Below are 71,645 nucleotides of genomic sequence, written 5' to 3' on the forward strand. Positions count from 1 at the left end.
ATAGGGGTAGTAGTGGAGACTGTTAAGGTGGGGGTAGATGGACAGCGTAAGTTAAAATGAGCAATTCTCCCATGTGACCACTAGAGGGCAGGTGCCATGCTTCTCTTCTCAAGGGGCCAGGGAAGTTGGGCTCCACTTGGGAGACGTGGGGTGGGGAGGATGAAGGAGGTAAGCCCAAAGCTCTGGGAGGCGGGGCTTGGCTTGGAAAAACCAGCAAAGGTTATCAGCCAGGATTCTCCCTAGATCAAAAGGCGGGACCCTGGAATCAACCACACCTAACTTTTCTCAACACCATCCTCTAATTTAGAGGTCCCTTTGCAGCATTCAAGAGCCAATGTCTTGTGTTGGTAAGTTCACTTCCACTTCTAACACCTTTGTCAAAAAGTTTTTTGTTAAAGCCAAAATATTGACCCTTGATAGGCATCAAGAAGCCAAGTTCTACCTCATGAGCTACAGACTACATGTTGCCCACCTGACAGCTTTGAAGTGGTCTTATCCTTTATGCCTTACCCCAGTTTCCTCTTTTCTGGACTAAACATCACTGGCCCTTTCGACCATGCCTCTGATACGTATCCACTAGGCTCCCTACAGTCCTGTGCAGGATGCCTGCCTCTGGGCCCCTCCAGAGAGACAATGGCCTTTTCTATTGAGGGTCTAGGACTGCCATAATGTACCTGGGACCAGGCCTGTGTGGTGTACATTGACGCATCACCTCCCTTTTAGTGAACACATGCTTCTATTAATCCAACCCAAGTCTAACAAGAATTGCCTTTCAGCTTTGCTGTCCCCATTCCATATTAAAAGGATTTTTTTTTAAACCACAAGAGTTGGTCTTTTCCTCAATCTTTGTTAGCGTGCATCTTGAGAGTTTTAGTCTGTCATCCAGCCCTTTCAGGTCTAATTGACTGTTATTTCTCCCAGTGTGATATGTAGTTCTTTGAAGTCCTCATTCAAAGCATAAGGTCACAGATAGAGCCCTGAAACCCATCATTAGAGACCCTGCTCATTAATCAGTATCCTGGGGGGCTCATTCATGGGCTTGGGGTATCCAGGTTAGTACTATTCTAGGATGAGAGTCCATGGCTTTCATTAGATTCTCGAATGGCTCCTTCTCCCAGAGGGTAAGAACCATGGATAAGGCCTAACCTCCTTGTTTTCCGATGAGGACAGTGAGGCTGGAAGGGGAAACCTGACAACCCTTCTCACACACACACACACACACACACACACACACACACCCACCCATGTGGCTAGTTCTGGGGAAAACCCAAGCTTCCTGACGCCTTACAGTGCTCTTATCTCTGCCTTCTTTCTTAGGACTTGGGTGGACACTTGTGGTGAGGTATGGCTCTCCTTCAGGCAAGGACAGTATCTCAATCATTCAGTGTGTGCACTGGCGTGGGGGGGTGGGTTGCCGTCAGGCCTGGGCCTCCCTTGCCTCAGATATTTCCTCCTGGGCCCCACACCTGAAGCTCCCTCTAACTGCCACCTGGGGGCAGTGGTGCTTGGGCTGGCGACTTGTTGACTTGGCCCAGACTCCCCCTCCCCCACACAAGGACCAGATTCTCAAACGATCTGCCTTTATTATGCCAACAGAAAAAAAAATTCCCCGAGTGTAAACAGGAGAAATGTGCTGGTTAAGTTACTTATCATTATCTTATTATTAACAAAATAAAGCACTATCTATGTTTACAGTCATAAAAAAAGGAACAGCCTGGAGAGAAGTTGGGCTTTGGGGAGGGGGCGGGGGGAGAAGATGGGAGACTCCACATCTGCCCCCGTGAGATTTGGGGTACCCTTCCCACCCTGACCCACCTGGATCTTTGGAGTCAGGAGCAATGGGGTTTAATTTTCTTGGGGAAATAACTTGTGAAAGTGAACAGGGGCGGATGCAAGTTCTCAAGTGGGGGGGGGGCGGGTAGGCAGGAGGATGGCAGAGCTGGTGGGAGGTGGGTAGGAGGGGATGGAGTACCAGTCTTCTCCTCACCAACCCCTTCCAATAATGGAGACCCTTCCCACCCCCTGCTCATGAGGGAGGAATGGAGACCAGCTGTCATGGGAGCCCGCTCTCCAGGGCTTCTGTCACAGGAAAAGGGGCACCATCAATCCTCACCCGACTCCTGGCACTCAGGTTAGGGGACCAGGGTCTGGGGAACCAGGACAGAGCCCCTCGGAGGCTTGAGCACAATCCCATGCTGCTCAGAGCGAAAAATGGCTCTGCGGGAACCGACCAACACAATAAGGTTGAAGGGGCAGGCATGGGAGGCTGGTGGGCCCAGAGGTGGCCCAGGGGCCTTCGAAGACCCAGAGTGACCAGCAGGCAGAGGGGCAGAGTAAGACACTGAAGGGAGAGAGACACAAACAGGACCTTGCAGACAGACAAGGACAGAGAGAAACTCACACAAGGATGCACAGAACCTGAGACACCCAGACTGACAAAGAGGTAGCAATTTGGGGACAAAAGAGCACAGAAAGAGGCCCCCAGAGAAGCAAGAGTGCCATCAATAGACACACCCACAGGAACTCAGCAACAGTGCCTGGCACATAGTGGGCACTCAATAAATATCTTGTGCAATGAATGAACAGATGAAAACACAGGCACACGTGCACGTGTGTACACATGCACATGCAGCACGCACACGCACACACAGCAGCCAGAGGCACAACAGGCTTGGCAAAAGATAAAGACAGGGAGGGACAGCCAGATCTTTTTGCACAAAGTACAAAGTGATTCTGGTGATAGAGGAGCAATCTGGGAGCGGTGTTGGTCCCATGGTGGCTGGTCCAGCCAGGACAAGAATGGAAACAAAGCATGTGGCACCAGGGGGACAGGTCTGGAGCTGCCACACCCCTGGGATGGGCAGACCTGCAGGAGGAGAGGGTCATACAGTGTCCCCTGGCGATGAGCCCCAAGGGCCAAGGAGCTCAGCCAACTCAGCCATCACCACCATGAGGTCCTACCCACCTAGGCCAACAGCTGCTCAGTTGTGCTCACAGATGTGGTGGGGAGGAGGCCTGTATCTACAAGTACACAGCTGTGCCATCTCCTAGGCATGCCCAAGTCCAAGTACCAACAATCCAGGTCGGCTGTCTGTGCCCTTTGGCTCAGGGCCAGGTGTTCCCCAGGTGGAGGGCCAGGCCTACCCAGCTGAGATCAGTCCGTGAGCACCACCAACTCCCCGTCACTCTTCTCCTCGCCCTCCGAGTCCTCGTCCTCGCTGTACCGGTACATCTCACCATCGGCCACCGAGTGCCTGTCCTCTGTGGCCTCGGCCTCCTCTCTCAGGCTGCAGGTGTTGACGATGACAGGCATGTTGGGGTCCAGGCTTCGGGGCACATAGTGTTCCACCAGGGGCTGTGCCATCCGAGGGTATAGGACATCTGAGGAGCTCAGCTGCACCTGCCCAACCTGAGGGCTGCGAGGCAGACAGGTGGGTTACAGAGACACCTTCCCTTCCACCCTCACCCTGCTCCCCGAGGCCTCTTCAGGCCATGCCCTCTAAACCCCACACCCTTTTTGCTCCGAGACACACACACTGCCCTGTGGTCTACTTTCTAATGGCCACAATCATTGTCAGCTACAGCCCCACACAACATGCAATCTCAGGGCCATTGGTGTATTCAAGATATTCCTGGAGGACTGTATGTGAATTCCATTTTTGGAAATTGTGTATTTATATGCCTGGGTAAAGGAGTCCACTAGGGTGCTTGCTTTGGTCAAGTCAGGACTTCTCTACATAATGAGTACTCCTCTACCTCGATTTTCAGTACCCATGAATTTTTACTAAGTTTACCAGAAATGGGATCCACAGGCATATTTCCCCTGGAACACGCCAGCCCCCCACACTCAGGCACAAATTTATATCCTGAGCCACCAGGTACCCACCAGTCATAGTCACCCCTGTAGTCGCACACGCCACACACAGATAATGCTCTCACACACCCTACACACACATATACTCACAAAGACGACACACATGCACAGCACCCCTGCAGTCACACACAAAGGCAAGTCACATGCTAACACGCAGCCACTCGTAAGAGCTGCACACACACATGCACATGTGCTTATGGTCTCTGCTGCCTGGGCAGGGTCTGCTCACGGGGTCATGTAGCTCTGGCGGGCATCCTGGCGTCGGGTCCTCATCAGGGCCTTATACTCGCCCACTCGCAGCCGCTTGCCCTCCACAATGCAGGTGCGCTTGGGCCTCGGCTTATACTTGTAGTCGGGGTACTTCTCCAGGTGCTGCCGGCTTAGTCGTGCCTGCTCCTCGTAGTAGGGCTGCTTCTCCTGGTTGGTCATGGACTTCCAACGGGAGCCTGGCCCAGCCCCCAGGGGCAGGCAGTCAGCTCCAGGCTCTGCCGACCACCCCCTAACCCCCTGTAGGTGCCAATATATTTCGTCACCAGGTATACGTGCAAGTATTTAGCAAGGACCTGGTCCAATGTGGTTGTTCCTTGGATGTTGAGCAAATGAATAAATGAAGTGGGCATGTATATATGGGCATCCAATTACCAGCTTAAGACACAGCACCCACCTATATCCCAATACCCAGCAACCTCTGAGAGGCCTCTGGTCTGCCTGATTTGCATAAACAAAAGAGCAGTTATCCTAGGCCCCCACTAACACAGACAGACTCCCTGCTCAGGACAAAATACCTGGTGTCTATATTCATAAGATACCTGCATAGACATCGGAAAAGCCTCAGTCTTAAAAACAACTGCCCTCTTCTAGCCCCACCTGCCCTGCCCTACATCCCTCCTTGGTCTCCAATCAGGACATGTCCCTTAAGAAACCTTCCTCCTGACAGGCCAAGGACACCAATCTATCCTGTTTCCTGCCAGAGCCAGCTCTAGGGGTCTGGGCAAAGAGTCGCACAGGTTATTTAGGGAGAGATGGGGAGAGGCGCTCACTCTCTCACACACACACACTCTCTCTCTCTCTCTCTCTCTCTCTCAAGTTCTTGAGTGCAGGTGCTAGCATAAGAGCCCTACAATGGTACAAGACCCCAGGACCCAGATGCCCCACATCCCACCTGACTTCCACACCCCATCAGATTCCACTGGAGTTCAACATAATGTAGAGTATCACCGAGCAAATCCCAAGTAGACCCAGCTGGCTCCTGCAACTGGGGTCCTGCTGTACCATGGCTTCTGGAGCCCCTAGAGTTCCCGCACACCTTACCCACAGGCCCTTACCGAGGATCTTGCTGATGCTAGAGTTGTGCATGTCTGGGAAGGCTTGGAGGATCTTCCTCCGCTCGTCCTTGGCCCATACCATGAAGGCATTCATGGGTCTCTTGATGTGGCTGCTGTTCCGGGACTCGGGGAAGTGGCGAGAGCCTGAAGGATGGGTGGAGTCAGCAGGGCAGCTGGTCTGAGGTAAGGAAAAACTTCCAGGGCCATCAGAAAATGTCCCACACTTGACCACTAGGGGGCGCTGGGGGCGGCCACAGTGCCCAGGGATGACTAGCAGCAAGATGTCAGCAGAGGTCCAGCCAGAGAGGGACACATCAGGGGACTCCACAGACAAAGGGAGAGAAGGGATGGAAGACAGACACAACCTGACCCGCCATGACCCTGGTGGGAAGCAGAAGTGGTCCCTTCTGCCCCTCAGCCCAATGCCCAGAGCCCTCACCGTCCACATCGCAGCCCAGCATGGCTTCCTCCAGTGGGTGCACACAGCTCTCGTCCAGCCGCTCCTTGACTGGGGACGTGTCCAGGCTGATGAGGTCCTGCGGTTGACAGGGGCAACCTGTACATCAGCCTCTCTGTGTCAGCCCACTTCTCTCTCCCACCCCTCACTTTGGTGGCCTCAGACTCTGTCCACCATCTGTTCCCTGCTCCCAGGCGCAGAGGAGTGGGGGCCCATACCTTACGGAACGGGGTGTTGGGGGAGCTTTCCAAGGCCGCACTGTGGCCATGCAGCAGCTGTCGAGCATCCTGGATGGCCTTGGTGACAGCGTCTCCTTCACCAAGGAAGCCTATGGGGGTAGGGTGAGAAGAGAAGGGAGGGGAACTGAGGGGTCACCCCAGTTCATGCCTTGCCCCTCCTGTGCTCCCTCTTTCCCCTCCCCATGGCTGTTGCACTGTACATCCCCAAGGGGGCGCCATTTACACTGGCTGTTGTACCAACAGGCTAGAAATGGTAATAGCACCCCCGGAAATTGTGCAACCCAGTGGCCTGAATCCCTGAGGCCAGGGTGCCCAGACAGATGTGATGGAGGAGAGGAGGAAGGGCTCTTCTGAGACACTGAGTGCTGAAATCAAAAGGGGCCAACTAGTGCAAGTCTACCCCACAGAGAGAAAGTGTCATGCCCAAGGTCATATCATGTCCTCCATCTTGACTCCCGTAGAAGAGGGCTGAAGGGAAAGGTACGGGAGAAGTAGAAAACTTACCCAAAGGCAGGCTGGGGGGGCTGGACTGCAGGTCCCGTGTGGGGGCCCCATGGCTGGGAGGGCGGGGTCCACAGTTGGTCATCTTCAGGCTGGGGGAGCTGGAGGTGTTGGGCAGCTCGGGGGCCTTGGGCTTGGCTGTGAGGTTAAGGGGCTGGGAGGGCTCCTAGGGGAGCATCCAGAGGTCAGAGGGTGAGAGACACCAAAGGAGACCCCCACAGAAGGACAGAGGGGACAAGCATACCCAGAACAGGCAAGGCAGCAGCCAGCCATCCCAGCAAGGGAGGGAGCCCCAGGCCAGTGAGGAGGACAGTACCTGCAGGGGGTGGTGCGCGGCCATGGCCCCCGGCCTCTTCACAGCTGGGGCAGGGGGGCTGTGTAGCAGCTGCAGCGGGTACTCCACTATGGAAAAGGCGGCAAGGAGAAAAGTCCTAGATGAGCACAGAACAGCAGACACCCTACTTGACGAGGTCCCAGCAGCACAAAGTGGACAGAGGCTCAGAGCTGGCCCAGCTGGCTTCCAGCCACTGCCCTCCCCAGCCTCAAAGTGCTGCTGAGGACCTCCTACACCCTTGCCCTCACTGCCCTGCACATCCATCAGCACTGTCACCCTGTCCCACCCTTCCCAACCCACTAAGCCTGGAGTTCCAAATCCAAGGTAAAACAAGATCAGGGACACTCTACTCATGCTTTGGATACTTGTCATTTGTACCTACTGTATGCAGGGTACAAGAGCAGCTACCTGTTGTGTGGCCTGTCTCCTGTGTATTATCTCACAATAATCTCACGTTAGTGTATGGTATATATTAGGTACTCAATACGTCATTTCATTTTACAGATAAAGAAACTGAGACCTGGAAAAGTTAAATGGGTTGCCCACATAGTTAATCAATGGGAGCACTGAGATTTGAACCTGGGTCTTCTAGACTTCACAGCTTGTCCTCTCCCCCTCTGTAGGGCACTCTCTCTCTCTTCTCCCTCCGCCTACCTCACTCTCCGCAACCAAGCCCAGAATCAAGGAGTTGACAGCTCAGATGGAGAGATAGCCACTATACAAACCACTAATCACAAGGCCTGTGGTGACATGGGCTGCATGGGTAGCATTTGAGAGAGCTTTGTTCCAGATGGAGGGACTGGAACAGGCTTCCTTGGGGTGGAGGGGGGCGCCCAAGATGTGAACTAATGCTGCAAGGCGGGCGGGGAGAAATGGAGTGGTGGGTTGTGAGAGCAAGACGTGGGGAATGAGACTGGTATATGATGGGCGAGGGCTCAGAGGCCTACGAAGGCTGAACTCAGGAGTTTGGACTCCATGCTGTAGGCATCAGAGTGCCATCTACCACACTACTCACTCAGCTTTAGGGAGGGGTGTTTGGCAGCCCGCAGGCCCCCTGCTTACTAGAATTCTGGAGCAAATACAGCAGGTGGCAGCCTGGCCAGTCCAGGTCTTCCACAGCTTAGTTCCTATCTCCCTTGCCCAGAAAGTATATGGCCCCTCCTCTGCCCAGGCCCCTGCCCTCACCCCTGCGGGTCTGTTCCATGTTCACGTGGAGTTGTAATGGTTTATGCTGTTGCCCTGTCCTTCCCATTCAACCCTTCATCTCCCCACCATCTGGAATCTTCCCTCAAGGTAGAGTCAGTGGGGCTGACCAATGAACTATGCCGTTGGCCACAGGCTTGGTGGTGGACCTGTGAGAAATCACCTGGCTGGATTTCCCCTGCCTTCTCGTGTGCAACAGGGTGGGTGGGCCAGAGGAGTTTACTTAGAAGCTGTCCCCCGTCCTGGGGCCTTTATGAGCAGCATCTCTGCCCTGTCCCCATGACCGTTCATTAAGGAATCAATGATCATGGCCCAATAATTCTCTGCCGCCGTCCCATTGTCACTGCCCTCGTTCAGGCTCTCATCCCCTATTGCTAGAATCATCTCCACAGCCCCCTACCTAGTTCTGCCTTCAGTTGGTACCCCCTCCATTCCCTATGACCCACAACCAGCATGACAGAACATCTTCTACTCAAACATTCAAGCGCACCCCACATTCTATTAAGTAAATCTTAAATTCCGTGCTCAGTCCCAGCTGCCCTCCCCAGCCATGCCCGCACTACCCTGCCATGCACTCCTGCCTTAGGCTCTGCCTGGACCATCTTTCCTGTGCCCTCTACCCTCAGCTCCCAGCTCCAACCTCACAAGTCCACTCACCTAAGACCCAATCAAGCACCATCTCCTCAAGAAACCTTCCCAGAGTTTCTGGTTCTTGGCATACTTCTTTCTCCCTTCCAAGACTGTAATCCCTTGAGCTCAAAGTCCACATTTTATACACCCATGGTCACCCAACAACTATACAGCGTCTGACATGTGGTCGGTGCTTGGTCTGTTTTCACTGAGTTTCACTGACGGGGCAGAAGGTAGGAGTGACATGGTCAGGGCAGGAACAAAAATATGAATTTGGGAGACATATAAATCTCAGTTAATGTTCAAAATAATAATAGTCTGGTACAGTAAATGTACCAGAACTGGGAAGACTAGACCTAGATTGGCCATATCTGCTTACATCTGGAAAGCACTTTATGGTTTTCAAAGTGCTACTTTTCATTTTCTCAGTGACGTTCAGAAACAAGGGGTTATTCTTCCACTGGACATATCCCAAACCAAGGCCCAGAAAGTCTACACTGCAAATTAATGGATGAAAGAGGTTCTGGGCCTCTTTCCCTGACCTCAGGACAGCCTCAGTGGCAGGACAGCCCATCTACACTCACCTGGTTTGCAGGGGATTGGCTGAATGGGCAAAGCCAGCTGAGAGTCGGGGGTGACAGGCAGAGGTTGGTGGCTTGGGGGGAAGGCTGGGATCATGACATAAGGCATGTTGACCTGCTGAGAGCAAAGAAACTCTGTGTGAGTCCCTGGGGGCCCAAACAACTACCCAGCTATGGTCAGGCCTGGACAGAGGGTGGACCCAGGGATGAGAGGAATAGGGCCTGGGGCAGGGACAATCTCCAAAGGATCCATGTGACCCTACACCACCTCCCGGGGCCCCTGTCTACCTGCCCTCAGGTCACAGACGAGGAGGAAGATATTCTGGGCCCCTCCCTTGAAACAGGGGAAGACAGGGGAGGAGGATAGAGCCCCCTCCTCAGGGTGATGCCTGAGTGATTCCGCCTGTTCCTCCCTGTCCCCAACACCACTCCAGGCTGGTATCAACCCCTGAGCCTCCAGCTGTCCCATTATCCAGCCCTCCCCTCTTGTCACCTGGATCTGCTGCTGAAGGAGGTTGATTTTGTGCTGCTGCTGAATTAGCTGTTGCTGCTGCTTAGCAATCTGGCAGAGGGAAGAGTAGGCAAAAGGGGCGTAGGCACAGGCCCCAGGGTCCCATCCCCCAGAGCCTTCCAAGCCCCAACTACACCCTGCTTTCCAGGAGTGCAAACATGGAGGAGAACTGGGTGGGGTGAGAAGCAGAACAGCCAACCCTCAGAATTTATTCTTTTACTGGGAGCTCACCCTTCCCTCTAAGGCCAGGGATGGAGAATGGGCAGGGCCCCTCAGCATTCCCACAAAGGCTTATGACTAGCCAGAGGTGGAAATCCTACAGCCCTCGATGACAGCTCCTCCCCTCCTTCCCCCACCCTCCCCCACTCCCAGGGCTCCACCTGCACTGGCTAGGCCTGCCCACAAGGTGCTCCCAGCTAGGCCTTAACAAACACCTGCCCTGCAAAGAAAGCCAGACACCAAGCGGGGCCTACCTGCTCCTGCTGCTGCCGTGCCAGCTCCATCTGCTGCTGCTGCTTCTCAAAGAGCATGGCAGCCATGTTCTTCTGCTCTGAGTGGGCTGTCAGGAGCTGGTCCCGCAGGGTGGACAGTTGATGGATCATGACCAGAAGCTGAAGCTCCTTCTCTGCCAGGCTCTCCTGCGTCCCTGCTCCATAGTGAAACAACCAGAACTGAGGACTTTCGTTTGTTCATCTGTCTAGCTGTCCATCCATTTGACATTTATTGAGCAATTGCTATGTCCCAGGCACAATTAGGAGCTGAGTGGCAGAGGTGATTGACACTCCAAGCCTTGCCCTAGAGAGGCTCCTCATCTAACAACTAGCTGCCCTAGAAGTGCCACCATCAGCCACTGATTTCAGCCCTGGAAATGCTGATGGTGGGGAATCTAGCCCCACCCACCGCTTGGACATCCTCAAACGCCCAGTGCCACAGGGTCAGGGTGGACAACCATCCCACAGGAGGGGCCCAGCGGGACATGCTCAGGTTTTGGAGCAAGACAAATCAGGGTTCAAATCCCTGTTTCAACGCATCCTGCCTGGGAGCTATTAGACAAGTTACCAACTTTTCTGCACTTGAGTTTTTTCTTCATCTATAAGTGAGCACACTAAGTGTCACTTCACAGAGTTCTGCAGGGTTAAAGGGATAATGAATAAAGCTTTTAGTCCAGGATTTCGCACCTGGTCCTCAAACAACAACTGTTAGTGCTTTCTTGCCCTTCAATTTAGCACATGTCAGATGCTGAAGTGCCAGGTCACAGACTCTGCATCAGAATTACTCAGGGGGCCTTTTAAAAATACAGATGCCCAGGCCCCCATCCTCTGGGGTTCTCATTCAGTGTGTAGGAGTAAAGCCTAAGCATTTGCATAGTTTTAAAGTGCCATCTGTAATGGAGACACCCACTTCACTGAGCAAATCATACCAACCTTGACAGACAGCCTTGCAAACTTCTTGGAATTATCACTGATCTTATCACCCTCAACTATCATTCAAGGTAAAGAAAACTAATGGCAAAACTGGATTCAAGCAGAACTACACAGGACTGAAGGAACTGATGAAAATCGTTACAATTTTTACGACTTTTGTTTGAGATTGCTGATTTTTAAAAAATCTATTGTTTCCCAGATAAAAGGAAACTTGTTTCTCTTAAACTACCTATGACTTAGCCATTTGGTAAATTATACCTTTGTAAGCAGTACTGAAACATTTATATTTTTCTCCCTACCTGATCCCTCCAGAATTTGGAAACTCTTAATAGGTGAGTACTATTATTTTCATGGCATTATGGTTATTTGCATAAGTTCAGTAAGAATCTGTTCTCCTTATAACAGGATACAATTAGAAACTGATTTTATTACCAAGGCTTTGATTGGAACGTCATATTTGAGAAAGATGCATAGACTCAGATATGACCTGACCAGACAGCTGTAAGGAATTACGATTGACTCATGGAAGCCAATAAAAACCCTTGGAAATACCGGCCTGGTGCCTTGCTTACAGGGTCCCCAGCAGCCTTAGCATGTGAATAAAGAGTGTCACTTCTCGGCAGGTGTGGGGATATTTGGGGGCCTCTAGAAGAGAGAAACTCACGCAAATCTATAGGTATTGCAGGCGACACCTGAAGGCAAGTCTTTGCCTTGGCTTTTCTGGACTTGAGAGGCCTTGTTAAATTCACTCTGAAGATTCCTTATGGAAAATTCCAGCAAAGCAGATTTAAAAGAGCCTATCTGGTTAATTACTACCGTGTTTCCCCGAAAATAAGACCTAGCTGAACAGTCAGCTCTAATGTGTCTTTTGGAGCAAAAACTAATGTAAGACTCGGTTTTATTTTACTATAAGACTGGGTCTTATATAGTATAATATAATACAAGACCAGGTCTTATATTAATTTTTGCTCGAAAAGATGCATTAGAGCTGATTGTCCAGCTAGGTCTTATTTTCGGGGAAACACAGTATTCTTGCTGGATTTATAAATAATCAAGTCAAGTTTTTGAAAGCAGACTTATTTTGCACATAAATTAGTCTTAATTTGGCTACCTTTGACAAAAATGGGGGTGATTTTAGACAGAAAAATTGTTTCAATAGAAACTATAATATACCTTTGTGAAAATTAGATTCTAGTGCTGTTCATTGTCTTTTGAATTTTTTAAATCTTTTACCTATTACCTATAAAATGGACTAGATCCTGAGTTTTTCTAGTTTTCTTAAGTATTTGGCTCCAATCCTCTGAACTAACATTTTCATTTTCCTACCCTTTAATATGGAATCATTGAGAACTAAGACGGCCCTTTTCCAAGGCAATGCAAGCTAGACAGCTTGATATAAACTTTAGTGAAATTACCACAACCACTCTTCTTTGGACAGTCTTCGTGCATGTTGCAGAAAGATCACCAGACATTCAAACTGCAGACCAGGGGAATCTATCAGACTGTAGCTGTCTGCCTTCACTCCATCTGAAGATGCTTCGAGCCAGACATCCATAGAAATCTTGACTGGCTGCCTTCAGAACTCAGAAACCAAGATTATAGTCTACTTCAATCATTAACCTGTTTTTCTTTAGTTTCCATAGAGATGCCTCTTATTAAAACCTGATAGCTTGCACCATGGGCTTAACTTTGGGAGCCCACCGGCATCCCCACCTCCTGAAATGAGACACAACGTGAACTTTTCTCAAGACCGCAACTGGTTTAATGATAGGACGGTCTGGGAGACCAACTTCTGAAATGTGAAACTTCCAGAGACGTTTCAGAGGGGACTGTGGGGGTTCAGAAGGAGATACCGAGATGTGCCTCAGTGGTATACAGATTTTTTTGAGCTAAAGGCAATTTTAGCTTCAGGCTCAAGAGAAACTTCTGCCCCTCCCTTTAACTACCTAGAAGTACTTGAATTAGGGGCCTTGGCCATAAGGCGATTATCAGCGATAATCTCTTATTGGCAGCAATAATCTCTTTTTGACCCACCTATATGGCAGGGCAAACTTTTATTTACTAAACATCGGCTCTTCTTTTCATCCCAAAGTGACCCTTTGAAGCCCCCAAGGTGCATCACCTCACCCCTAGCTCAGGATGTCTTATATTCCCAAGCTCCCTTTCTATCTCTGAAGTTTTCGTGCATGTTGGGGCTGACTCTCTCATGTATGTGGCGTTCCCATACATATGTATTAAATTTGGTTATTTTCCTCTTGCTAAAAAAAAAAATGAAAAATAAAATAAAGTGCCCTCTGTGAGTGTGATCGACCACATTGGCAAAATTATCACTCTCATGATTCTACTAAGCAGAACTTTAATTCACTTAGTGAGGTCCTGCTGGCCTAGAATTAATTTTCAAAAGTGAAAGGGAATGTTTGGCTCATTTTATATTATAGTTGTATCTGGGAAGTGGAAATGATATGCCCAAGGTCACAAGGGTCCCTGGTAAGAGCCCAACCAACTCACACCACCCATGGGATTTGATTCCCTCCAGGCCTCTCCTGCATGGGAATGCGCCAGACCTAATGTTTGGTCCCTAGGTGAGGGCATATGCTGAGCCCTGGGGCCAGGCAGGAGCCAGAGTGGCACAGGCCAGATCTGAGGGCACCAAAAATCCCAAAAATTGCCATCTAGGCCCAGAAGGCATAGCCAGGCTGGGAGAAGGGGCAGAGGTTCAGACGTCCCTCCCCTGCCTACCCCCATGGCCTTCACCTTTGACATCTTTGGTTTCCACAGAGCTCCTTCCCAGAAACCTGTCCTTCCAGTCACTGGACAGCAGCTTCTCGATGGCTGGTACGACTAGAAGAGACAAAAGGGATGAGTAACAACCTTCTGAACACACCCCCGCCCCAGGTCCCTATCTCTAACTAGGGTAGACTTCTTACCTTCCTTTAAATTTCGGTTCAAGTCTAGCTTCTCCTGGCTTCCAGAAGCAGCCTCAGAGCCTCCTGGCCTCTTGGGTTCCAGAGACCCATTGCTCTCTGGTGAGCCACAATACTGTAAGACACACTGAATGTCACTGTCGCCTCCAAGAGAAGGGAGGGCAGACTGCAGCAAGGGCTGAGTACCCCAGGTACATAGGAATTGCAGAGTCCACTGGTCCCCCCACATATAGGGTCCTCCCTCCCCACCTTCCCTATCTTTGCTCTGGCTTTGCCTGATACACTGAAAAGAAAAAAAGGTTTAAAGACAAAAGACCTGGCTCAGTCAAGGCTCAGTGACTCACAAGGTGCTTGATCCCACGAATCCCTAAACTTCTCTGAACCTGACTTCCCTCTGCTGCGAATGGAAACACTCATACCTCCCTGTCATAGAATTGTGCTGGGATCAAGGGAGTTAACGCACGTAGATGAGGTTTGCCACTGCAGAGTAGGGGCTGAAAGCCAGCCCTTATTATTACTTCTTGGCATACACTCAGCACTCCAGCAGAGCGTTTACTCCCAGGGCCCCCACCCCACCCGTCCTTTAATACACTATCCCCTTTTTCTTCTCACCTGAGTTTTCTCCATTCTTTAAGGGCCAGCTTGAGACCCTACTCCTCCAGGAAGTCTTCCTCAATTACCATCCAGCCTCCTAAGCCCCTCCCATACACTCCTCCAGGATCCTTCCTCAGAACCCCAAAACTATTTTCTCCTCATTTGGCTTTTAATTATATATTCCTTTTGTAAATCTCTTCATGGAATCATAGAATTTTTTTTTCTCTTAAATTCACTTTTAATTGGGAACTTTAGCTCTTCCTGATTCCATGTTCCCTTTCCCAGTGATCTCTCACAAAGATTTTCAGAATTTTTTAAAGCTGCATGAATCCTTACTGCTCATACAGTTCAGCTGCTTCATTTTAAGGGTGAAGAATTGTATTGTCTTTAACAGAGATTTAATTCTGGCTTCAGAAATGAGGCTGATTTTCTCAACTCATAGGAAAAAGCTGGTAGATTACCTTTAAACTTTGAGCACGTACATCCATCCTATCTCTCCTTTAAGTCCTTAGGGTGTAAAGAGTGGTCACACAGGTGAGCATGAATGTCAGGTGAGTGAGTACAGGAGTAAGTCCACATTCCACTCTGACAGGTAGCCTGAAAACTTGGCAGCCCCTCCCCAACTCACCTAACTCTTGTCCCAGAGATGAATATTTCTGCCTGCCCCTCCACCCAGCTAGTGGGATGGGTGCCTGCCCTAAATGGCCTAATGGAGAGGGCAAACGTGGTGTGGTGGGGACACTAGTGGGATACTGAAAAGTGCTGCGTCACCTGGGCTGGAGCCTGGGGGTCAGCACCGTCCTGGGTGGCTCGGGCTGGGTCTCCAGGCTGGGGTTCAGCTGCAGCGGCCAAGCCCTGAGGGGCCTCGTGGCAGGGCTCCTTCTTCCCCTCTGACTTGACAGTACAGTTCACCATGGTGCCACTGCCATCCAAGGCCAGCTGGGCAGGGCCAGGGCTCCTCATGGACATCCTAAGGGAGAAGGGGCAGAGTGAGCAAGGCTTCTTCCCAGGAGAAGCCTCCATCCCCCAGCCCCCAACAGGCACACACCGAAGACAGAAGCTCCCATCGGGGACCCACCAGTGAAAAATAAAAAAGCTTCTTCTGTCTTTTTTTTTTTAATCAGAAGCTGTAGAGAAGATTGGGCCCAACCTTTGGCATTCCCTGCCTGTTGCAATGTTGGGATAGTGGCTGATGGGTCCATCTAAGGAGGCCAGAGATTGTTAAGTAGTTGTTTCTGAGCCCAATAAAGACAAGGTTATAAATACATGTATGTGTATATTTGTGTGTATACATATTTGTAATTAGTTACCAAAATTTAAAAATCACGAAGTATCATAAAGATCTGGATTTGAACTTCCCTTGAACTTGGTCTGTGGCAACAATTGGCTAGAAATGAGGTACCCCTTATGAACAGGCTCATTTGCCTTACTCCCAACTACTCCCCAAAAGGGAAACCAAGTATCAGCTATGCTATATAATACATTTATTCTTTGTTTTTCTTACAGTAGAGACAAGATAAAAGTGAACTATTTCTTATACCCATATATCTACCAAAAGTGGGAAAATAAATAACAGACTGAGAGATAGATGAATCTATCTACCTAGAGTCTCTCATTGAGATTGGGCCCCTGTAGGCATTTGCAATCCTGGTTTAAGCAGAGACTCCGTATCTACTGCTCTCGTTGCTGCCTCCCCACTTGTGGCACCATGGCCTGGGACATCTAGAGTGGAGGAGCCATCACAGGATCCTGGAAAGTGGTTTTCAGTGGTCATGCCAGGCTCAGGCCCAGAGCAGCAGATCCCCACAGCTCCCCTGCACACCCTCCAAAGTCACTGAGACAAGACCAGTGGGGACAGTCAGCAGGTTCAAGTACACATGGGTCCTGCCTGGGACACTCAACTAGCTGCTGAGTGACCTGGGGCGAGTTACTTAACCTCAGTTAAGTTTCACCTCAGTTTCCTTCCTCATCTGTAAAATGGGCTATGAATTGTTAATTGCACGGTATCTGGCACACTATCCAGCACCGGATGTGGTGTCTGTTAAACCACTGCTAGCTGGGATGCCGCACAAGGACCCACAGAATCAGCAGGGCCTGGAGGCTTGAGAGGTAAAGTCATGGGTCACCCACAAATCAGAGTCCCTATGGGTGGGACCAGGGATATTCTGACAAGCCCTCCAGGTGATTCTGATACATACTAGTTTGAGAAGCACTGCTAAATAAAAATTTTTATAAATTTTTTATAAAAATTTTTACATGGGTGTTAAGTTTTTAGGAGGAGAGAATAAGGTAAAAACCAGATATAGTAAAACATCCTTTAAATTAAATTGCAGGTACACTATAGTATTTGTACACTGCATCAACTCTACAGTTACATGTTTCTTGTAAGTATAATGAATGACACAATCAATGTGCCATGTACAATACGTGAACGGTATTTTACATTAAATAACTAAAAGCATTATAGTTGAATAAATTGTATTCGATTTAATGCCTTCCTACAGGATCAGCCCAGACTCTCCTGCCACTTTCAAAGGACAAGGCGCCCTAGGGGCTGGTGTGGGACCCAGGACAGGGCATTTCAGAGTGAGGGCATAACTGACCCTAAGAATGCCAGCCCAGGAGAAAAGAAGAGATCCTCGCCCAGCTTGCCAGGGCTTAGGGGTCCAGCCTGGGATCCCTCCCACCACCCAGGGACCTGGAGAGTGTCCAGGAAGCCAGTGGCTCAGCCCATCCGGGCACAGGGAGGGGCGCAGACCCAGTCTCGAGCAGGCAGGGCTCAGAGTGGGGGAGGAGGGAGTCGAAGAGGGGTATTATCCTGAAGCTGAGGGCAGCAATTACATAACAAACAAACCCCGGGCTCAAGCTGTGAATTAATCAAACCGCTGAAAATAAAACCTTCCTCTCAGGAACTTCAGACAAAAGAAATGAAAACAACCAGGCTGGCTGGGAAATAAAAGGCAGCAGCGCTGAAAGGGGGACAAAAGGAAACCAGACAATAGGGTGTTGGACAAAGGCAATAAAGCCAAAGGAAGTGTGACAGGCGAACAATGGTAGCCTGTGGGCCCTGATCCCGCCCGGCTCTGCGCCACCTCGGCCCACACCCACTGCTCCACTGGCCTCAGTGCGAGCAGGCGACCGGTTCGCCTCCTCGCTGCAGACTTGGGTCCTAAGGGCTTTTATCCTTCATTCTGTCCCAGCTTCGTGGCCTTCCTGCCCCTACCTCAAAGTCTTTCTTCCCACTGCAGCCCACAGACCCCAGAGGCAGCTCAGCAGCACACATGGTTAGATGGGCAGGTCTAAGGCCTCAAGGCCTCGGTGGAATTGAGCTGTCGTCTCCCCAGCGCCAGATGCTGATGGTCTGGCCATCCCTCAGCTGAAGCTGGAGGATGAGGAGGTAATTTTCTGTCCTAATTAACTCTTGGATAGCACTCCCCATACAGCCACTGGCCACCCCTGGCTATAGAGCACTTGTAACTGGTCGGTCCCAACGGAAATGTGCTTGGTATGTACAGGCTGGGTTTCCAAGGCTTAGTACAAAAAACAGAATGTAAAATAGTTTGTTAATAATTGGTTATTGATTACATGTTGAATTCACAATGTTTTGTAAATGCTGGGTTAAGTAAAACATTGTTAAAATTCATTCACCTGTTCCTTTTTACCCTTCTTAATGTAGCTATTAGAAAATTTAAAGGCACACGTGTGCCTTGCATCTTATTTCTGTTGGGCAATGTTGCACTAGGACATCTCCTTCCTTTGGCTTTCGATGGCCTTTCTACCCACACTTCACCCCCCAGAGTCCTTTCAGTGGGACTGTGGATTATCTTTATACTGGGGAGCCGGTCTTGTGGGGCTCCCAATGGCTCATCCTGGCCTCTGGCCCAGTGCCTGGTAACAAAGAAAATGGCTCCTGGTCACCAGCCAAGCTAGCTGGGAGGTGTCAGTCTGTTCACCAGGGCGTGGTGCCCACTAGATAACCCTGCCAGAGCCTGCTGCCCAGACAAGGCCCCTTTACTTCACAACATGGCACTGGACACGGGCTCTTAGCTGGAACTCTCTGCCTATTTACTTGTTGATGGAGAAGCAATGGTGCAGGCCCAACAGACTCCTTCCTCCTGGAAAGCAGCTCCCTGGCCTCACCCTTTGGGAAGAGGGTCCTTGGGCACCTCTTTTCCTTCCTCTGGCCCTCCGCAAGCACAGACCTGCTAGAGAAGAGCTGTTTCTTCCTGCCTTTTCACAGCCTGAAGCCCACAGAGATGAAAGTCACTGAGGAGTGTGGCTGCTGGGCTCTGGACCCCAACCACACCAGCTCTTTTCTCAGAGTGCAGAGCAAAAGCTGCGTGCAACAAAATGTAAAGTGAAGGTACCCAAGGCGGGGATGGAGAGGGATCAATGGAATGGAGTTTGGAAAACTCACAGGCTTTTGGGTCCACAACCTGGGTTCAAATTCCAGCCCTGCCACCAGCCGACTTGTGTGATCTTGGGCAAGTTAATTAATCCATATTATTGGGTATACCTCATCCATATTATTGGGTATAATAACCCATATCACCTAGGTGTCCATGAAGATTAAATAATACAGGGTAAGCATCCATTAAGTACAGCCCAGGATGCTCTTCAAGTCAGGCAGTTGAGAGAAAAGTCTCTGGGGTCACAGACCTGAGTACCTTTAAACCCAACTCTGTCCAATTAATTGCTGTGCAACTGTGATCAAGTATCCTAACCTCTCTGAACCCGTTTCCTCCTTATTAAAATGGAAATTGAAAAAAAACCAACAGTATGAAGAGATGAGCCTTCCAGTAAAACTACAGAGCCTGTAAGATGTGCCTATTTTACATTCTCATGACACCCTGAACTTGGCAGTCAAAGTACTTACCACAGTTGGTAATGATATCAATACATGCTTATATTATTTCTGTCTCACCTAGAAGCCTGAGAACCCACCCAACCCCACTCAGGACACTGGAAAACAGCTGTTTTTGCTCATCATTGCAGGCCCAGAATCTAGCACAGTGCCTGGAACAGAGCAGATGCTCAAATATTCGTACAAGGATCAGAAAGTATAATATAGCTCAGCAGCATAACAGAAGCAGACCTGATGCATCATAAGTGACAGCTACTATTATCCTCATTATTAGCATGATGCTGTTCTCTGCAGTTTATTTTCCACACCACCACCTCCCATACCATTATCCTTAGCACCTTTTCATGCATCTAACCTCTTCCTATGAGTGACCTAAATCCCCCCAGCAGCAAAGCAACTCTATTTCATTCTGTTTTTACCTTGGGACAGGTAAGAAACATTTTCCATACCCTTTGGATTTAAAGACCCTGCTGGAGTCTTCCCTGAAGTTACTTTTTTTTCAGAGGCTAAAAAAACCCTGAAATTCCTTTACCCCGTCCTTACCAAGAATGCTCTATGCTTGTACCGTGTTTCCCCGAAAATAAAACCTAGCCAGACCATCAGCTCTAATGTGCCTTTCGGAGCAAAAATTAATATAAGATCCGGTCTTATTTTAATATAAGACCGGGTATAATATAATATAATACCGGGTCTTATATAACATAAGCACGGTATACGATCCCCGTGCTTTCTCAAGAGGTTTTACATACAGCAGTCATACCTGCCCCTCTCCCCAGCCACCCAAAAGCCAAAGGACCCTTGGTGCACAAGAGATGTGAGTTATTGGGCTCCCCCAGTTCCCACCTGGGCCCTGGTCAGGGGCCACAAGCCCACAGGACACCCCATCAGTCTCCCACTCTGGTGGAAGTGCTCCTATGTACCCAATCTCCCTCTTGCCCAGTCTTGTAAATGGAGAAACTGAGGCCCAGAAAGGCCAAGTTCACGTGGCGTTTTTGGGCGGTATTTCTTCAGGCCTACAATCAGAGAACCATAACCAACTGGGTCACGGAACAGCATCCCTGCTCTGCCCTCCCTTCCCTTCTCCGGAACCCATGCCACAGGCCTTCTGCTGCCTTCCTTCTCCTCGGCCTTATCTCACCTGAGCATCCGTCACAGGTGAAGGCCCCTAAAGGGAGAGGGCTCCGGCCATCCTCACCCTTGATGCTGTAGAGCCGTGAGTCTCTGAGCTGGTGCCCGAGAGGCCCTGAGGTCCTCAGTCCAGTGCCTAGGACAGGCACAGAGGTGCCTGATCTCAACGGAGGGCCAGTGGCTCAGAGCACTACAGGTGCCGACCTCCTTTTTCTCCTCCCCACAATGAACCTTATCTCTGCCCCTCTGACCCCCACCCACCTACAGGTGCACACCAAGCCCCTTTCTACCCAAAACAAATCACCAGCCACTTCCTTTCCCAATCAGCCAACGAGCAGCCCAGCTGGACTGGAATCAAAGGAGTTTTCACTCAGCCCTTCCTCCCTCCACAACGACAGCCCCTCTTCCCCCCAGAAAAATATCTAGATGCAGATAAAGACAGAGATAAATTCCAGTCATCAGAGCATGACAGATGACTCAGACCCAGGGTACAGGAAGACAGCCTGAACAGATAGGCAGACCCTCGGAGGGAAGCCAATCACTATGTCCCCCCCAACCCCCCCCCACATACACTCATGCACACACCAGGCCACTCTGTTGCAAGCTCCCAGTCCCAAGCTGGCCCTGAGTGGGTGGTGCCAAGGGCATCACTAGGGAGAGGTCCACACCACAGGAGTGGGGCAGGGCCTCAGTCCCAGGGGAAGGGCACTTCCTCCCAAAGCCCCAGAGAGTTGAGAGCCTCAGGCAGCCCTAAACAATAGCCCGAGGCGTGGGTGCCCAGAACGGTGCCCCGGTGCCACATCCTGCCATTCTTCTCCCAGGCCGCACCCTGCCACCCTTCCTGGCTACGCCCGATCCTATCTCTAATGTTTACTCAGAGCTAGGAGTTAGGCCGGCTGCAGGCTTGGGACAAAGCTTTCCTGAGAGGCTCCCTCTCCCTCTCCAGCCTCTGTGGGCTCTGGGGGGTGTGAGATCCAGGGTTTGTGTCCATCTGATTTAGCTTAGCTCACTCTCAGTCCCTTGGCTGTTCTGGGCTGGCCAACATAGTAGTCCCCTGGTAGGGCAGCCAACACCAGCCAACAGAGGCTCTGTGAACTCCCAAGCTCCTGTCCTCCCACCTGCAAGAGGAGGCAGCCTCCCCCTACCTCTAGCACAGAAGCCCAGCTCTAGACAGAGCTTCTTCATAGGCGGCTAGGATTCAGCCCCAGCCCAAGGGCACGAAGGACTGAAGGAGCTGGAGGTGAGACCAGGAAGAGACAATAGCTGTGATGTTCCCATCCACAGGCCCCCATCTAGTGGTCAGGCCTCTGAGGCACCTGAGTCTTCTCCCAGCCCAGAGGGAGAGTCCAGGAAGAGACAGAGAGGACTTCAAGAGACTCGGAAGTGCTGTTGAGGTTCCCAAGGAAATGTGTGCCTGCCCCACTGGCCTGGGTAAAATTTAGAAGAGGTAAACAGGGTCTCCAGGAGTCCCTTCTCTGGGGGCCCTCCTGCCTTCAGGAGCTGATGCTGTCTCCAGAGCCCCCCACACCTCATCAGCAGCCCACCCACAGTGCTAACAGGCAACTGCAGATTGTGTCCTTGTCTCCCAATGGTCAGGTCCAGGCCTCCATCCTGGATAGGACAGTGTATCTGGTCTTCTGTATGAGTGCCCACCCAGCCCAGGGCTGACACGTAGCAGAATTGGTGCAGTTGGGCCTGACTGGCCTTGTCAAAGGCTTCCCTTTTGGGATTGCCCTTAACATTAACCGAAGGAAGGAAGGGGGAAAAACAGAATGCCATGATAGAGTACTTCTGAGGGGCTCGCCACTCATTGCCTTGTCCTACCCCAGGCCAGTGAAGGTAGCATCTGAACCTATTCGTCACTGGTGCCCTGGCCCCACGCTCCCTCTACCCCAGATAACAGTACCTGCTCCAGCAAAGAGAGATCTGCCACTGGTCTTCACCAGTTACAGGATTCTAGTTGTTTTCGACTTGAGTCACAACTAAGGAAGAATTAGTGCAAAGAAACCAAGGCAGCTGTGGGAACTTACAGAAAAGACTCACTTCTCAAAACCTTAGTTTCTTCATGTGTAAATGGAGATTCCAATACCTACTTTGCGATTAGAAGACAATATATAATTAAAGAATATATGTTCTTTAATATATGTTCAGGGAAGGAAGGAGGGAGAGACCTCATGCAGGAAAGGACGTCTCTTCCTCCTACCCCAGAGCTCCAGGGAGCATGTGGGCATGCCCGGGCTCTCCAGGAGACAGGCAGGTGGGTGTGACCCTCCAGCATTGCTGGAAGGCATCCTGGCATGGCTAAAAGAAAACGGGCTTTGTTGTTATCCAGACTTGTGTTTGAAGCCTGGCTCCACCACAGACTATATTACCTGTGTGACCATGGGGAAGTGTCCATTCCTCCAACTCTAAAATGACACAAGTAGTAACTGTCTCAAAAAATTATTAAAAGGATTGAATGTAATGTTTGCCAAAAGCAAAAAAACAGTTTGCTCCCTGAACCCTCCCCATCACACTTTGGAGAAGCCTCCCCTACCCCTGCATGGGCACGTTGCCCTCTTCCTGCTCCTTCCCCCTCACCCCCGCCGCTGGCCTGGTGGGTCTCCCTCTCTTTAGGGCTGTCTCACAACTCTGAGTAGGTTGTCTTAATGTTCTGTTGCTGCCCCCAATTACCATGGAATCACACAAGCTGCTGCCTACACTGAGTTAAGCATCCAGGTATCACACGGAGTGGACAAGGCTGAAAAGATCTGAATTTGCCAAGGAAACCCCACATATTCAGTGTCACTGCTTATCTGGCCAAGCCACCATGCCTTCCCTTCCCAGCTTATGACACAAAAACTCTGCAGAACTCACAGGCCCCTCAGCCAGCTCCCTCATTTCCTCTGGCGTCCAAGAGGGTAAAGTGTTCTGTTAACCCTCGCGGTCCCCCTGTGGAGACTAGAGGGATGACCACAGAGGGGAAAAGGACAAGTGGGAAACAGGCTGGATAGAGTCAAGGTATACAGTGCAGTGGAGGCTCTGGAGACATGCGCAGTTGGTTGCAACCCCAGCACCTCTCTCACCAGCAGCTGGACAGGCCAACTTACTCTCTAAACCTACCGTTTTCTTTATCTACAGATGGGACTGGTAATACATACCCAATAGCATGGTTACGAGGAATAAACGATATCATACGTGCAACAGCCAATGCCTGGCACACAGCCGTGCAGCACAGCTGTAATGGGCATTACCATAGTAATCTAGGGTTGGAGGGTGAAGGTTAGAGAAGTGGACAGTCACCCAATTCCACACTGCTCTAAGTAGGAGCCCAACGAATACTTGAGACTTCACCTCTTCACATCGCAGATTCTTTATCTGTAAAAGGGGCTGAAAAAACCTACATCTCATGGTTGTTGGAGAATTAGGAAGTATATAACATACTTAGCACAATGTCTGAACAAAGCAGATGAAACTTACTTAATATTACCGTTGCGGTTGAATGAGTGAGTGAATGAATGAATGAATGATTGTCCTTCCAGGAAACCTCTGATAGCCAGAGAACTGAGCCCCAAGCCAGTGTTATCTTTCGAAGGTCCTTAAAGGCATTTCAAATATCAGCCTCTACACATCCGTGAGCCCACAGCCCCTCTCAAAATAGGCGCCTTCACACGGCATCCTGGGGTCCCTGAGGGCTCCAAAAGGTATCTGATTCTTCCCCTAGTTCCTCTCTCTCTTCCTGCCTCTGCCACCCACTGCAGGGGCAGGGGAAAAGGGTCAATGATCGAGACTGGTGAGTGGTAGACAACAGAAAGAGGAGTGGGTAAATGCCAGTCCTCAAGAGGGCCGCCAGGAAGTGTTGGCAGGAGCACAGCCTTGGACCAGGTCAGCATGCAAATATTCAGCACATCCACTTCAGCCTCATGCCCTCCTCCCTGGGGAGCACCCCCACAAGGTTCCATGAAAGATACACCTCGAAAGAAGGTCTGGGGTCTTCCAGAGAGGTTCGAGCATCTAGCTCCCCAGCTTGAACAGACAGTGGAGGAACAAGGTGAATGGCAGCCCTGCAGTTATGGTGGCCGGGGCCCAGGGGCTAGACCTGGGTGCACTGGCCTCACCTTTGGGCACCCCACTCAGGTCTGCTGCTTCTCCCTTCACCTCTCTTCCCCATTGCAGGGGTTCTGGGTGGACTGCTTCCCATGCCCATGTAAGCCTAATCATCAACATCGCCCCTGACAAGCTCACTCATCGGAAACCCCAGTGCAGCCGCTCGCTCAGGCTCAAGCAGCATTCATTCTTCCAGTGAACAAAGTGTTCCGTTCTTTTTCTCTGCAAAGGTCGCATTTCCTCTCCCATTATCTGCCCCATCGGCAGCCAAGCCTGCCGCAAAAGCAAGATTTCTTTTTTCTTTTTGTTTTTTCATGGTCCCCTTTATTTATAGGTTATGTTTCGTCTTGGCTTTGGCTCCTTTTCAAAGGGGCAGGGAAGCAAAGGGAGGAGAGCAGTATCGTAGCTGGTCTCTAATTTAATCTAAAATGCTCACCACACAACCCCGAACGCAGCCAGCCTGCACCCCAGTCTGCCTGGGACCCCACCTTCCAGCACCAGCACCCTTTGCAAACTGAGGCAGGACCACCCCAACCAAGAAAAGAGACAGATCTGGCAAAGGGGTGGGACAAGCTATGATGGTGGGACGAGGTATGATGGTGGGACGAGGTATGATTTGGGGAGGGATTTTGACATCTGGAGCCCACAATGCTGATAATAATAATAATAATTGAGACATTCAAAATATTTAACAAGTGAGTGATGGGCACTAACCAACTAGATGAGACTCTTGGGACAATCAGATGAGTTGTCAGCCACTAACAACTGCTCGGCACTGTGGTGTGTATCAGCTAAAGACATCCCTCACCCCACAATAGCTAACATTCACTGAGCATTTACTTTGTACCAATCACTGTTTGAATACCTTTTGCTTACATTAATTTATTTAATCTTCACAACAATCATGAGTAGACAATATTATTATCTCCATTTTACAGATGGAAAAACTGAGGCACAGAGGTGACTGGAGCCTGAGCAGCCTAGCTTCAGAACTTACCTCTCAACCAGACAACAGGAGCAGAGCACACAGTACGCTGAGTGACATTTGTAGGAATTAGCTCTTTTAATTCTTTCAACAGCCCTATGATATAATTACTATGACATCTCTGTTTTACTAATGAGGACACAGAAGCTTAAGGTGACTAAGCAATTGCCCAAGGTCATAGCCAGTGAGTGGTGACCAAGACATTGAACCCAGAGACTGGCTATTGAGTCCCTTCTTTTAAGCACTGGATTATACTGGCTTCTCTTCCACTTGTCTGAGGGTCCCAAGGGCCATGGAAAGTCATTTCTGGAGCCTGAATTGCCAGTTTCCAACTTCCAACCTCTGCTGGGCCACTGTTGCTCACATGATAGGGTTCAAGGGACCCGGGCAGGTCCTATTTTGGTTGACACAAGAGAAATCAAAGGCAAACTTGGTGCCAAAAAAGCCCTGGTTTCACAGGTTGCCAGTCTCACTCACTTCTGCCAGCCATGCCAGGAGACCAGGTAAAATCAGGTGGGGGGGGGGTCAGTGCTCCTACCTACACCACATACAGAGATAAAAAAAACTCAAAAGGACTCCAAGCCTACCACAGTTATCTTCCGAATGAATTAGAGGCAGCCTGCATTCCCAAAGGCACAGGGCTGCCCAGCCCCTGACCTCCCTTAGTTATCACTTCTTTATTTCTTGGCCATCCCTTGGTGCCATCTGTCTCCACGCCTCCAATCCTGCTCCCTTCACTTCCTATTCACGCCCAACTCTCAAAAGCATTGAGCAGAACTGTGTGCTTCCTACTCCCTTAAAATACATATGCCTAATGAATAGCTGCAGTCATTCTTATTTTCTTATCTAATTCTTTTCTGAATATAAAAAGGAACATGTGCTCATTGCAGAAAATCTGCAAACAACATAAAAAGGACAGAAAAATTAACAAGTCACCCATTTCCCATCAATCTGGAGGAGGCCACTGATAACAATTTGGCATATCTCCGTTAAGTCTTTCTTATGCATAATTTTCTTTTTCATCATTGAGCTCATAAGCAAGTTTTTATACTTTCCCTCCCACTTAATAGACTATATAAAAGGGAGTTTTCATGTCACTAAAAATTGGGAATTATTAAAAATTCTTTATAAAGCCATGTGTAGTAAATGCACATCTTCTACTCCTGGCTTTTTTTACTTCACCCAATGCCCATGGTTGCAATGATCAACTTGTTAAACCTCATGCTACTAAAACCTCCTCCTCATCCAAGGTCATCCACCCTCCAGACGCTTCTAGTACGTCAAGGCCATTCTGCTCCTGTGACAGCTGGCAAGGAAAGGGGTCTGACAGTCAGTGGACAGAGCAAGGCAGCAGAAGGACCTCACCTACATCCTGCTGATGGACTGGGGAAAAAGTAGCAAAGGAAGTAGAGAATTGAGGATGGAGGCTGTAACGGGGGCCCCAGCATGTCTCGGGGCCTCGACATCCCCTTAAAAAGATGGAGAACCACAGTGAGATACTTCTTGACACCCATTATAGTGGCTATTAATTAAAAAAAAAAAAAAGCGTTGGCAAGGATGTGAACAATTGCTAGGGGGAATGTCAAATGATACAGCCACTGTAAAGAACAATATGGCAGCTCCTCAAAAAATTAAACATAGAATAACAATGTGATCCAGCAATTCTACTTCTGGGTATATACCCAAAAGAACTGAAAGCAGTTTCTTGAAGAAAGATTTGTACACCCATGCTCATACAACATTATTCACTATAGCCAGAAAGTGGAAACCCAAGTGTCCATGGATAGAGGAGTGGATAAACAAAATGCTACAGATAAGCGATATAATGGAATATTATCAGCCTTAAAAAGGAAGGAAATTCTGACACATGATACAACGTAAGATGAACCTTGAAAATACTATGCTAAATAAAATAAGCCAGACACAAATTTGAAATATATCATGATTCCACTTTTAAGAGGTCCTTGGAGAAATTAAATTTATTGAGACAGAAAGTAGAATAGAGGTCACCAGGGGCTGGGGGAGGGGCGATGGGGGGGCTCCTGTTTAATAGAGACAGAGTTTTAGTTTGGAGATGATGCAGTTCTGGAGATAGACAATGGTGATGGCTGCACAACCAACATGTGAATGTACTTAATGCCACTGAACTGTTAACACTTAAAAATTGGTTAAAATGGTACATTTTGTTATGCATATTTACCACACACACACAAAAAAGATGGAGAACATGAAACTGCTAATAAGTTGCACTTTCACGGCACCTTTAATCTTGTAGATGGGCAAAGGCGAGGGCATAAACATAGCCTCACAGACGGGACGACGGTCAGGCTGCGCGTCAGGGAGGGCGCAGGCCCACACTCCCAAAGCCATAATTAACGTCACTAATTGAAGTGTCTAGAAAAGGCCAGGGCCAGACAGTAGCAGACCTGCCCCACCAGCTAGAAGGCCTTCCCTCGAAGCCTCCCTCACCTCTAGCAACGATTAAAGGTTTCCACCTGCCACACAGACACAAGGTGTATTTAGGATCCCTTAGCAGGGAGATAAAGAGACCTGGGGGCAGAAAGATGGGGTGGAGGAAGAGCTTTGGTCTTCCCTTAAAAGCAGTTCCCCGTCTTTCCTGGAAATCCTTTCTTCAAATTTCCTTCCTAGCATGGTGGTTTCAAGGAAAGCTCTGGGCTGACAGCTGGTTTCCAGGACAGGTACGCCCCCGACCTGCCGAAGAGCAATGAGCGCGTCATCCTCCCACTCTGGGCCTCTCTTGAGGTTTACTCCTGGTGTACTCCCCAGCTGGAGAGGACCCAATGACAATGGCCCAAAGGAAAGCTCTAACCCAGAAGGCCTGTGCTAATATAGGGGTAACTGGGGTGGGGTTCGCCTGGGGAGACAAGGGGGGAACTGAGCAGCCTTCCCAGTTCCCAGGGACTCACCCACTTATCCCACAGGTGCTGGCTTCTGTGGGCCACAGAATCATCCCTTTCCTCCTCAATGAATGACAAGCTGGGGCTAAAGTCTCATCCAGCCTCAAGGTTCACTTGATATTACCATCTTCTATTACTGGTGCCTTTAGTGGTAAAAATTTCCCCAGTTCCCACTTAACTAAGAACAAATTACATGGTTTCCAGTGTCTCTAAGAGATGCCTGTGCTCCATGGCCTGATTAAGAGTGCCGGTCACAGGAATGGCAGGCCATCACTATGGACCCTTAGGGATTTTCTATGGAAACCAAAGAGCCACCAGCCATCTTGTCCATCTTTGTCCAAAGAGGAAGAGAGATGGGCGTAGCGTCCTCAGGCCCTCCCTCTGCCCACTGTGCTGTTAGAGGCTCTCTGCCCTTCCCCCACAGCCTGCAGCCCTGACCCAGGGGATGAGGTCAGTGATGGGGTCACTGGAGGCGCCAGCTCTGTCTCTTAGGAGAAATTTAACCCTCTTCCTGCTGGCTCATGACTATCCACCCTAATAGACCTCCCTGTATGGAGGGAAAAAATAATTGCAGAGGGGGTCTAGACAGGCAGGGTGAGAATTCTGAGTGCACAGTGGAAATGAGCCCTGGATTTGGAGGCAGAAGGTCTGAGTTTGAGTCCTACCTCTGCCACAAACTCAGTCATAATTCTCTGAACCTCAGCTTTCTTATCTGTAAATTAGGAGTAAAAATGCACACCAACAGATTGCTGGGCGCCTCGGCAGAGTGATTTTTGTAAATATCAAAGCACTTCATACACTTGATGGTTGGTTTATAAAGCCCCATATACTGGGGAGGGGTTTGGACTCCTGTAATTCACTGTAGGATCTGGTACAAACACCTAGCCTTCCTAGTTCTCCTCAGTTTTTCCATTTGCACGTGGAGTGAATTATTCCTTCTTCCCCCAGAGGTACGATGATAAGTGGGGGAGGCACCACAGCCTTTGATGCTGTGAAATAAACACAGGTGCTGCTAAGCCCCTGATCTCCACCTTCAGGCTGCAGCCAAATCAGCAGAAAGACACGGAAGCTTCTCAGAAGAAAGATATTGACAGCACCTGCCATTTATTGAGTGATCACCACAAGCTGAGAACTTCACAGATATTTTTGGCAGTGACAAAACCCATTTTATAGATGAAGCAACTGAAGCCAAGGGGTGAAGGCAGAGTCCCACTTAAGGTCTGCCTGACCACAACACAAAGATCTGGGAGAAGAGGCTACTCCCATAGGCACTGCAAACCCAGCTAACCCTCTCGCCATGGGCGTGCGTGCCGACCTGGCAGCCTTCACTTCCTGCCAGGCTCCTGCGCACCCCGAGTCCAAAGGTTAGTGCAAGGCTGTTCATTACTACGAATTATTAAAACTCACCAGCCGTTCAGTTTTGTGAATGTGGTGGTTCTGGTCTCACAGCGATCCCAACTACATGTGAATTTCATCGGTTTTACAAAATATCCGTCCTGCTTGGTGTAGAATTGCCCCCCTTAGTGACCAATTTAAGGGACCACACTGGGCAAAGGACAAAAGGCAGTGCACTCTGAGCCAGACTGTCATTTCTGCTACACCTGGCAACGCCCTGCCAGCAGCTAGTGTGTGAAAAACAGTGTGTTTGTTCCCTTCTCTGGGCTGCTCCCCAGCACCAGCATCGCAGGGTCCCCGACCCTATACCCCAGCTCCTGGGAAACTTAGGGAGCAGCTCTCACCCTTGTTTCTTTGAGGGAATGGTTCACTCCAGGAACAGAATAACCACAGCAACAGTAAACAGCACCAAATACCTGGAAAAGAGTCCCATGTGCCAGACTTTGTTCTGAACACTTTCCATGTAATCCTTTTTATTTAATCCTCCCAACATGTAGGCCTAATTGTCGGCAGCATTTTACAGCTGAGGAAGCTGAAGCACAGAGAAGCATCTGAGGGAGGAATACTGAGGGAGGCCGAGAGAGGTGTCATAGCTGGCAGTGGTCCCCACCACACTCTGGAGAGTTGCTCCTCCTTCTTTCCCAGATCCTACAGAGGTCATACTCATGACCCGAGGGAGGGGCTGCCCCCACATCCAGGCAGGCCCAGGAGGGCAGCGCCATCCACAACCCAACATATGCTCCAACAACCAGCAACGCAGTAGCCATTGTACTAATATTGGCTCCCACTTATTGGAGCCTCCTATACTCCAGGCCCTGTACTACTAAGAGCTGTAATCACAAAGGTGTGATCACAAAATATGGTGATTATTTAAATTTAAAAGATTTATTACAATAAAAGACACATTGCCATTAAACCCCCTCAAAATACACCCCCTCGCTTAGAACACACTTATCCCATCGTTCTTGCCACTTTCTGAAGCAGTTCTGGAAGTCATCTTTTGTGAGTGTCTATTTTAGCCTCCATCATGACAACTCTCCATGTCACATATCGCTTCTGGTACGACAATTTCTGTCAAGTAAAAACATTACAGTGTGTCCTCATCCATCTTATTCACCATATCTGGCACCACGCGACTTCTGGCTCTTCCCCAAAGTCAAAATGACCATGAAAGGTAAACGTTTTGAATAGATTCAGGACATCGAGGCAGCCATGACGGCACAACTAAAGACACTCACAAAAGAGGACTTCCAGAACTGCTTCAGAAAGTGGCAAGAGCAATGGGATAAGTGTGTTTGAAGTGAGGAGGGGTATTCTGAGGGGGATCAATGGCAATGTGTCTTTTACTGTAATAAATTTTTAAATGTAAACATTCACCGTATTTTTTGATCACACCTTATACATCACTTCATTAAATCCTTTTCACATCGTGAGGTAGGTATTATTCTTTTCCCAGTTCATGAGAGAACTAGGCTCTAAAAACGTTTTGGTATTTGCCAGAAATCACACATCTGAGAAGAAGTAAAACCACTCACCCTGGGTCTGCCAGACTCCACCTTGTCCCCAGCCTCTCAACCCAATGCTGCAGAGATGGAACTGTCACCATCAGTCCTGGTGTCCTGGCCAATTCTGATGAAAGGCTTTGCTCCCACAATGCAGCTTGGTTTCCTAGGATTTTTTTGTCTCACTGCCCCAGATTACAGCTTCCCTGAGAACAGGGTCTAGTCTCCTCCACCCCAGTCTCATCCAGTGCTTTCACATTAATGAGAGCTTGTAAAGCTTATTCATTCCCCTATCTCATTTGTTCAAAACTATACTAAGCCATTGCCTTTTAAAATGACATCTAGAGATTAATATTCCTCAATCCCAAACAACATAAATTTGCCCATTCATCGAGAAATGGCACAAGCTGGATTTCCCAGGAAAGTGGGCCACACTCACTTGGGCCCCAGCTGGACCAAAGCCAAGGGCAGCGTGGGTCAGGGCAGACAGGGAAAAGGAACATACCCACTGCCCAGGGCTGCCAGCGTGGCCCCACACCCTGGGAGCCCACTAGCCCTGGCAGGGAAGGGAAACTTGTCTCGATTACCAGATGGTTCAGTGCGATCTGAAGGCAGCAAAAATGTCTTTACGGAAAGAAAAAGAACAGGGATCTGTTGGACCGTGTCACAGAACAATGAAGAGAAGTTTCAGACTGAATGAATGAGCCACCCATTCTAAAAGTTCTCTGAAACATTCTCTGGTTCCTCACTGTCAACAAAGTCCTAGTTCCTTGGCCCACTTTGCCGTGAGTGGTCTTCATCTAAGCCAAGGCCCTCCCTTTTCCCCCAGCAGGACTCCTCGCAGCACCTGGTACAGAGGTGCCCCACGATTATTTGCCTTAGCAGGACAGAAGGGTTGCTAATGGAGCTAAGTCTCGTGCTGGGCCCAGAGTATGTGCTACACACACACTTTACTGAACTTATCCATGCCAAATCGAATCTCCGAGTTCATCCTTTCTTGAACCCCTAGCAAAAGCCTTGAGCTGGCCAGGGAGGAGGATGCCAACCCAAGAACAGAGGACAAGTACCCACCTCAGGACAGAGTGGTCATCAGCCGTGTGAGGATCATAGTAAGATAACAGTCCATACCTCACAGCTGGAAACCACTTCCATTCTCTCACTGTACACCAGCCCTTTCCCCCACCGCCCGATGCACACTTTCTCTGCCCTGGCTCTTCCCAGAGTCCCACAGACACTTTTTCTCCTCTAGCAAGTCTGCCCTTCCCAATCATGCAATGGAACCAAGCTCGGAGACCTGCTGGGCTGCAGGAATCCACCACTTGAAAGGTTCACTCTCCTCAAAGCAGTCTGGGACCCTTCCAGCTGTGAGGCAGAGGCCAGGGGATGAGGCACCACCAGCCCTGACCCAGAGAAACCCCTCCACTCCCTGAAGAAAGGCTAATATAATTACTTCCAGTCCAAACAGTCGGGAGGAGAATGAGGGGACAAGGAAAGAATGAGACCAACTCACATGAGCGGTGGATGGAGGAAAGGGACTTGCTTCCAGGAATGGGGACCGGTGGTTACCGCAGGGAAGTGGGGCGGCCAGCCTGGTGGAGAGGGCTCCACAGGTGCTGATCCTGCCCTCTCCATTGTCTTCCGGGACCCCCACATACAACCTTGCACAACACAGCCCAGGCGCCCGCAGAGCTCTATCTACTGCCCCGATCTCGCAACCGGGAAGCTAAATTCCACCAGCTCAGCACTTTTGCAGAAAGGGGGTTGTTTTGCTTGTGCGCCACTCTTTCCACAGGGGTGGTCATCTTGCCTGCTCCCCCTCTTCCGGGATCCTCTTGCACACAGCTGCTCTCCTTTCCTTGTAGGGGTTGTCCCAGGCCCTGCCATCTCGACAAACTCTATAGCAACTGTTCTGAACGTCAGTGCCCTGACCCCATTTCACAGAGAAAAACATGGAGCCCGAGGCACAGTGGGCAGGAGTGTGAGAAGTGAGCCCACTCGCACTCCTTACAAGAGCCATTTGGGTTCACACGGGGATGCCATGCCATCCCGGAAGGGCGTCTCTCCACACAGGGCTGGGCTCAAATTGGCCCCGCGCTAAAACTGTCCCCTAGCACAGGCCAAGGAATCACTGTCAATCATAAAATTGTTGACCCATACTCTTTCCTGTCTAGCCTCTTGCCATGGCCAAGAATCTCCCCAACACTGCAGAGAAGAGAATGCGCTTGGCTGGAGACCAGGGTGTCAGAAATTGCTAATAACAGAAACTCAATCTGGAAAACAAAATAGAAGGTCTGACCCTTCCTTTCTGCTCCTCTCATGCCCAACACTATTTCCTGCAAGGCCAAGAAGAGAAAGAAATGCTTTCTTTGGCCACAGTCAGAGAGGGAAATGTGTTCTTACCACCCCAGGACTCCCAGGGGCTCCTTTTTCCCCACTAGCCTCATGGCTCACAGGCACATAAGCCAGGCCCTAAGGAAATTCTTCTGTCTCTAATTTCACTTTATCCTCACATTTATTGAGCACCTGCTAAGTGCCAAGCACTGTGTGCCTCCATGTGAAGGCTCCCTGGTCCCCATTCACAGGTGACAGTGGCTGCTGGGGAGCAATGGAATGGCTTCCTGCTGAAGAGCAGTGGGTCATCCAGCCCTCTGTGCTCCCCCTGGGGAGGGAGGATCTATAGTGGATGACCGGGAGCTGACTCTGTTCCCAATCACCTGCCCTCCATGAGAGAGGTCAGGGGGGAAATGGGACAGGAGTGAGAAGGTGTAGGCAAGAGCAAAAAGACAAAGGAAGCAGCCATGTTTGCAAAAAACAATAATATAAAAGGCAAATCTGAATGTGCCTAGAGATAAATTATAAAATTGTGTTCAGTGTATTGGTTATATGCAAACTGTATGTAAATGTGTACATGGCCCTTGGAAAAATCCAAGTGTCACTGCTACTCTTTCTGCCTCTCTCTCACTCATGGCTACCTAGGAAGCTATCTGCCACGTGGCCAGGCATCCCACAGTACCGGCCCCAGCCACATCTCCTGGCATTCCCCTTTGCACCAACTTCTCTCGTTGGCCTCACCTCACCTCGCGGCCACCTGAGAAACGCTGAGTGCAGAGGAAGAAGATAAAATGGAGATATATTCACACTGGGCATGGCTAAAGTGGCAAGTGATAGTGGAGAGGAGAATGGTGGCCTCTGCCTATCTGGTCTCGGGATGGGATCCCTGCGAATGACAGGAAACCCAATGTGCTCCAGACATTCCTCGATGCCCCTCGCCCTTCCCATCACCAATTCCTCAAAACCAATGGCAGGAGGCCAGGGGACTCTGCAGCAAATCCCAGAGTGGGTTTCCACTTGTTCTGCACAGAATGAGACACACCACATGGACCAGCTAGCTCATCCCTGCAGACCCACAGCCAGTGTGGGACAAGGAAACCCCACCACTTGGATGAGTCCCCATCTCTAAATCTCAGTCTCCTCATCCACAAAATGGGCAGTTAGATAATCTCTGCCCTTCCTGACTCACAGGTTTCATGAGGCACCCCTGAGATAAACCACATGGAGGGAGGCAAACCAGGGAGGGCACTGCCAAGTGACGATGCAGGACTGTGGCGAAGCATCTGACTCCACACCTGGAGTTTAAAAGTGCAACAAAAATGACCAGGGTGGCTGTCATCATCCTTATCTGATTCTATCGCCTCAGCAGCACAGCATTCTTGTTTCATCCTGGGAGGGATCACGATGGACCCTCCCAAGTTGCAGATAGGAAAAGCGAGGTTCCAAGAGAGTCCAAGTGACAGGCCTGTAGACATACAAGCCAAAGCTAGAGCAGAGCCTTGGTGTCCTCGGTGCCCACTGGTCCCAGCTGCCCTCTAGCCCTCAAACACCAGCATCACAGTCACAGGAAGATGTCAGAGGGCCCTTGAAGGGCGTCACCCCGATGGAAAAGGCAGGACGGACGCCCTACTGCCTGATGCACAGGACAGCACCTGGACTGGAACCACTGCTACAGCCACAGGGAGTCAGCTCCCTCCACTTCAGTCCAGCAGGCCCGGGCGCTGCCCCAGGAAGGACAGTGTCTGGCCCCTGTCGTCCTGGGCCTCCCAGCGTGACTGATCTACCCATGGCCCATTACCTCTTCAAAAATCGTGAAAGGAAGGAGACATACAGTTGTTTCCACGGTACAGATATAGAGACCAAGGCCCAAGAAGGGTCCTGACATGGGCAGGACCACACAAACAGTGACCCCCGCATCTCCTGTTTACTGTGCAACCACAGGGCATCAGCACTTGGCACACCTTTCTCTCTAATCCTCACAATCATCTGGCACCAGAGGAGATCCCATTACCCCATTTTATGGAAAAGAAAAATGAGGCTCGAAGAAATTAGGTATATGGCCCAATATCGAGATTCAAAATCCAAAATCTTCAAATCCAGAACTTTCTGACTCTAAAACTCGATGGTGTTTTCACTAAACAATCCTGCTTCTCTATAAATTAAAGGTATTCCGGAGTGAGTAAGACTGAGTTTTTCAATAAGTCATGCAGATTGGTGTGGGGAGGAAGAAAAAAGGCACTGTGTATCAACCAACCAAAATTGGCACCTCACCCTGCAGTAAGCCTGAAGTCCTTCGCCTGGCATTCAGGCCCTTCTCAGCCTGGCCCCTGCCACACCTCCAGCTGTTGTCCTCCCAAACCTATGATATAGGTACAAACATGCACTTTCACAGCTCTGGGCTCTGGCTCACACACGGTGCCGCTTCATAGAAGGCCCATCCTATACTCCTGACCCGGAAAACTCCTCCACCTACTGAAAGCCCAGCTCAAAAGTTCCCCACCTTCATAAATCACTCCTTAGTAATCCTAGCACAGTTGATTGTTCCTCCAGGGCATTCCAGAGCCCTTGGACATCCTGGTCTCTAGTACTTGACTGGACTGCAATTACTTTTTAACCTGTCTATTTCCTAGGCTCTGACTACATTTGAGACCCTGATACTCTCCGAGACACTTGGACAATAATGGCCTTCTCTTAATAGAGTCCTTACCATACAACATGCATCACACCAGGCATCTCTTCACACATTTTCACACATTTAACAATCACAACAGCCCCATCAGGCAGTGACTATTATCACCCCCATGTTACAGATGCACTAATCTCTGAGAGATTAAGTGACTTACCCAAGACAGTTGGGTACTTACACAGGCAGTTGACTCCACAATCTGATCTGTGCTGCTACTATATTATTTTTCCTTGCCTCCCTCAACCCGAATACAGTCGGTGCCTGGCACACAGTAGGTGCTCAGTAAAGAGGTCATAGACCTTGGCCCAGGTCTTTCTATTTGTCGCCCCACCTTCCATTAGTCCTGACTCTGAGTGCTTCTTTCCTCCCAGAAGCTCCCACCCATTTCTTCCTTGGGTGCCTCAGCAGGGGTGAGGAGTTTTCTGGCTTTCCAGTGGGGAAACTGAGACTCACTGAGGCCTCACGATGGGTGGGGCTAGGGCACCCGACTCCCCCCTGCCCTTGCCCCCCAGTCAGGACTGGTTTTACCTCTCTCAAGAACCAAAGGCAGGGGGAATCTAGAGGTCAGCACCTGCCCTTCACTCACTCCCAGCACCCCCTGGCTGACCTGGCCACTGGTCTCAGACTGAGCCTGAGAAAGGGAGGAGGGGGGTTGCTCCCCGGGGCCAGAGAGGAGGAGACAAGAGGTTCTTTGTGTCTGCAGCACTCCTGAGACACCTGTTCTCCCTCCAGCCTGCCTGTGGCCTCCCTCCCTCCTGGCCAGCCTGTGTGCGGCCTTGTTTATCCTGCAGCCCTGGCAGCCAGGCCCAGCCTGCTCCCAGTGTGGGGCTCCAGCAGCCCCTGCCAGCACCTGCCCAGTCCTGGCAGCCTTGGAGGCTGCTGGCCAAGCACAATCACCCCGCTGTTGACACAGTTGTTGATTTTCGGGAGGGCAGGGAGAGACAGGAGAGGAGGAAAGAAGCAGCAAAGGCATTTAACACCAGCCTGGCTAATTTGCAGTTGGCCCTGGCAATCCTGCACCTCCTGCAGCTGCCTGGGAGAGGCCTGGGCACCACACCGTGCCCTAGTCCCACTTGAACCCACAGCACCACACCACAGGCAGCCCCCACACACCCCATACATATTAGCGCACCCCAAAACCCATGCTCCCCTGTGGTGGCACATACAACTCATAGCTAAACAAGGCCTCTGGGTGCCAGGAGCCCCTAGCCACGCTGTCTTCAAATGTCCCCCATTCATCCTCCCCCAAAAATCCCTGGGAGACAGGGCGATTTGCCCTTACAACCCTCTCTTCTCTGACTTGTTCTTGCCAAACTATCTCCTCCTTATTCTCCAGGTCTTTGCTTCCTCTTCCAGGGAGCCTTCCCTGACTGTCCAAAGCTGGTTGTGGTGCCCCTCTTGGGTGCTCCCAAAGCACTTCACCCTGTACCTCCCTAACCTTCACTTTTGTCAGTCAGTATCTAATCGATTATTTACTTCTCTTTATCTTCCTCAAAACTGTATAAAGGCATCTTAGCCCCAGTGCAGCAGGGCACAGCAGAGAGTCGGGCGTTCCTTACATATCTGCTGAGTTATTGAGTGAACTGCACAGGCCCCCATAGGCCCAAACAGCCACTCCACCTCCACCCAAGTTCCCACTCTGAGAGTCACCTCTTGGATTAAAAAGGCCTCTTGCATTAAAAAGGCTTCTTGCAAATAGCAACAGCAACCGGACCTGGAGCTGAGCTGCGCCCTCTACAACTAAGACTCAAAGGACAACAACTTGAAGCTGAACAGCACCCTCCACTAAGATTGAAAGGATAAAAACTTGACTTGGAAAAAAGTCCTGGAAATATACACTGTTGCCCAATAAAGTCCTGTTCCCCTTCACCAATAAAAATCTTGGAAAAAAAAAAGGCCTCTTGGCTGATTAAAAGGCTCATGTGCTTCGGAGTTACCTGTTGTCACCAGCACATGAATTTAGATTAGTAATCCAAGTAGCCAGTTATTGCCTCAGAGATCAAAGAGCTGGATCCCAAGGGGCAAGTGATGGGTGAGTCTTCATGATGGGACAGGAAAAGAGGAAGGAAGGACACAGAGAAGACCCTGTGGGTTGAAGTCCAGCAAAAGGGCCTGGTGGAGGGTTGTTGTCAGGTGAGGCAGGAACCTCCCTTCCTCCCCATTTGCCCCATCAGTCTTCCCTGCCCCATCCTAAACCCAACCAGCCTTGACTCAGGAATCAAGCTCCCTTGTACCTGTGGCCAATTATCCAAACAGGACTCTGACTTCATGAGGAGGGTGGTGACAGTCCAACTAGAGACCCTCTCTAAAATACCCAACACACCCACACTCATGCTTGCATACAAGCCTTCCTCTCAATTCTGGTTCCCCAAGCTCCGATGTCCAGAAAGGGGTAACCAATAGCAAGAATCACCTCCAGAGTGGGAGTATCAGGTTAGGGAGTATGGCTCTAAGGCCGCAGAGCTGGTGGAAAAGAAGGGAACTTACATTATGAAAACCATAGGTCACAACCTCACACCTGTCAGAATGGCCATCACCAAAAAAGATAACAAGAGTTGGTGAGGATGTGAAGAAAAGGGAACTCTCGTGCACGTTGGTGGGAATGTAAACTGGCGCAGCCACTATGGAAAACAATACGGAAGTTCCTCAAAAATTAAAAATAAAACTACTGTATAAGCCAGCAATTCCACTTCTGGGTATTTATCTGAAGAAAATGAAAACACTAATGATAATTCAAAAAGATATATATATATATATATATATATATATATATATATATATACATATATTCCTATGTTCTATTGCAGCATTGTTTACAATAGCCAAGATGTGGAAGGAACCTAGATGTTCACCAGTGGATAAATGGATAAAGAAGATGTGGTACATACAAACAATGGAATATTACTCAGCTGGTAAAAAAGAATGAAATCGTACCGTCTGAGACAATATGGATGGACATAGAGGGTATTATGCTAAGTGAAATAGGTCAAACAGAGAAAGACAAATACCATATGATCTCACTTACATGTGGAAACTAAAAAACAAAATAAACAGACAAACACAACAGAAACAAACTCATGGATACAGAGAACAAACTACTGATTGCCAGAAGAGAGAGGGTGGATGGGTGGAACAGAAAAGTGGAAGGGAGATTAGGAAGTTCAAACTTCCAGTTACAAAACACGTCACAGGGATGTAATGTACAGCACAGGGAATATAGTCAATAGGATCATAACAACTATGTATGGTGATGGACGGTTACTAGACTTAGCATGGTGGTCACTTTGTAAGATATATAATTGTTGAATTGCTATGTTGTACACCTGAAACTAATATAATATTGTATGTCAAATATAATTAAAATTTTTCAAAATAAAAATGACAAAAACAATAAAAAAAAATCCAGTAAGTCCCTGATGCTCTGAGACAGTTCCAACAAGGCCATCATGTCCAACTGTGCAGACTGTGTACTGCACAACTCTAAGAGCCTCGTTCACCCAGACATATAATTACTACAATAATTCTCTGGCAAGTAGCAGTCAAGTTCATTCCTTTACTTCCTCAGATACCAAAGAAAGCTGTCTTGCTCTGTATCTCTTCCCCAGGCCAGATGTGACACAAATCCCCTTCCCCTGTTCTCTGACCCTGTTTCCTGGCTAGGGTACCTGTAAGTGAAGTCTGGGCCCATCTTCCCAACCAAGATTAGAGGCCTGCCCCACCAGGCCCAGGGAGGTGACCCCACTGACCCCACAATTAGCTCTTTCCCTACCAGTCCTCTCTCTCAGCCCCTCATGTGGCCTGACTCCTGGTGTGAGGGCGTGGCTGCTGTTTCTTGCTCACAATGACACAGTAGGAGGAAACTGAGCTTACAGAGAGAAGTGAGGGAAGGAGGGTGATTGCCCACTGCCTGCTGCTCCCCAGGTAAGACTGAAACTGAAACCCCAGTCGTGTGGGGTTCAGAGGTTCTGGGCCACTAGAGCTTGAGCAGGGTCTGCTTCTGCCTTTCCGCAGCAATGCGCTGGCCTGGCTCTCTCTCTCTGCCTCCCAGTCCTCTCTCCCCTTTCCTTCTTGACATTGGTCTAATGTCCCCACTGTCTCCCTGGGGCTCTCAGAGGTAATGCCTGGCCCCCCAGGGGTCAGAGGGGGCTGATCGAGCCCCAACTGGCTGCCTGCATGCACACCCCCTCTCCATCAGCCAAGAAAAAGGGAGCCAGGCAAGCTAGAGAAATGGCAGAGGCTGGAGGGGCCACTCCCTTCTGCTTTCAACAGCTCCCCATTCATTCCCCACGCCCCTCATCCTGCCTGCCTCTGAGAGCCTGGCTGTACCTGCACACAGGATTCCTTCTAACCCCTCCTCACTAACCTTTCATTCACTCTTCCTTCCCCACCCCACTACAGCCCACCCCCCAAGGGACAGGCCCAGAACCAAAGCCTCACAGGGATGGGTGGATGAATGACTTCAGATTCCTTCAGTAGTGCTGGGAGGCAGGGGAGGGGGAGGTTTCAAGAGAGCTTCACACCCCACACACAGAAAACTTTCCTCACCCTTCACTGAGGAGAGTGCAGGGCCTACCTTGTGTGGCCAGGCAAGAGTTAATCATTTTGAGTCAGCTAAGGGCAGCTTAAGGCAAGGCTTCACTCCCTTTCCTGCCTCCTCCCAGATGCCAGGGCCAATGCAGGAGGCCTCAAGGGCCTGGGTCCCTGGGCCACCCACCCCAGTCCAACCCACAGGGGCAGGGGGGTGGGGGGGCCGGGGGGGGGTACGCAGGTGCGCAGGGGGCACAGGGCTGACTCAACTGTCATCTTGAAAGGGTATCAGTCCAGTTTTACAGGCTTCTTCTTCTCATATTTCCACTATTACCCCTCCTGCCAGGGACTCTTCTTTCTGCAGAATATTCTAGTGTTGGTCAAGCCTCAACTCTTCTCTTGGTCTTCCGAGACTAAACCGATGACTACTTTTTCTGTTTCACTGTCTGGCAATTCTAGATATATTTTAAATCCTTTCCATTCTAATTACAAAAGTACAACATTGTTGTACTACTTTTGGAAACTACAGAAATACAGAAATAATACAATATATATATGAGCCATAATTTTTTAAAAAGTCAACAAAGGCTGTTTACTCTAGCAGGTCACCCCAGCTATGGGAGTTGGGAGGGTCTGCTTTGCCTGCTTCACCCCCCACCCTCATCTTGGATTATATAAGGAGCCCCCACCCCTGCAATTCTGGCTGCCCCTTCAAAATGGCTAGACCAGCTCAGCACAGGGCAAGGTGCCCAATTCAGCCCGTGTCCCCCACTGCTTTTGGGGGGGCAAAAGGGGGCCGGAACCAGGCCTTCTGGAAACCAGTTCTCACCCCATCCCATCCTGTTCCACAGGCTTCACATTCCATTCTAAGTCAAGCAGGGGCAGGAATGGGGGAGGTAGGGTGAGGGGAGGAGAAAAGTCTGGCCTCCTCTGGGGTGGATCCCCGAGGGAACTCCAGGCTTGGCAGGGATCACAGACCTAAGGGTCTCGAGGGTTCCTGCCCAGTCTGTGGCTCCTTCCCATCCTCATCTCCTCAAGTCTAAACACTGAAACCCTACCTCGGACATGTCCCCATAAGACACAAAGGGACAAGGTGGGGGTAACACTAAGCCCCTCCCCCCAAACAAGCCACAATCCCCTAGGCTGTTTATGGGGCTTCATGCCAAGGCCATTTAAATGCTAAGGCCACTTCTGTGGAGAGGGGAGTCTGAATGCTGTGTGTGTACTCATACGTGTGTGTTATCAAAGAAATTGATTTCAGATTTGATGGCCTGTGTCAAGCTTCCCAAAGTGACCAAAAGCACCTGGGTAGTAATGCTATTTAGGAAAAAAAGTGGCAGCTGGAGAGACTGTCCACTTCTTCCTTCTTCTCCTATACCACCCCATACACAACTCTCCTCCCCAAAAAAATACTTCTGGCTGGAACCCTCAACCTTTGGGCACAAATCTCAGCCTGTGCTGCTCTACTAGCTTGTCCCCACGTGCACACTCGTGTTGAGATGACGGGTCACACACACAGCACATCCAGGGCTGTGCTCAGGCCTTGGGTTAGCGCACAGACAACCTTAGGAAAAGGCAGGGGAAACCCCAGCCACTTCCCTCCACACCTCACAGCCTCTTGGAAGTCTAACCACTTGCACTGTTCCTTCTCTGGGTCCATCCAAATCCTTCCCAACAACACCTAGGAGTGAGCAGTGGGGCTATAGGCCTTCTGGCTCCTCCCAAAAAGGGCAGGTCACAGGACCAGTGGGGTTTTCAGGGGCAGGAAAGCCAAGAACATGCCTGGAGTAGCAGGTAGTGACTGCGAGGTTCCATGCTGTGGACCATGCAGGGCGAACAGAAACCTTTTCCGGGAAGGGGGGGTGGGGAGCGCACAAGAGCCTGTATCACCATGAGGCTTGAGCTGGGATGGACACATGGGTCTCCGGGCTAGGTCCACAGAACTCAGGCCCAACTCTATGCTCCACCCCACTTAGGAGGGAACTACCACATCACTGCTGCTCAGAGAAAAGTATTTGAATTTTTAAAAGAAACAGCATCACCCCTGACCAGAGAAGTTGGCTAAGGTTTGAAGGTGGCCCTGCTGAGCTGACCTGTAACAGATCTCCCAATCAAGTCTTTCCAAGGAGCTTGGAAGGAGGCCCAAGGAAGGGGCAATCAAAATGAGGTCCCCCAGGCAAAGACCCCCATCCAGGACATGTCTTTCTGCTTGGGAACTGTGAAAGCGATCCTCATGGGCTCTGGTCCGCCTCCTGGTGATAGGCACTGTGACAGCCTTCCAGGCTAACACATCCCAGTTCCAGGCAGGGGACCAGCAGAGGGTGAGGATATAGCGAGTTCAGGCAGGAGTGAGCCTCTTAAGCAAACACTGAGCACAAAAATAATTCCCATTCAAAGCACGTTTTACTGGGGGCCTGGAGGGACCTTCCCAGCACAGAGCCCTTTGCAAACACTCGACTTCACCCCTGAATGTAGCTGGGGATGGGGCACAGGGACATAGCTTTATTTGAATTCCACTTTTTCCAGAAGCATCAGCTTCAGCCAGCTTCAGCTTCCTAAGGACGTACTCAGGGAGCTGCCCAAATAAGGGCCAATCTCAAAGCACCTCCAGAGAGGAGAAAACCTTTGTAGAATCAAGTGTTGCCCAAGCAAACACTTGTCTGGCAACAGCAAACTCCAGACCCTTACCATTCATGGAGCCCTGCCGTAGACATGATCAAATGTGAGCCTCCCATGTTCTAAGAGGCAGGGATTGTCGCTGTTATTGTCCTGTTTCACAGATGGGAAAACAGAAGCTCAGAGATGTTGTGTACCGTGTGCCCCAACCCCACTGGCTCTAAATCCGTCTCACTTTATACATCACCTTCCCTGAATCTGTTAATTATCAAAGTAGCAAAATGATCAGGATGACACCACCACCACCACCACCACCACTGCCTCTACTAGGAGAAAAGATGGGGATAAGGCTGTAGCTGGAATCCGAGACATTTCCAAAGCCAAGCCAGCGTTGGAAATGGTCCTTCACTCACCATCACTGATCCCTACACTCCTGATCACAAAATCTGAACTGGGGTAAATGCCCTCTCTAGGCAAGAGCACAGAATCATATCAGGGAACGGTGTGTTACAGAGACCTGGTGGCTCTACCTCCAGAACAATCTCCCGCTGGCATCATCTTAATTCCGAATCAGCCTCCTAGCTTGCCTCTCTGCTTCCATCCTTGCTCCCCTTCAAGCTATCCTCTTTTCTACATTTTATTTTCCCACTTATAAAAGTAGTTCAGGATCACCGGAGAAGCTTGGAAAAATCAACAGAAGATACAGAAGGAAGTAAAAATCACCATACGTCCAGTATCCAGAATTAACCTCTGTAAACATTTCAAGGCAGCCTTCTAGTCTTCTTGCTACGTGTGCACAATGTGCATATAATTAGCTTTACAAAATTGGTACTATATTACATAGCTTAGTATCATTTCTTACATTTTATTATATACAGTTTCCAGGTTAAAAGCTATTCTTTTTAAATACGCTTGTTGTTTGGGGTTTTTTTGGTTATAGTTGATACATGCACATGGTACTATAGTCAGAAAGGACAAAAGAGTCTACAGTGAAAACACCATCTTTCTTCCACCCATCCCTCAGCCAACGTTTCCTTCCCCTGGGGCAACCCTGATTATCATTTCCAGTGTATCAAATAATCTTTTTTTCCCCAAATACTCTCTGAAACCCATAAATTAGATCATGTCACTCCTCTACTTAAAACTCTCCAATGGCTTCCCATCACCCTGGCCATAATATCCAAGCTCCTAACAGTCAGTCCTACCAGGTCCCTGTAACCAGGCTCTGCCCTCTCCCTCCAGCCACAGTGCTGTTGCAAACCCTGTTCTGGCCTCAGGGATTTTTTCATTTGCTAGACTTTTTCAGGTCTTTGTGCAGCAGGCTCCTTCTCATCCTTCACGCCTCACTGAGCAGTCAGTCGTCTCCCCAGGGAGGCTTTCACTGGCCTCCCAATCTAGCCCCCCACCCCATGCACATAAGTTTTCTATCACATCACCCTTGTTGTATTTCTTTCACATCACAAAGGAAGAATAACCAATATTGTCCTGGTTGCTTATCTCCAGTTCCGCATTTCCTGTCTCCTCCCACCAGAAAGAAGGCTCCCTGAAGGCAGGCACACTACCTGTCTTATTCATTCCTGAAGCCCCGCTGGCACATAATAGGTGTGCAACAAATTTCTGTTAAAGGAATGAATGGGGGTGACTGCACTGGCTGGTTCTCATCACAGATCACCCACTTGTAGGATCTCCAAGCACCAAGAACCAACCTCCTGGCCATCCTCCCTGATGCATGGGGTGGGGGTTAGAGGGTCAGAGAAAGGAGAGAGAGAAGCCCATTGTCTGAGACAGTGTGGGTGGCCAGCAAGCAGCCTGCTTGCTCATCCTCGGCGCCCAGATCGACCCTCCCGGGAGCTGCGCATGTGCAGAATCAGACAAGGCGCTTGTGACAAACACAAATTCCTAGAAAATAGTCTACACGCCAGGTGGAAAGTTGGATGTGAAACTGTGGCCCTCCGGGTACCCAAAATCCCACATCCATTCTGCCCAGGCAGCTGGGATATTCCAGGTTCCCAAGTGAGTCCCAGCAGCAGCAGGCAACACCAACACCGCCACTCCCCCAGGAACAGCCCCAGCCCATCCCACCTGACTCTTCCCCAGGGCCCAGACACCTGGGCTCTTCTCTCCGGAAATTCAAAAGCCCCAGAGACACAAATGCACATCCAATCCTGAGCCTGCTGCCCAGGCCGGGGTACTCAGGGGACACCCTGTGGAGCCACTTCCTTCCTGGGGCCTGATTTCCACTGAGAACACTGCAGTTGGGCCAAGATTGATTTTTTTTTTTAAAGGAGGGAATGAAATGCCTTTCACAAAAATTGTGAATGAAGAGAGTGAGAAAGGAAGGAGAGGTGAAGAAAAGTTAAAAGACTCAACAAGATGGAACTAGACAAGGAGCAGGAAGGATTTGAGCAACCAAAAATCACAAAAGGATGGAAGTGTGAGGTTTCTTCCTTCCCAGAAGTGGACAATTATTGTAACTGATTAAATGAGCACAATCCCAAAGTGCTCTCTTCTGGGCTCTGTACAAGGCCAGGGTAGTAATAATGACAAGAACAGCTAACATTTCCCCAGCACTTACTATGTGCCAGGCACTGTCCTACGAGCTTGACTTTATTAAGACTTTTAATCTCCAAGAACAACCCCATAAGGTAGGTACTGTTCATATGAAACCCACTTTACAGATGAGCAAAGTGAGGCACAGAGCAGTAAGTAAGGTTAAACTGCTTAAGATCACGTCGCCAGTGACAGTACCTAGGATCCAACTCCAGAGCCTTGGCTCTTAACCAATAAGCTATACTTGGCTTTCAGTGGTCCAATTGGTGGGGGGGTCCCAACCCTCCTGGAGTTTGTGCCTTCCAAACCACTATCCTTTAACTAATCATTAGATACGAGTTTCAAAGATGTGTACTTAACTCTGCCCATTTTGCATAAGGGAAAATCTAGAAAAGTTAAGACTTGACGCAGCCCACGTTGCCCATAGGTGGGGAATTAGGAACAAAATGTGTTGAATCCCAGCCATCTGGAGCGCCACTTCCTAAGGGAGCCCAGTGTGAATCAGGGTCCCTGGAAACTCCTCCCAAAAGCAGCATCTTCCCTGGCTGTCTTAGTCAGACCCCGCCAGACCCCTTCACCAGAGCCCAGGCGCCCAGCCCGGAAATTCCCACAGAGTCAAAGCAAACTTCCCAGGAAAACTCCCCGGCGTCCTCCTAGCCCCTGTCCCAGAGACCGCTGCCAAGAGCGCCGCTGGAGTCCTTGCAGCTGCCGTCCGGCCTCCAGGGCGGGAGCTGCCGCTCGTGCGCTGGGGTCCTCCCGGGAAGGTCCAGGGCTGAAGTTCAAAATTCACTTCCCTCCCGCCCAGGCACGGCTCGCAGCCCAGCCCGGGACTCTGAAGCCACCCCTACGTCTCTGCACCCCACCCCACCCCCCCAGCTCCAGCGAAGTAATGAAGCAGCTCCAGCTGCACGACCCAGCCGGGGCAGCTGGGAGACCCCGCGGGCGATCCCTGAGCGCCTCGGGACTCGAAGCAGCCGGCGCGCGCTCTGGCGCGCGCGCGCTCGCGTACACACACACACACACACACACACACACACACAGTGTGTGTGTGTGTGTGTGTGTGTGTGTGTGTTTACGTATGGAACGCGCGGAGTGGGAAAACAATGGCGAGCCGCTGGGAACGGAGCGACTAGCCCCCCTCCCCTACCCCTAGGCACTATTTGCTCTTGAGGTGAAATCGGGATGAAAAGGTTCACCTCCGACAACCCACGGCGGGAGGTGGGGGTGGTATGAAAAAGGCTAGGTGGGAGGTGGAGGGGGGTGAGCCGGGAGTAGCCGGAGCAGAAAACAAACAGGATGCAGCGCCCGGCTGGTCGGCAGAGGAACAGACCTGGAAGGGTGGGAAGGGTGGCGCGGCTGGAACCCCGCACCCCACACACCAGGGCGGGGCGGGGAGATCTGCTTTTCCGAGCCGGCACCCGAGCCCCACTCGGGGCGCGCACAGGTCGCCTCGGCTTCTCGCTGGGAAATCCCTGAACTGGGCGCATGGACAAGCTGGTGTGAAAGACCTGGTGCGGCTCTGCCAGGAGCGGGCATGCCCCCCCACCCCCACCCCCCCCCACAGCTTGGTTAGCTGTGCACAGCCACAGACACCCACAACCACCCACGGCCTCACCAGGCGCTAACCCTCTCCGCAAGGACCCTGTCTGCCCGCTAAGAGCCCCCACTGGCCGGGGTTGCTAGGGTCAGGTGGGGGGGTCCGTCCTTCCTCGGAAAACTTTGTGAAGGATGGAAACTCGCAAAGATGAGAGCCGGCGTCTGCCCAGAACCGTGGGGGCGCGAGTGTCAAACTTCCGAGGGCGAGGAGGGGGCGCGGAGGGGCGCACTTACTACTCAGCCGGGCGCTGGGCTCTGGGCTCGCGGCTCCGCGCTCCTGCTGCTCCTCCGGCAGTCCTGGCGCTGGCGGCCCCGGCTTCCCGCTCACATGCCCTGGCCACGCAGCGATCCGGAGCGGGCTAGGCGCGGGGCTGGGAGGGGCACGCCCCCCGCTGTTGGCCGGGGACTTGCTCCGGACTCGGAGCCGCCCGGGTGCGCGCCCAGCGACCCGCCGCAGTCTTGGGCAGAGAGCTCGGTTCCGGCGGGGCGGCGCCCTCCGCGAGCCAGGCCGCTCTCCGCCCTCCGCCCTCCGCCCTCTGCCCTCTGCTGCGGCCGTCTCCCTGCCTTCCGCGGTCCTGCCCCGGACTCGCCCGGACGCGGCGCCCGCCCGCCGCCGAGCTCTCCGGCTGGGTCCCCGCGCCCCGGCTCGGTCCCGAACTGGGCCTCCACTGCTGACCGCTGCGCCCAGCCTCAGACCCGGCCCGCCGCTCAGAGACGGGTGCCAGGACCCGCACTCATACACTTCAGTTCCAAGCCAGGACTGAGAGCCGGGCGTTCGCGGCTCGCGGCTGCGAGGCGACTCCACAGCCGCGGAGGAGAAAGAGGGAGGGAGACAGAGAGCGGGCAGGGGGAGGAGGAGGGAGGAAGGGTGGGGAGATGGAGGAGGAGGGAGGGACAGAGAGTTCCCTCCTCCTCCCTGCAGCCAGGTCCATCCTGGCATCAACAGCTGGAAACCTCTGGTGGAAAGGGGAGAGCTAAGGCTCCTGAGTGACAAGAGTGGGTGGGGGTGGAGAGAACAGAAGAAAGACATGGATTCTGCCCGCTCCCACTGCCCAGGTATGAGGGTCGCTACACAGAGTATTCGATTCTTAGGGCAAGACCCAAGAAGTTCTCCATCAACTCCCAGCCTCCTAATCCCTCCAGACAGCCTCGATTTAGGGTTTTTAAAACCCCCATTTCAGAACCTCCCTTGGGAACATCGCATGATCCCATCTGCAGCGAGACAGCTTCCTGAGTCTCAGACCAGTCGCTAGTCCTATCATCTTGCATTCGCAAACATGCCCTTAATTTTTTTTTCCTGACCTGACCTACATATTGGGGGGTGGATTCCTTTAATTGTGTGTATGTATTAAATACCAACAACATGTCTGGCCCAGCTGGGTAAAGGGGACACCGGGCTGAATGAGAGTGGCCTGACCTTCCCAGATTGCCAATTTCTGAAGGAGACAGATGAGTGAACATTTAATTATAGTGAAGTGCAAGAGTGCTGAGATCAGGGAAGCACAGGACATGAGGCCCACCAAGGGCATTAAGGTAGGTGTGGGGATCTGGTTAGCCTTGGAGAAGGTGTCATATCCACTGGGTCTTGGAAGGACCTGAGGAAGTAGAGCGTATTAAAGCGGTAGCAATCATGGAACTGCAAGTAACAATGTGCCCACAATGTAGATGGCCTGGGTCTCAGCAAGTGATGGTTAGCCAGGCACACACACCTAAGGGCATGGGATTTCGTCATTCCCCAGCACCTTCCTTGGCTAACGCTTTCTATTCACCTTTTAGGTCTGCGCAGATATCAACTCTTCTGGGAGCTTTTCTTGACAGGCAAATTTGAGTCATGGGGTTCCCGAAGACCCCCACCCCCAGTCATAGACAGTATGAAAATCATTAATTTGTCTCTCTCCCTCTCCCGCTCCCTCCCAACCCCCCCCCCACACACACACACACATACTGGACTGTAAACTCCATGAGGGCAGGGACGTGTCTCTGACTCACTATGAGATCCCTGTGCCTAACCCGGGCTTGACAAAGAACAGGCCTTTGAAAAATACTTGTTGATCACTTGGTTCATTGAAGGTAATGGGGAGTCACTGGATGAGATAATTCCAGCTGGAGGCAGGAAGACCGGTGACCAGACAATGGCAATAAGCAGGGTAAAAATGATATAGGCCTGAGTTAAACTAGGGGTGTGGGAGATGGAAAGGAGGAAAAAAAGTGGAGGTAAGGTGGTGGGAGAAGCCAATATGACGTCTTCGTGGTCTGGCTTGTGGATGAAACCATTTCAGAAACTATTAGAGTACCCATGTGCTCCAGCCAACTTGTCTTGTGTTTTCCATATATCTGGGTGTTTTTCTCTGGCTCCTGATCAAGATTCAATGAGCAACTTCATTATGAGTCCTTTCCTGTATCTGTCCTTAGCCACAGCAGATTGAGACAGGAAGAACAGAGAGGTAGGCAGTGGACTCTCCTCTCTCCAACACCCCCACCCCATTTGCTATATCTCACTTCATAGGTGTCCACCCTTCCCAATTGCTGTCACCAAACTGAGATATTTTTAATTGGCTTTCTACTGTGTCTTATGCCTGGTAGTATTTTCATATACATTATCTACTTGTACCTTATCCTAATTCTGTGAGGTTGGTTTCCTTATCCCCACTTTAAAGGTGAGAAAAATGAAGCTCAAGGTCATAGCCAATAAGTGATGGGAGGTAGTTACCTGACTCTGAAGATTCTAGGTCTTTCTACAATAGCATACCATTGCCCAGGCACACCCATCAAATTTACACCATTTAACCCAGTGAACCACTCCCTCCTTGAAACGCTCACTTCATGACTCCAGACTCTCCTGAATTTCTTCTGACCTCACTAGTTTCCCTTTCTCAGCCTCCCTTATTTATATTCTTTCATCCACCCTTGTTTCCAGGTGGGTGTTTCCTGTGGGCTCTCTCCTGCACCCCATTTTCCTTTCTACCTTCTTTCCCTAGGTGAAATTTTATCTGTTTCCATAGCTTTAAATAACAATGATGTGCTGATGATTCTCCCAATTTTTTATTTAAATTTCCAAGACTGTTTCATGCATTTCAGACTCATATATCCAACCACATACTTGATTGACCCTTCTACCCAAGGATCTCACAGACATCCTAAACTTAACATGTTCAAACTTGAAACTTTAGCCTTTCAAGGCTACTTTCCCAAGGCTGTTTATACACTGCACCATGTTTCTCATCTCAGTGAAGGGTACCACCACCTATCCAGGCTCAAACCTAAAACCTAAGAGTCATTCTTGATTCCTCCTTTCCCATCTAATCAAATTAGTGTGTGCTGTTGATCTATCTCCAAAAATATATACCAATTCACCCACTTGTCTGTCTTCACTGTCCCCACCCTAGCCCAGGCCATCATCATCTCTCAGCTAGACTACCACGGCCTCACTGCTTCTCAGAACTGAGACAACTGCAGCCACAGAATTTAAGGCTGTTTACATTGACGTGATTTTAATATTTGCTCCAGAAATTTCTTGCCCAGGAAGATAAGACTATAAACCAGTAAGTAACTTCATTATTTGCTTCAGAAACTTGCTGAAAATCAATTTATCTGAACAATAGACTGTTCATACAGCCCCATCCTTGGGACAATACTTTGCTTAACCTGGCAAACCACTAGCTTATCAAACAATTGTTTATTTTTCAAGGCCCTTTCCTCACTGTATCCTCCAATCTGTTATCTCCCAAATTTTGCCCAGTCCCAATCAGATCTTCTATATTGAAAGATCCACCTTAAACTAGACTTCAAACCCTATACATATTTCTTTACCTGGAAAGAACTTCTCCAAACCCTGCTCTTCCCAGAGCAGCGCCTCTTCATCCTCCAGTCGCAACACAAATGTCCCTCCCTTCATCTTTCCTCCTCCTCATCTAAAATCATTCTCTGTTTTTATCCTCCTTCTAAGCCCCTACTTCCTTCATAGTACTTACCACAGTTGGTATTCCTTTTCTCTGTTTTCTGTTTTCTTGTGCTTTTCCTGTCTCCCATTTAGACTATAGGCTGTGTGAGGGGAGAACCTTGTCTGCTCTGTTTTCCGTTTAATCTCCAGAGCCCAGAGTTACAGTAAGTCCTTGCTTAATGATATCAGTAGATTCTGCAACTTTAAGCAAAACGAGAGGTGTAGAAACCATTTTACCACAGGCTAATAGATATAAACAAGAGTTAAGTTCCTAGGGTATCTCATCAACATCATAATGAAACAATGTTATTTGAGGACCTGCTGTAGATGCTCAAAAAATATTTGCTAAAGGAATGACTTCGATTGGCTTCAGTGAGTCTCCAACGCACGTCCCATGGCTGTCAAGCCTATCCTGAGACACTGGTGGGAGCTGTGGTGCCCAGGGGGCCCTTTAACCTCTGAGGTTAGAGACAAAGTGTAAAATGCAAATGTCCTTGGAAGAAGTAATAAAAGGATTAAAATTCACAGAATGGTGTCACTTGCTTTCCTCAGTGTTCCAGGAGCAGTGAAAAAGAGAGAAAACTCTGAGAGAGACAGTGAGCTGAGGAGTTGGGAGGACAGAGCAACATTGAAATCCCTGTCTCACTGCTTTGCCTGAAGCCCTTCCTGCTCTCCACTACCCCCAGACTACCTGCACCTAACCGAGGGTAGGTCGGGTTAGGTCAGGGTAAGCCCAGCCTGGTGGTGCTTGTCTGGGTACCAACGCTTCATCCTACTGACTTAGAAAGTGCTTTTCTGGGTACTTGTAGCCAGATGTGGAGTCAAAAGTGCTCAGCTCAGGTGGGTCTTGCATCAGGGTGACTCCCACAGCAACTTTTCAGAGCCAGCCACTCCGTTCTGGCCAATGCTTGGGGGGGGCCTCTACTTAGTTCTACATGAGTTTTTCCAGAGTCACACTGGGATATGGGAGCTAATCTAGAAGATCACAGAATGTGCTGGCTTTGGCAGCACATATACTAAAAAAAAAAAAAAAAGATCACAAATTGATTCACAGAATGTTTCATTTGCCTTTTAGAGTCTGAGAGTATCACGACTGGAAGGAATCCGCCTTCTAGAAACATCTCCTCGAGCTCCTCCCTCTGTGCACAGAAAGAGGAGACATCTTATCCAAGGCCTGAACTTTACACGCATGATCTCCTTTAATCTCTTGACAACTCTGTGAGGATGGAGAAGTTCCATTTCACAGATGGGGATGATGACACTCAGAGGGTGGAAGGAAAGTTTCTAGTATCACACAACGGAGGGGCAAGAGCTGACGTTTGAACCAGGTTTTCCCGCCCTCAAATCCATGTTTTTTCTGCTGTACTGTCTTCGCTTCTTTGAGGGTTTTATAGTTCTTAAAATCTGAACCATATAAACTAGCACTTGAGTGTTATTCAGCAGCCTAGATTCTAGCCTAGACCTTAGAAATAGAAACAGCTCTCTGCTCCTTATGTGACAGTCAGCCGCCTGTCCCCCAACTGAAGACTTTCTCCAAAGGACAGAAGACTCAACCCATACCACCACCCTCCAATACACTTGCACACGCACATGCGCACACACACACACATACAGGGGACCCATTCAGTGTATGTGCTAAGCTAATGCTGGTGTGTGTTTTACACACACATACACACACACACACACACACACACACACACACACCCCTACCTAAAACCTCCACTCCAATCTTCACATGTTTAGCTACCATGAAGAGTTGAGCAGGGGGAAGAGGCTAGAGTAGTCATTCTCACCTCCATAACTAGCCCACGTTCTCTCTATAAATTTAATTATTAGTAGTCCCAAACGCTGGGGGTAAAGATCAGGTTGCATATTTTACTGATCAACTTGGAATGGGTGCATTGCAAAGATGCACACATGCATACACATACACAGGCATACAGACGTGAGTATACACACAATGGTTGTTTTTCTTTTCTCTTCCCATTCTCTCCTGTCCCTTCCTACAGAGGGAGGCCATTGGTTCCCACCTGAAAAGTAGCTGATTTGAAGAAGGGAGGGAAAGAGGTGAAGAGGTGTTCCCTTCCCAGAAGCCTGGGCAATTTAAAAAATCCTGATGTTGCCTCCTCAATCCTCTTTACCTCCACTCCCCACCACCTGGCTGTGGTGCCACACCCTCACCACCTAACTTTTGTTATTAACCGTCTTTCCAGTCTTGAGGAGGCCTAGATCCTCATCCTGGGAGGGACAACAATTAACAAAGGCACCATGAAATAAAGACAATTAACAATCCAGAAAAGAGGGGAAAGAGATGCTTTGTTCTGGTCTCCATGGCAACAGGGGGAGGGAGGGAGGGAGGGAGGAGGAGGAGGAGGAGGAGGAGGAGGAGGAGGAGGAGGAGAGGCCATCCAGAGAGGCTGATACTTTCACTTTCTTTTCATCCCTCCCACCCTTTGGGGTTTCTGTCTGGGAGACTAATGGGATATTAAAGGGAGAAGGGCTGGGACAGACCAAGCTGCAGGACATTTGAGATGGGTGATGCTCAGATTCGTGCCCTAGCTAAAAACCCACCGGGGAATTAAGGCTAGAGCGAAAGCCTGGGGACCTGAGTCCCTCCTCCTGGTTTGAAGGGCTTATCTTGTGCTCAGACTGTACCCAGAGTCTCTGCTCTGGACAACTCATGGTCAAAAGAAGCTTGGGTGGCTGTGGTTCCTTCTTCATCACAAGACAGTGGGAAGTAGAGTCAGGGGGGTAAGATGGCCACCACAATACTTGCAGGGCCCAGTGGAAAATGACATGTAGTGCCCCTTGTTCCAAAATTTTTAGAATTCAAGATGGCAATAGCAGAGCATTAAATCAAGCTCAGAATCCGTCTGAGCACAAGGCCCATTTCAACTGCATAGGTTGAATGCTATCAAGCCATCCCCATCTGAAGCCAAGTTGGGGCCTGGGCTCTGCTTGCTCAGTGTGTGTGTGTGTGTGTGTGTGTGTGTGTGTGTGTTAGAGAGAGAGAGAGAGAGAGAGAGAGAGAACTTACTACTTTGGGGGGAAGTCTTTCCTTCCTTGATTTCCATTTCCTCAGCTATTAACGAGGAGATTGAACTAGGTGATTGCTTCTATGGTTCTGTGCTTCCTTCTCCAGGACAAGAGGAAGAGGATTTCTCAGGTTACTCTCCACTACACACAATTATGAACTCCACCTTTGGAGCAAGAGAGAAACCAAGTACAGAAAATTCATTCCCACAAGTGAGGTGTTCTGGTGCCCAGCTGTCCTGGGCTTCCCTGTTTGGAAAAGTCAGAAGACAGTGACATATATGCTAAGCTCCAAAACACCGCTGGAGATCATGCTGTTGGTTTGGTGGGGGTAGGGGGGTGGAGGTGGAGGTGGGTAATTAGAAGTCACCTTTGATCTCACGAGTGTTTTTAGCCAGATCAGAGGTTTTTTGGCCTGAGAAGCCAAGCACACCAGCCCAGCCTCATGGGTGGGCCTCTCTCCATTAGCCATAGGAGACTGGCTGCTGGGACATTTCTTGCTCCCAGCAACCCAAACATCATGATAGAAACTGGGTTAGGGACTCCAGAGCCTGATTCTTCTGGGGCTCAGCCTTACTGCCCTGTGGGTCCAAGTGAAATAAGACTATTAGTCAGAAACTAAAATCAAGGAGAAAAAAAATCAGTTCCATCAGAGGCCCCAAACCAGGCAAAAGGTCAAAGGTCCTGCTCTCTGTCTTCATCTCTGGCTTCATCTTCTCCCAGGGTCTCCTTGCAGGGATGCCGTTATGGGGGGAAATGTGTCCATACTCGCCCCAAAATCATATGTTCTAACCCCCAGGACCTCAGAATGTGACTGCATCTGGAGATAGGGTCTTTACAGAGATAATTAAGTGAAAATAGGGTCATTAGGGTGGGCCCTAATCCAATGTGACTAGTGTACTTATAATAAGAGAAAATTTTCACACAGACATGCACATAGGAAATACACAGGGAGAAGATGGCCGTCTACAAGTCAAGGAGAAAGACCTGGGACTGATCCTTCCCTCATGGCACTCAGAGAAACCAAGCCTGCTGATTGACATCTTGATCATGGATTTCTAGTCTCCAGAAGTGTGAGACAATACATTTCTGCTGTTTAAGCCTTCCAGTCTGTGGTACTTTGTTGGGTAGCCCTAGCAAATTAACATGGATGCTTAGAGGTTGGAAGGTTTGCACCACTTGGAGCCTGCCTGGACTCAAAGAATTCATTTGCATGAGGGGTAAGCTTTTGTACTCACATTGTATCATTATTTTAATGTGAAACAAAATTAATCCATTACTCTCTTCCCCCATAGCCCACTCTTTTAAATTTTTTATTTATTTTGGTATTGGTTTAACACATTTTATTGTTTTAATCCTTTTAGTCTTTTATTCTTCCGGTTTTAATGATTTTACTTATCTTAGTCATTTTTAATCTCTGTTTTGTCTTCTTCTAGCTATTTTATACTGTTTTTTAATCTTATCTTCTAGACTTATTGTATTATCTTTTTATTCTCAATCTTTTATTTCTAACCTTTGCCTTATTGTGTCTTTATTCCATCTTTTCATTTCTTTTAAGTTTATTTGGTTTATGTTTAGGTCATATTATCACTTGCCTACTGCCTTTTTTTTTTTTAACTGTTTTTACCATCTTTTTATTTCTTCTTAGTTTACTTTATCTTTTTATCGACTATTATATTATCTTCCACATTTTACTGTTTTTGATTCTCTTAGCTCATTGAAGGTGTAGGCTGGAAACATAGCCCTCAGGGGAGAGCTGCAAGGCTAACCCAGGACCAAGCTGAGGAGGATGGAGGCTCTGCCTGCTCGAGCTGGCCCCCAGCACCTCTCAATAGATGCCCCATTCCTCCAAAGCTGGCCTCTCTTATCTAAAATAATGAATCTGTACAATATAGGAGAACTTGGGATAAAATTATCTTAGGAAGCTACCAGGTTTGCTTATAGCGATAACACAGAAAGGCTGGAAAAGCCTGGCTTTCTCACATCCTTTGTCATCAAACTGCCTTATGTGCACTATGTCACCTAAAATCCACCATCACTAGACATTAGACCAAGGCTATAAAGAAACCACACTACTTGTCAGGGTGGGAGTGGTGGGTAGGAAATTTCACTTTGGGAAGAGCTCTCAACATATCTCCTCAGGTTTAATTTTAATGAGAAACCAAATGGTCTTGATCCTTGCAACAAAAGTCCTTGGGAAGAGTCACAAGGGGAGTCTTCTGGAACTCTTAAATCCAGCTGCCTCTCATTCATTTATTTATTTGATTAGTATGCACTGAGAACCTACTGTGTGCCATGAATTTTGCTAGGCAATGATAATAAAGTGAAGAGCAAAAAGAGCTAGCGTCCTTGTTGTCATAAAGTTCAGTCTAATGAAAGGATATTTACCTGACTATGACTGATCTGCTTGGTCTTTCAGGCAAGGAGATTATGTCAGAGGCTGCTAGTTCTTCCCCCAGTATCTGTTTTTCCCTTCTAGAGTAATACAACTTTTAGCTGAAAAAATGACAACCAATAAAAAGACTGCATTTTCCAGCCTCCCTTATAGCTAAGCATGGCCATGTGCCTAGGTTCTGCCTTATAGAACCTAAGCAGAAGTGATACATACAACTTCCTGGTACTGCCCTATAGGAACTACACAAAGTGATATGGGCAACTTCCCTGTCATGTCCTTAACAAGAAAGTGTGTATTCTCCCCATTCTGTCTTTCTCTTTTCTGCTGGCTGGAATGTGAGTATGGTGGCAGGAACTGTGGCAGCTATCTCAGACAATGAGATGAAAGAAGGGCATTGAAAAAGGAGTCTGGGTCTCTGATACTATGGAGTCTCCATAAAAGTCTTTACTGCTTATTCTTGGACAATTACAGGAGAAACTAATAAATTACTTATTTTTGAGGTGAGCTTGGAATCATAACTTTCCAGGAACTTTTAGAGAAGAATTAACTGTATCCTATCTTGCCTACTTCTGTAGGCAAGGAAAAGAGTACTTCCTTGTCACCAGGGTGCATGAGGGTGAGTGATTTGCCTTCTTTCATGGCTGGATCTCAGAGTCTATACAAGCCTCCTCACTGTGTCCTGCTCTCTTGAGTCCCAGAAAAGTAAGCTAGGTCTTAGCACTTGTTTCAACTTCAAATATGTTTTTTATAACAAACTCTTATGCAAGCTAAAGAGCCTGTTCTATTTTTAAAAATCTTTCATCAGAGGAATTTACACCAATGACCATACTGACCCCACCCCTCCGCCAACAATGTGATTCCTCTCCAAATTTTCTACTATTGGCTTAGAACTCCAAGTCGGGCCTTAAAATGTTTACTTCCATGCTCTCCAGGCACGTTTTCAGTAACTTCTTCAGCTGTTATTGGAGCTCCCTTCCATCAGCCCTGCTCCTCTGCAGACAGAGGCTGTTGTAAAACCCTGGAGATTCCTTCACCACTGAAAGCTCTGTAGCATCCTAATTTAGTCTACTCAAGCTTCTACTCAATCAGGTGACAGTAAACCCTTATATTAGTCTGCTTGAGCTATTATAACAAGATACCAAAGACTGGGACTGTTAGACAAAGAAATTCATTTCTCACAGTTCTGGAGTCTAGAAGTCCAAGATCAGGTGCCAGGCCATTGAGTTCCTCATGAGACCTCCCTTCCTGGCTGATAGACAGCCACCTTCTCCTTATATCCTCACATGGTGAAGAGAGAAAGAACTCTTATCCTTAGAAGGAAACTAATTCCATCATGGGAGCTCCAGTTTCATGACCTCATCTAAACCTAACTATCTCCCCAAAGTCCCACTTCCAAATACCAGCATATTGGGTGTTAGGGCTTCAACATATAGATTGGGGTTGGGGGGGTTGCATAAACATTCGGTCCATAACAACCCTCATCCCCACTCCCCTCTATCTTGTTCATTGCTGCATTCTCAGTCTGAAAAATAAACAAATTGAGTCGTAATCCTGCATAATTCTAAACCACCAAAGGATAATGTTTACATCATTCCAGAAAAATTCCTTGAAGCTCCCCCCTATTATCTAAGGTATTTCTCCAAGCATGGGGCTAGATTTGGTTCTTAGCAAAAACTTCTATTAGTTTTTACTTTAGGATGTAACAATATAATCTATAAAGATGAGTAGGTTCTACAAAGTAATTTTATTTCTAAGAATTAGGCCCATTTCTTTACATTTCTATGTGGAAAATGAGGCAAAGGTGAATTGGTTATTTCAATCTCAGTGCCACTAAGCTTCCAGATTCTTGAAATTGTGGTCAGTCTATGAGGGTATCTGTGGTAAGTAAATATCCAAGATGGCCCCCAACTATCCCCACCTGTTGGTGTGCACATTTGCCCTGGTGTAATCCCTTCCCATTGAGTGTAAGATGGACTTAGTGACTCACTTCTAATGGACAGAATAAGGCAGAAGTGACAATGTGTGATTTTGAGACCAGGTCAAAAGAGACAGAGTGGCATTTTGATCATTCACTCTGAGGGGAACAAGCTGCCATGTCCAGCAGCCCTGTGGAAATGCTCACACTGTGAGGAACTGATTCTACACACACGAACAGACCTCTGTGTAACCAGCAGCAGCATATCAATCTGCAGCCATTGAGTGCTTTAGAAGCAGACCCTCCAGCCCCAGTCAAGTCTCTAGAGACTGCAGCCCTGGCCACTAACTTCATGAGAGACCTCCTACAAGACCCTAAGCCAGAAACACTCAGCTAAACCACTCCTGGATTCTTGACCTTCAGAAACTGTGTGAGATAACAGTAAAGTTGCTAAGTTTTGGGGTAATTTGTTTGCAGCAATAAGTAAGGAGATAATAGATAAGGATGTCAATATTGATAACTCCACATCTTCTAAATATATTTACCTCCTATGGATGGGATCAGTCACCTGAAAAAAAGAAAATTAGTAAATAGGAATCTGAGAGACTATTTATTCCCTGGAAAGCATAAGTGAGTCATCTGCATAATCTGTATTCTCCCGAACCTTCTAGCATGATACTGGACACAAAATTAGCTAATTGATTAATTGAAGGCTGTTTATTGAGACTTGAATTGTTTTCTATTTGACTTATTTAAACAAATATTTGGTAGACTCACAAAGTTCTTTCTGGAGTTAAAAAGAGTGAATCCATTTTGCCTGGTGAATCCATTTTAAAAGTTTTCTCTGATGCCTTCCCTGACCACTCCCTACCTCCGCCCTCATCTTCACACTAACCATTAGATTTTGCATTCTGTCCGCTGTGCATTCATGGAACCCTGGGAGTACCTCTGTTACGGCACTTGGCACGGCTTCGTAATTGTCTGATTACTTGCTATCTCCCGTATTAGGCTGGGAGATTTTTGAAGGCAGAGACTGTGACTTATTCATCTTTGTTTTTCGAATAGAACACAGTCTCTGGCCCATAGTATAAGCTTAACAAATATGTCTTACAAGAATGAATAAGAATATATTAATAAAGGAAGGAATAGATAAATGCATAAATGAATTAGGGTTGGAAGAAAAATTCCTTCCCTCTAGGATTTCTGTTTACTTATAAAATGAAAGGGGTTGAACAAGATTATGTTTAAGACCCCTTTCCATTCTGACCTTCCATGACTTATGATTGAAGATGGAAGTGGGAACTCGTGCCCTTCTATGACCTTCAAAAAGCAATGCAAGGAAGAAAGTAATAAAGATAAGAGTGGAAATTAGTGAAATAGGAAACAGACCAACAATGAAGAAAATCAATGAAAGCAAAAGCTGGTTCTTTGAACAGATCAATAAAATTGATAAACCTCTAGCTAGATTGATCAACAACAAAAGAGGAAAGACTCAAATTACCAATATCAGGAATGAAAGGAGGGAGCATCACTTCAGATCCTACAGACATTAAAAATAAGAAGGTAGTATTATTAATAACTTTACAGAATATATTTGGCAACTTACATGAAAGAGACAAATTACTTGAAACACACATATTAGAAAAACTAGCCCAAAAAGAAATATAAAATTTGAATAGCCTTCTAATATCCCTCATGGGCATAGACTCAAAGACTTAACAAAATTTTTGCAAATAGAACTCAGCAATATATAAAAAGGAAAATGCATCAGGACCAAGTGTGATAGTCCAGGAATTCAGGGTATACAGACAGTAAAGGATGAAATAAATTTGTCTCTATTCACAGCTAAAATAATATATATGTAGAAAACTCTAAGCAACTTACAAAAAATCCTTCTAGAACTTATTAATAAGTCGATTGAGCAAGGTTGCAGAATACAAGTCAATATACAAAAATAAGTTTTATTTCTATATACTTGTAACAAACTATTGGAAAATGAAATGAAAAGTTGCCATTTACAGTAGCATAAACAAACATGAAATAATTAGGGATAAATTTCATGAAAGATATATAAGACATTTACATGAAAAACTATAAAACACTGCTGAAAAAAATTAAAGAAGACCTAAACGAATGAAGATATATGCCATAGGGCCGGCCCGGTGGCTCAGGCAGTTAGAGCTCCATGCTCCTAACTCCGAAGGCTGCCGGTTCAATTCCCACATGAGCCAGTGAGCTCTCAACCACAAGGTTGCCAGTTTGACTCCTGCAAAAAATGGTGGGCTGTGCCCCCTGCAACTAGCAACGGCAACTGGACCTGGAGCTGAGCTGCACCCTCCACAACTAAGACTGAAAGGACAACTTGACTTGGAAAAAAAGGCCTGGAAGTACACACTGTTCCCCAATAAAGTCCTGTTCCCCTTCCCCAATAAAAAAAGAAAAGAAAAGAAAAGAAAAGAAAAGAAAAGATGGACCTGGAGTTCTTACAAAAAAAAAAAAAAAGATATATGCCATATTTATGGATGTGAAAACTCAATATTGCTAAAATGTTAAATTTATCTATAGATTCAATGCAATCCCAATCATAATCACTATTATAGACTGAATGTTAGTATCCCTCCCCCCAAATTCTTACGTTGAAACCCTAATCTCAGTATGATTGTATTAGGAGGTGGGGCCTTTAAGAAGTGATTCGGTCATGAGGGCAGAGCCTTCACAAATGGAATTAATGCCCTTATAAAAAAAAGTCCCCAGCGAGATGCCTGGCCCCTTCTACCATGTGAGGGCACAGCAAAAAGATGATCATTAATAAACAGGAAGTGGGCTCTCACCAGACACTAAATCTGCTGGTCCCCGTCATCTTGGACTTCCCAGCCTCCAGAACTGAGAGAAATAAATTTCTGTTCTTTAAGCCAATGGTAAGTTGATGGTATTATGTTATAGCAGCCTAAACAGACTAAGATAATCACCCAGTAATTTTCAACAAGCTTATTTTAAAATTTATGTGGAAATTCAAAGGATCTAGAATATCCTGTTATCTTTAAAAAGAAGAGCAAAGTAGGATTTATATTACTAGACTTCAAGACCTACTATAAAACTATAGCAATCAGGTCAGTGTAGTAGTATTGGTGTACGGATGCACATATAGATCAGTGAACAGCATAGAAAATCCAGAAATAGACCCACACATGTTTTGGCTACTGATTTTTGATAAGGCTGCCACGGTAACTTAAAGAGGAAAGGATATCTTTTCAACAATTGATGCTATACCAACTGTGTACTCTTATGGGAAAAAAAAGAAACCTTGATTCCAACCCTCATAATACATAAAAAGTAAATTAGAAGTTGATTATAGACTTAAACATAATAGCTAAAATGACAAAATTCTAAAAGAAAACTTAGGAGAAAATAAAATCTTTGTGACCTTTAGTGTGAGAAAAGATTTCTAGGACACCAAAGAAGAAACAATAAATTTGACTTCATTGAAATTACAAAGGGCACTTTTAGAAAATGAAAAAGAGAGTCACATGCCATAGCCTGGGAGAGAGTATTTATAGTAAATCTCTGACAAAGGACTTGTATTCAGAATATATAAAGAACTCTTTCATTCAATAATAAGAAGACAAACAACTCATTTTTTTTAATAGACAGAAGATTTGAATAATCGCTTTACCAAAGAAAATATATGAATGGCCAATAGGCAAATGCAATATCATTAGTTATCAAGAAAATGCAAATTAAAACCATAATGAGATTTTACTAACTCCTATTGGAGTGGCTAAAAGAAAAAAGATGGACAATACCAAGTGTGAGCAAGGATGCAGAGCAACCAGGATGCTCATATATTGCTGGTAGGCACATAAAATGCTACAACCACTTTGGAGAATAGTTTGGCAGTTTCTTATAAAGTTAACATACAACCCAACAATTCTCCTACTAGATATACACCCAAGAGAAATGAAACAATATACCCACAAAAACTTTTACACTAACAATGAAGGAAGTTTCATTCATAATAGCTCCAAATTGGAAATCCAAATGCCCATTAACAAGTATGGATAAACAAATTGTGGTAAAGTCACACTTAGAATACTACTCAGCAACGAAAAGAAACAAACTACTGATATATGCAACAACTGGGTGAAGCCAGACACATAAAGGCCCATACTCTATGCCTTTGTTGATATGAAAAGCTCGAATTTGCAAAACTGTTCCTTAGTGATGGAAATCAGGTCACTGGTTGCCTGGGCCAGTGGTTAGGGGAAGCTAGCTGCAAAGGGGCAAGAGGGAACCTTTTGGGGGTGATGGAAATATTCGGTATCTTGATCATGGTGGTGGTTAACAGGTTTATAAATTTGTCAAAACTCACTAAACTCAACACTTAAAATGGTGTATTTTACTTTAAGCAAATTATATCTCAATTAAGTTAATTTTAAAAGAAAAATAAGGCAGTATTACTGTCCTTCATTGAAGTAGTGTGGTTTGAAACTGGTCTCAGTCTACTTCTTCCCATCCCTCTTCAGCATATTTCCAACATCTTTACTCAGGGCCACAGCAGGGCTTCCTTTCTCTGTGGAAGGTCTCTTTCCCAGTGTGTCCTCCCACCTGCCAGGCCCAGCCAGGACCTTTCTTCACTAGATTCCACCATCCAGAGCAGGCTTCAAGGATGAGCTGTCTGTGCCTCCCCAGGTAAGGGCTTGGGGCCAAAGCTGAGGAGCCTTAACAAATTGTGTTGAACTAAATACCAGCTTCACCAGCTCTTGCAGGGTGTTGGCGGGAGACTGCACACAGAGCCTCTGGCACCTTCGCCTTCAGACCTCAACATCTCTTATCCTGTGGACCACAGGTTCTCTGTCTGCACATGAAGTCCACAGACCTGGCCTAGGCTTCTTGGTCTCTTCCCTTCCCTGAGTCTTATCTTTTTAGATTCTAGCTCACTCTGTCCCAGGTCCTCTCCTGCTCCTAAGATATCATTCTATTGAAGAAATCCCAAACAGCTGCTTAAAAGAAAGAAATCCTTTCTTGGGCAGTGACTGTGGCATAGGCCCCACTGAGGACCCATCAGAATCCCTTGAGAAAGAACACCCTGGCCTAACCAGCATTCCTCCTGCCAGGCAAGTGACTGTGTAGGGCTGATGACTTCCTTGTTGCTCACATTATTGATGGACCCTATTTCCTGCCACCATTCAGCCCCTACCTGGGGATATATACACAACCCTTTGGGGGTATAGGGGTAATCCTAGCCAGACATAGGGAGAAAGGGGTGCCAGGAGGGTTGAGAGGCTTGGGTAGGGCTTCTTTGCACCCCTGTTCCAGGGAGAGACTGGGGCGTGGTATTCAGATGGTAGTGAGGCCACAGATCTCCTGGTGAGGGCCTCTGGGGGCTTTGAGCCACAGAATCCTTTGGGGAGCTGTGGCTCTTTGCCCTCAGCCCCTGGTCCTCCTACTTTTGGACAGCAAAGAGGATGCGATTACCCTGGTCTTGGGAATGGCTGGACCCAGCCGACTTGGAGACAATGGCTTGGCCAGAGCACGTGGGCGAGCCCAGAAGACTGGCTTGGGTCTGCAGCTTCCTGGGAGGAAGTGAGGCATTGTTTTAGGGGCTGTGTGGGCCTGCTGGAACTCTGCACAATGCAGGCAGCAGTGGGTGCCAGGTCCAGCCCACCAACAATCCGGGAACTTGTTTATTGCTTTAATGACCCCCATGGTGGATCCACCTGGAAATAGACCTGCTAATGAGCGGAGACAGAGCTGGCACACCCCCAAGGGAAGCCTGTCGGGCCAGCTCCCCTGGAGGCACTAAGGGTGTGTGGTCTGAGACTGGGAAAGCTGGGAAGTAGAGACCTGGGTTCTGTCTGGGAAAACCGCAGGGAGATCTCATGCTTCTCCATCCCTATTCACCTCCTGCTGGGGGGTCATGAGAAGATGCAGTGGGGGAAGGAGCCTGAAGTTGAGAATGGGAGGCATAACTGGGCTTCTCATTCTGGCCTCTGCGCCAAACTGCCAGTCACCTTGACCAATCTTTCTAAGCTTTTTGGTCCTCAGTATCCCCATCTTTTGGGAAGAGATAGCAAAATCCTTCCCGCTGTCTCCCTAGTTCCCCAGGGTGTTGGAAGGATAAGGTAAGATCAGACACAGCAACTGCTTTGAACTCCTTGGAAGCAAAAACCTTTTAGACATCAAGGCTTTGCACTGTTTTCTTCTTTACCCTGTGGCTGGGACATGGGAGGCTGGGGAGATGTACTGTCTGGGGCTTCGTTTTCCTAGATTGTCAGACACCTGCCAGGGACTAAGACAAAATTTAAAACTGCCCTGCATCAGGACATCTGGGAGCCAAGGGTGGGCAGCACGGGAGGTATGCTGGAGCCAGCCCATGCCGGCTCCCAGGAGCGTGTTAAATGTTCAGGAATGTCAGGTAGCTTGCAATAGACCTTTGTAGTTTTTACACCATAGAAATCAGAAATCTCTACATATCAGAGCTTTTTTAAGAGCTGGTTTGCCAGCCAGGGTCTGTAGAGGCTCACTCAGTGCTGCTCTGACCCCACCCAGGTCTCACCAAGCTGTCCCACCCCAGGTATGGATGGTGTGTTTACCCTCTGGACACAGGCCCCCAGAGATTGGAGGCCTGAGCAGTTAAGAAAATGTCCCCAGTCCAGGCAGTAGTGGGGCAGGAATGGCCAGTGAGATGGAGGTTACTGGACTCTGGTGCCAGAGCTAGAAGAGTTGTCTCTAATACATTACACTGAGTTTGAGAGTCAGAACCAAACCAAAGCTCCCACTGTATGCTGAGGACCGCTGTTGCTCTGGGTGTTGTTTTGCCCTAGTTCAAACACAACAGGAATTGGGGAAGGGGCTGGAGGGATGGAGATGGAGGGATGCGCACCGGGATGGGGATGAAGGAATGGGGTTGGGAGGAATTGTATGAGGATACTCTTGTAGGATCACAGCTCAGAGAGCTCATTAATTATTTGAGGAATTGTTTCCTTGCTTGTGTTTGGGGGGTTGTTTCCCATCCAAGAAGTTTCTCTACAGGCTGAAAAGGGCTGATGCTCATGGATTCTGCTGAAGGCCTCTGATATGGCAGGCAGTGGGGGGTAAAATTATAAAGCTGAAGGAGGAAGCATCCAAGGACTGGGCTGGCGCAAGGGGCAGCTGTGCGCCTGGGAGCCAAGGAAGCAGAGTTCTGGTTCTGGCTCTGCCATTTGATCCAGGGCAAATCACTCCCTCTCTGTGGGTCTCCATTTTCTCACCTGTACTCTGTAATCATCAGTAGGTGATCTCTAGGCGCCCTGCCTGCATTCACGTTTTCCAACACTAAATTCATCTTTGCTGCACTTTGGTTTCTCTTATCAATGTCCCTACTTTAATGGGGTGGCACATAAGCTTGAAATGTGCTCCCTCTCCCCTCCAGGGAATATCTACTTGTAGCACAGCACATCTTTCACACTTAAAAGTACCTGCTCCAGAGTCTAGGAGGTCCTGGGCTTCAATCTCGGCTCTTGCCTCTTACTGGCTTTGTGACGTAAGGCAGGTTGACTTCTCTGACCCTATCCCCTCATCTGAGAAATAAGAGTAATCAGAGATCCCTTTCCTCAGGGTTGTTGGGAGAAGTATGTGGGATAATCCGCATATACTCTCGCCACACACCTGGAACTCAGTGGGTTTGCAGTCATGGTTGCTGTGGTTGGTCCTTCATTCTGAGGGACACTGCTCTCTAGAGCAAGATGACATGGGTGGGCCCAGGAAGGACCTGCCACTTAACAGAAGTAGGAGACCTTGAATCCCCTGTCAAGGGAAGCAATCTCCAGGTGGTCTTACCAGGAGATTTCAACCCAGCAAGTGAAAGGCATGACTGCCCTGAGGAGACCCCCATATTGTCACAAGGAAACTGTGTAATTGATCTGAGGGGGTGAGGCAGGGCACCGGCCTGGCTTTGACTTGGGTGAGTCACTTTGCTGCCCTTGTTTCCAGTTCCCTTGCCTCTGATGCGGAGCTCATGTCTTCCCTGCCTCATGGCCCTGGACAGACGAGGTCATGCTGATGAGCAAAATGGAATTAGTTAAAATGCTTTAGAGTACTCTATAAAATGTATTATTATCACAAACAATAATATAATTAATCTCCACGACCTAGGACAGCCCTTAGAGATTTATATGTGGGTAGGAGAAATTTTTCTCTTTCCCGTTCTTTTTCAGGGAGGATTTTTCCAGCAGGAGCCTCCGTACCTTGGAGACAAAGTGGGACTGGATGTCCAGTGTAGTTAGTTCACAGTCCTGGCTTCCACCCTCCCACTCATCCCTCCACTGGGAAATCTAAATGTATTTTTAGGGAACCTCATTCCTCCTGCCCCAGTTTCCTTTCCAGGGCATGCCTGGGAAAGCTCTCAAAACTCGGAGTGGAGGCTGCTGCAGGGACCCGGAGGAGCAGATCCCTCTTACCCTAGGCTTTGGTCCCCCGGAGGGCTGATCAGGGTAGGAGGCCCAGGGACTGAGATGGCCAGAAAGATAAAAAGTGGGGCTGTGACAAGGAGAGTGAGAAATGCAGTAAAGTCTGGAGTTGGGGGACACAGCTGCTGAGGCCCCCAAGGAGAGCAAATGAGTAAACAGCCCAGCCACTGTCCCACGTCCCCCTCAAGCAAGCTGAGGGCAGGACTCCAGGCCCAGGCAGGTCAGCTTAAGCTTCAGAAACCGGGGGATGGGGCAGGTGGGTGACAAACGCTCCTCTGGGAGTGCGATAAATAACCTTCAGCTGCAACAATAAAGATCAATTATGACCTAATTGCCCAACCCCGATTGCAAAGGCTCAGGGGGTGGGTCTCTTCCTCCAGGTCCCTCCAGGTTTAATTAGCTGAACAGTCCTGAGCTTTGGGAGACTCAAAAGAGAAAGAAGATCTGCAAATAATTAAGTCAAGGAATGGCCTTTACCAAAGAAGTGTCTGTGGGCATGGGGCAGGGACAGAGGACATGGCAGGTCCCCCCTCTTGCATCTTTGTGGGTTTGGCATGGGATGGGGACAGAGAACCACAGCACAGAAAGAGAGGCAGCTGAGGCCAACAAGAGCTTCAGGGCTAAGAAGAAAACTGGAGTGAGCCCTGAGAGTCCTCGTTCTCTGCCCAGTAAGGCAGCACAACAGGGAAGTCTCCCCTCTGGGCTTTCTCTACAGTATTCATAGTTCCTTTTCAAATACTGCAGTTGTTGGCAATCTCCTTGGAGGGACTCAAATAACTCAAAACAATATTTAACAAGTCAACGTAATTATTGTACTTATCACTACAGTACATATAGACGCAGAGTCCAGGAAACTTGTCTCCTACTTCACCCAGACTTCTCACCATTGGAGTAAAGCTATCTCTCTCTGGCACCTTCCTGGAAAAGTTCTGGTGAGCTCAGCAATGCCTCTTGCCTCTACCTGGCAGCAGGTTGTACCTAACTTGGTACCATCTCACACAACTTGCCCAGGTCGACGTTCTGCATGACACATATCACTAAAACATATGGATATGCACAGTGTGGGCAAAGACCAATTTCACACATGATCAAAACCTGTGAAGGATGCATGCACAGCACACAGGTTACACATCCTGCTAGGATCTGGGCTGGACACATGAGTTGTCTTTAGAGGAGTTTTGGAGTTTCAATTCATTTAGCCTGGTTCTTTGTTTCTAACAGAGGTAACTATAAGGCCCCTAATGGGATTTTCATATCTCCTCCACCATTTTTGCCCCTGGATTCCTGAGTAATCCCTTTAGAATCATAGCCTGTTAGTGCCTGGAGGAACAGTAAAGGTCATCGAGTCCATTCTCCAGATGAGGAAACTGAGTGTTCTTTCTTTACCCAAAGCTCACTCTCTGGACTCTCATTTGCTTTCTAAATTTTTTTTCCTAGTTAGATATATCTTTATTGATGATAGTTTTACATGTACCCCCGTATCACATGGTTTGCTAATAGAACAACGGAGGCTCACCCTGGATTAAACTGTAGTCCCAAACAGCCCACACAAAGACAGAACACAAGTATCCTGTGAGACTGAGACCCTCCCCCACTCTAGTATTGAAGCTCTACTGTGTTTTAAAATGACCTTGGTATATTTATATATTAGCGTTCTTTTCTATTTTAAAAATGCTTTCCTATTGTGCTTTGGCTCACTGGGGCAATGCTGTTCTCCTGGTTGTGCCGAAAGGCTTTTCAATCAAAAACAAGAAAAAAATTCACATGTTTCTACTTCTTTATACACCTCTGCTTTTTCAGGAAAATAAATATTTGTTGAATTGAATTGGAAAAATTTTTGAGAAAAATGTTTTTGTACCTTGTGTGTTTTGCTGTTACTGTTAAATAAGTGCTTTCGGTGACAGGCCTTTTGTTCTGAGAAAGGGCCTTTTATATTGGGCAGGGGGATGCTGTGCGTCCAGGGGGCTGTGTTGGGAGTTTCAAAGTGGGAGAGTCTTCAATCGTGCAAGCTGGCAGTGGCCCCACTTCTTCCTCTTCTTCTTCCCCACTTAGTTTCTGTCTTCTAATTCATCTATTCTCTCCTATCACCCATGCCATCACCGCCCACTGGCCTTCCCACCATGATGTGGTAGGAGAGGAGGGCAGACAGTAATGCAGTTTTTCAATCCACTGAGGGAGAGCAGAGGTCCCACTACTGTTGCAAGCTTCACAGAGCCCATTGGACCCAGCGGGAAGGGCAGGGTTACTAGTAGCATCCTACTGGAGATTAACAAAAAGCTGTTCTGAGATACAAGTGCCTGGCCATTGAGGTCATTCCTTTGCCTACTTCCAAGGCTATTTCCCATGTCAACAATTCACCTCAAGGGAGTTTCACTAAGTGAATCTCAGAGAGGCATGTGGAGGTGTAGAATGGGTCCCACCCCGTCCTCAGCCAGCAAGGCCCAGGGGGAAGGGGGAATGTAGTGTGGGTACAGACCAATCCCAGCCACCTGTCACAGGGCCTTCCCCTCTCTCGTGATTCATCTCTCCCCTTACCAAGTGCTTATTGAGTACTGACGCAGGCCCAGCACTCTGCTGGATCCCTGGGATGTGGCAGTGAAGGCAACAGCCCAGGCCTTCCATAGTTCAACATCTGGCATGGCATGGACAGTTAGACAATAGCGTGCACCAATGGATGGTGACTGTTATGGTGGGCAAAGCTCTGATGCTACTGGGGCAGCTAACTCAGTCAGCTGAACTTCCTTAAAAGATATGTAGATTTTCATCAATTGTAGATGAAAGGGGAAAGGCATTCTAAGAGAAAGTGCAATGTATGAAACAGAGTGACTGAAAAGAAACTTCCAGTAGTTCAGTAAGAGAGATGGCTGTAGGGAAGTGATGGTAGGAAATGAGAGCTTGTTGGACTCATTTATGCCAAGCTGTTTTGGGTGCTGAGCAAGAGACAAGCTCCCTGCTCTCATGGAGTTTCTATTCTAGTTGGGGAGACTGCTAGTAAAACCAACCAAACATATCACAGGGATAAATGCTAAGCAGAGAATTACTGCAGGAAGGCCTAGAAATGAGTGACACAGGCACTACTTTGGGTTGGGAAGCCAGATTAACCCTTCTGGAGAGAGCTGAATGGTAAGAAAGTTGGCTGTATCAACATCAGGCAGCTTGGGCAGAGGAAAGAGCTACAAAAGAGGCCTCAGTCAACATAGCTGTTTAAGGACATTTGAACCATGGAATTGCTTTCAGGGATCTCCTCACTCATACCTGTCCAGCCCTTTGAAATAATTATTGCTGCATAACAAATTACCCCCAAATTTAGTAACATACAATGAACATATTATCTCACATACCATGTTTCCCCGAAAATAAGACCGGATCTTATACTGTATTTCCCTGAAAATAAGACCGGGTCTTATATTAATTTTTGCTCCAAAAGACGCATTAGGGCATATTTTCAGGGAATGTCTTATTTTTTCATATACTACAATCTACATTTATTCAAATACAGTCATGTCATCTTCTGGAACATTGTCATAACGTACTAAATGCATCCATCTGGCTGACGATCTTAACTGGCTTATTTTCGGGGAAACATGGTAGTTTCTGAGGATTGGACTCTGGAAGCAGCTTCGCAGGGTGTTTCTGGCTTAGGGTCTCTCCTTGCCAGGTGGGCTTCTCCATAGGGCTACTCACAACATGGCAGCTTCCTTCCCCCAGAGTAAGTAATCCAAGAGAGTGACAGAGATAGCATACTGAAAACAATGGTCACAGGCTTTGACAAACCATCTCAGAAGTGACATACCATCACTTGTGCTGTATGCTATTGGTGCAGTGTGCGAGGAACTCCACAAAGGTGTGACGATCAGGAAACAGGGATCACTGCGGGCTATCTTGAAGGCTGGCTACCTCTGGCCCTTAATGTTCACAGCCCTCCCACATGCGAAATATATATTCATCTTGTCACAAAGACCCAAAAGTCTTGCCCCATTATAGCATCAGCTATATCTCATTGTCTAAACCAAGTCCAGGTGCGGAAAAACCTCCTCAGGTATAGTTCCTTAAGCACAGCTCCCATGAAATGTTCCTCTTGACCAGTTAAACAAAGAAATGAGTTATCTGGCACCTGCTACATACTTGATATAC

The 71,645-nt window shown here is 48.5% G+C and overlaps 1 protein-coding gene across 6 annotated transcripts; it reads right to left on the bottom strand.

Moving 5' to 3' along the window:
- Nucleotides 1-1,559: 1,559 nt before the first annotated feature.
- SOX13 (SRY-box transcription factor 13) lies at nt 1,560-48,587 on the bottom strand. Of its 6 annotated transcripts, none has more exons than XM_033093048.1 (14): nt 48,016-48,587; nt 15,369-15,567; nt 14,007-14,118; nt 13,834-13,920; nt 10,129-10,301; nt 9,638-9,706; nt 9,148-9,262; nt 6,713-6,798; nt 6,400-6,562; nt 5,875-5,984; nt 5,639-5,735; nt 5,200-5,343; nt 4,104-4,320; nt 1,560-3,416 (listed from the first exon to the last, which is right to left on the bottom strand). In XM_033093048.1, the coding sequence occupies exons 2-14, from the start codon at nt 15,564-15,566 to the stop codon at nt 3,155-3,157; spliced, it is 1,833 nt and encodes a 610-aa protein (XP_032948939.1). In that variant the 5' UTR covers nt 15,567; nt 48,016-48,587; the 3' UTR covers nt 1,560-3,154. The 6 variants fall into 6 exon arrangements, with proteins under 6 accessions (XP_032948939.1, XP_032948938.1, XP_032948937.1 ...); XM_033093047.1 differs by lacking the exon at nt 48,016-48,587 and adding an exon at nt 20,600-20,618 and having other exon boundaries at nt 9,148-9,259; XM_033093046.1 differs by lacking the exon at nt 48,016-48,587 and adding an exon at nt 20,600-20,618.
- Nucleotides 48,588-71,645: the final 23,058 nt, after the last annotated feature.

The sequence above is a fragment of the Rhinolophus ferrumequinum genome, chromosome 22 (assembly GCF_004115265.2).
Source record: "Rhinolophus ferrumequinum isolate MPI-CBG mRhiFer1 chromosome 22, mRhiFer1_v1.p, whole genome shotgun sequence".
Classification (NCBI taxonomy): Eukaryota; Metazoa; Chordata; class Mammalia; order Chiroptera; family Rhinolophidae; genus Rhinolophus; species Rhinolophus ferrumequinum.

Coding starts and splice junctions, on each gene's coding strand:
- SOX13 (XM_033093046.1), bottom strand. Junction 10,302..13,833: donor GGAAACCAAAGATGTCAAAG/GTGAAGGCCATG, acceptor ACTATGGAGCAG/GGACGCAGGAGAGCCTGGCA. Junction 9,263..9,637: donor TCCTTCAGCAGCAGATCCAG/GTGACAAGAGGG, acceptor CTTTGCTCTCAG/CAGGTCAACATGCCTTATGT.